We start from the raw sequence: 72,089 nt of genomic DNA, 5'->3' as shown, positions 1-72,089 counted from the left end.
TAGTATATTACTTAAAATAAAAACAATTACTTCAGCGAAAATACACTTAAAAGCGGGTCATCACATCCTCCCCTCCTTAAAAACAATTTCGTCCTCGAAATTGCAAATCAGCCACCAACTTACAGCAAGCCACATAAACGCTCACAAACCAAAAGAGATCAAGATTAAAATACATACCTTCATCATTCAAACAGATACGGGTACTGCTCCCTCATGTCCACTGCTCGCTCCCAAGAGAAATCTTGAGCTAACGGATCTCCCCAAGCCACTTTAACTAAAGGTATCGTCTTGGACCTCAACTGTTGCTCCTTCCAATCCAAAATCTGCGACGGAACAACTTCGTAAGTGAGATCCGGTTGCAACTGAATACCTGTTGGGTCGACGAAACGTGGCTCTTGCTGCCCAAAGCTCTTCTTCAGGGATGATACGTGGAAGACATCATGAACATCCCCAAAATAATCTGGCAAAGCAACTCTGTAGGCGACGGACCCTACTCTCTCCAGAATCTGAAAAGGGCCGACGTACCTCGGATCTAGTTTCCTCTTCTTACCAAAACGCTTAACACCTCTCATGGGAGAGACTTTAAGATAAACCCAATCACCAACTTCAAATGACAATTCTCTCCTCCTGGTATCAGCGTAGCTTTTCTGGCGACTCTGAGCTGCCGCCATTTTATCTCTAATGATCCGGACTTGGCTTTGCATTTCCTGAATTATTTCGGGTCCAATTACCCTACTCTCCCCAACTTCATCCCAACACAAGGGCGACCTACACTTTCTTCCATAAAGAGCTTCATAGGGAGCCATCTGAATGGTCGCATGGTAGCTGTTATTGTAGGCAAACTCAATGAGCGGCAAATGATTTTCCCAACTCCCTTGGAATTCCAGGGCACATGCTCGCAACATGTCTTCCAAGGTCTGTATGGTGCGCTCTGACTGGCCGTCTGTCTGCGGGTGATAAGCAGTGCTGAACTTCAACTTAGTACCCAAAGCTGCCTGCAAACTCTTCCAGAACTGCGATGTGAACCTCGAGTCCCGATCCGACACTATACTCTTTGGTATGCCGTGTAGCCTCACTATCTCCTTGACATACAAACGGGTCAACTTACCCAAAGAGTCGGTGTTGTTAACAGGCAGAAAATGAGCACTCTTCGTTAACCGATCCACAATCACCCAAACAGAATTCTTCCCGCTAGGTGTTCTCGGCAAACCCACTACGAAGTCCATCGTGATATCATCCCATTTCCACTCAGGAATAGGGAGGGGTTGGAGCATACCTGCAGGTCTCTGATGCTCGGCCTTTACCTGACGGCACGTGTGGCATTTCTCCACATATAAGGCAACGTCCTTCTTCATTCCATCCCACCAGTAAGTTTTCTTCAAGTCTCGATACATCTTTGTACTGCCGGGATGAACTGAATACGGGGCCGCATGAGCTTCCGCCATGATCCGTTCCTTGAAATCTGAGTCCTTTGGGATCACTCTGCGATCTCGGAACCGAAGAATCCCATCACTATCCATGCTATAGTGCAACGGCCCTCGAGATTTTCGGACTCTTTTCCTGATGTTCAGCAGCTTCGGATCCTTTCTTTGGAGAGCTTTCAATTCTTCAAAATCTGTTACTCGAACGTCCAGAACCGAAGACAAAATCTCTACTTGCTGCGAACTCTCTATAAGGAGCCTTCTCATCCCATAAAGTAACGAATCCATTTCTGACGGTTCGGCTTCATCCTCCAAATGAGACTTCCGGCTCAAAGCATCAGCAACTATGTTAGCCTTCCCCGGGTGGTACTTGATCTCACACTGATAGTCACTGATTAGCTCTAGCCAACGCCTTTGCCTCATATTCAGATTTTTCTGGGAAAACAAATGCTTCAAGCTCTTATGATCAGTAAATACCTCACAAGCTTCCCCATACAAGAAATGCCGCCAGATCTTGAGTGCAAAAACAATCGCAGCCAATTCTAGATCGTGCGTCGGGTAATTCTTCTCATGGTCCTTTAGCTGACGAGATGCATAGGCTACAACCCGTCCTTCCTGCATAAGGACACAACCCAAACCAAACTTGGACGCATCACTGAAGACTACGAATGGCTTATGCGATTCTGGGAGTGCTAACACAGGTGCCGTTGTCAGCCTGTTCTTCAATTCCTGGAAGCTTCTCTCACACTTCTCCGACCACACAAATTCTGTATTCTTCCGAGTCAAAGCTGTGAGAGGTCCGGATAGGCGAGCAAAACCTTCAACAAATCTTCGGTAGTATCCGGCAAGCCCCAAGAAACTCCGGATCTCGCGCACTGTAGTCGGGCGTGGCCATGACAAAATGGCTTCTACCTTACTGGGATCAACTGCCACTCCGCCCTGGGAAATTACATGCCCAAGAAATTTAACTTCTTCCAACCAGAACTCACACTTGCTGAGCTTGGCGTACAACTGGTGCTCTCTCAATTTCTCAAGTACCAGACTAAGATGATACACGTGCTCTTCAACATCTCGGGAATAAATCAGTATATCATCGATAAATACTACCACAAAGGAATCCAGGTAAGGTTGAAACACCCTATTCATCAAATCCATGAACGCTGCAGGGGCATTAGCCAACCCAAACGGCATCACCTTAAATTCATAATGCCCATACCTCGACCTGAAAGCAGTTTTAGGCACGTCCTGGTCTCTGATTCTCAGCTGGTAGTATCCCGACCTCAAATCAATCTTAGAGAACACGGCTGCTCCTTGAAGTTGGTCAAATAAATCATCTATCTGCGGGAGAGGATATTTATTTTTGATGGTCACCTTGTTCAACTCCCTATAGTCAATGCACATACGAAGGGTTCCATCTTTCTTTTTAACAAATAAAACTGGAGCACCCCACGGCGACGTACTAGGCTGAATAAATCCCTTCTCTACCAGTTCTTGCAACTGAGTCTTCAACTCTTTCAATTCAGCCGGTGCCATGCGGTAAGGAGCCTTATGCACAGGAGCCGCTCCAGGTTCCAAGTCTATAACAAACTCCATCTCTCGCACGGGGGGTAGTCCGGGCAAGTCATCCACAAACACATCGGGGAACTCTTCCACAACTGGAATGTCTGCCAAGGACTTCTTCTCAGACGGCGTGGACACCATCTGAACCAAGAATGCAGCCGCTCCCCATGCAATCTCTCTTCTTGCCTGTATCGCCGATATAATCATCGGATTTTCTTTTAATCTACTCCCCGCAAATTCCAGACAATCACCATCCAGAAGCTGAAAGCTAATTGTCTGACTTCTGCAATTAATAGTCGCAGAATATCGGTATAGCCAATCCATCCCGAGGATGATATCAAAACCTAACAGCTTGAATACCACCAGATCAGCATCCAAAAACCTTCCCTCAAAATTTAACGGGCATCCCAAAGCAACCTTGGAACACCACACCATCTCGCCATCGGGTAGCGCCAATACCATAGCCTTCGGCAACGGTTCCGTGACCAAGTTACACACCCGAGCAAACGTGGAAGACACAAACGATCGTGAAGCACCAGAGTCAAACAAAGTACAAGCATAAAACTCATACAAACGAACTCTTCCTGAACCAAACACACAACCCATGAAATCCAAAAAAAACACAACGAAGAAACCAAAAGCACCAAAAGCTAAATCCAACTAAAAAAAAAAATTAAATTAATCCATACCTGTGATTACTCCAGCATCATGGGTCGCTGGTGCCTCATCGTCCACCTCTCCGGGCGTGACAGCATAAACCCGGGCTTGCACTGCTTGTCTCGGGTTGGTTCTTCCACCGTGTCTACCTCCACGGCTTCCTTGAGCTCTAACGGGGCAATCCCGAGCAATATGCCCCACTTGGCCGCACCGATAACACTGGGGTCCGCTACTCGTGCGACACTCGCCCTCATGAGCTCTATTACAGGCTCCACAAACAGGCATACGTCCTCCCATGCGAACACTTGAGGTGGATGCTTGAGATCGAGTTCCGGTCCGCTGAACAAACTTCTGAGGCGAACCCGAGCTGCTTCCTTCACCAGAAAAACTCCGCCTCTTTTGCCCTGGAGGGGAGCCCATACACAGATTATTTTCCCGCTCTACAAGGGTGGCCACATCCACTAACTCCTGAAAAGTGGATATCCGAAGGCTGACCACCATACGGCGTATATCAGGGCGTAGCCCTTCCTGAAAACGATCTGCTCGCATCTCCTCAGTGGCAACAAGATGAGGAGCAAATCGCTCAAGTTCTATAAACCTCCGGGCGTATTGTTCCACTGTTGCGCCCCCTTGGACCAGATTGGAGAACTCTCTTGCCTTTTGCTTCCTTACTGATGCAGGAAAGAAGCGGTCATTGAATTCCTTCTTAAAACGCTGCCAGGTCACCGCAGCGAAAGATCCCAGTTCAGATTCCAACATCACCCTCCTGGTATCCCACCAATCAGAAGCGATACCTTGCAAGAGATAGCTGGCGTAGAGTACTTGCTGTGCCTCAGTGCACCCACACACCTCAAAAGTCTTCTCCAGATCTTTGATCCATTTTCCAGCCTGAAGTGGATCCTCATTCCCAGAGAAGTGTGGAGTCCTATGCGCCAAGAAGCGCTCATAGGTGCATCCGGCTTGCACCATGCTACTGGACCCTCCTTGATACATCCAAGGCCCTCCCTGATATGGCCAGGGACCTCCTGGTTGTGGCCAATACCCTCCTTGTTGCGGACAAGGCTCTCCTGACGGTGGGTAGGGCCCTCCTGATGGTGGACAAGGCCCTCCTGATGGTGGCCAAGGACCCCCTTGTGGTGGCCAAGGTCCTTGTGGTGGCCAAAGCCCTGCCTGTTGAGACCTCGCACTCTGTTGCATAAACTCCGTCATCTGCCGAATTGCTTCGGCTATGGAGTCATCCCTGGAGGTATTATCCTGTGGTTCCTGAGTATTTTTCTTTGGTCTCCCTGGTCTCCCCATATTCCTGTCACAACGCTACTCTTGACCCTCCTTTAAGAAAACAAATAAAACCATCATAAAACCAACAAAACAAAAACAGCACTACGCAGCAAGAAATAAAAGAAACCAGCATGCCAAAACATGACTAAATAAACAAAAACAAACAAACAAGCTCACACAAATAAAACAAATAACATAACAATACTTAACATAATTTTTAAAACACAACTTTAAAAACATTCTGGTACTATCTACGGGACATGTGGTTTTACCCAGAGCCAAACCGCTCTGATACCACCTGTGACGCCCCCAAATCCCCACGCCCAAACACGGGGAAATTGAGACGTCCGGATGGTGACAACCCGGGTCACCATCCCCTCGACGGGTGCCGAGTGTGTGCAAGGCAACAGATGTGTACAGATAAACACGCAGCGGATAAAGAAGGTCATAACTAAGTACCAAAATTCCTTTTCTTAACTTAATACAAGCTGTTTAAAACATACATAGATAAATATTACAAAACACGAATACAGTTTTAAACAAATATAAAGATAGCATCAGCAACCCGGCGGAGCCGCATCCTCGGGCTCAGCCTCCTCCTCTTCGTCCTCCAACTCTGCACCAAAAGCTACGGAACCACGAATGGTACCGCAGGTAAGTAAACCCAAACACTACCAGATAAAAACACATATAACTCAAACAAGATGCATGAAACATGCCCAATGCACAAAGCCCAAAAACACCAGTTTTCCACACACGCCAAAAACCCATTTGGCCCAAAAACATATCCTTTCCGAAAAACACGCCAAAAGCCACATTTGGCCGCCAAAAGTCCATTTGGCCCAATATCTCGCCGGAAGTCCATCCGGCCCAATATCTCGCCAGAAGTCCATCTGGCCCACGCCAAAAGTCCCATTTGGCCTCATAATCCATTATCCAATTTTAACCGTATACGCCATGACCTCCCCTAGGGGTCATCCGCACACCCTGGCTCCAGTGTCACACCGCAGAGTACCACCACGCATGTGACACCTAACGAGCGATGCCCAGTTCCGCGCCTCCCGCGCGTGCGTAGCCAAGCATCCTCTAGCCCTCGCCAGCGAAGGGCCACGGAGTCGGTGAGTAGGGCGATGCCCGGTTCCATGCCCGGCACGTTCGTAGCCAAGCATCCCCTAGCCTCGCTCCCGTCATCTCTCTCGACAACTCAGGGGACATCACTCAGTTTATCCCGCTCCCGAGTGACCAGAGGAGCTCCACCGAGATAATAACCCATCCCGGCTTGGGCTCGTGATACACACGCACCCGTAAAACCAGTCACGCCAATACACAGGCTTTTCACACAATCCCACAAACACACGTGCATGCACCATGAAATGCCAAATCAATGCATAATAAAATAATCCAACAACATAAAACAAATAAACAGGCAACTCCATCCTCCATCCATCCGACCCCCGAAACTCCTCGGACTCAGTCCGGAATCAACAACCAACAACAGTAAATAAATTGAATGAGCGATATATATTAAAATCTGAAAATAGGGTTTGGAAAATACTTACAGCGCTATATGGCAATTTTAGAAAACAAGCGGCGTTGCAAACGGCGGAAAAACAGCAACGTCACAGTGAAAATTCACTGTGGCCGTGGGTCTGAAAAACCCACTTTTGAACGGGGACAAACTAGGACACGGGATTGATAGGGAATGGTCTAGAGGTGGTTGTGAAGCTATTGGAAGTGACGGACGGCCGTGGGTGGCGGCGGAATGGCCGAAAATGGCCGAAAATGGCAAATCGGAAAACAAGCTCGTGGGAGCTGCTCCGGTGGTCGTTGGAGGCCGGAAATGGGTGGGTTAGGACGGCAAGGGACCGGTGATGAAGTGGTGAAGAAATGGTGGCCGGAGGTGGAGCGACGGCGGCGGATCGGAGTGAAATCCGTGCGCCCTTTGGAAGCTTTTTCCGGCCAAATGGCCGGCCGGTTGGGGGTGGGTTTTGGAGGGGTGGTGCACCGGAGGGAGAGGAAGAGAATGGGACCGGTGGGGGTCCGGTTGGTGGCCGGACGGCGGCGGTAGGGTAGAGAGAAGGCGGCGCCGGCGTGAGGGAGAGGGAGGAGAGAGAGAGAGCTCGGGGGGGTCCGAATCGGGGAGAGAGGAGAGAGAAAAAGAAAAAGAAGAAAAAGAAAAGAAGGAAAAAGGAAAAGAAGGGAAAAAGAAAAAAGGAAAAAGAGAAAAAAGGAAAAAGATGTGAAAAGAGATGAGGTCCAATCCTCACTCCGGGAAAACGAAACAAACCGCCAAAAAGATTAAAACCACTAAACAGCTTAAAGAAATAAAACACAACCTCAAATAAATTAAATTAAATTAAAACCCAATTTTAAAAACGCAAATACATTAAAATAAAATAACTAGTATATTACTTAAAATAAAAACAATTACTTCAGCGAAAATACACTTAAAAGCGGGTCATCACACAAAACCCATGGGGCGCACCTTTTGTGAAAAAAACAAATAGTCCCTCTCATACACCCTCTTCTCCTTCATCAACATTATGTTCAAGAGGATTGAATTTGGTCTCAATATCATTGAGATACATGGAACAAAAATTCAAGCATTCTACATGGATATAGACCTTAGTATTGAATCTTATGGGTAGGCTTTATTCTTTAACATATCTCTTGAATTTTTCAAAATACCTCTCGAAATGGTACATCCACCTATATTGAACTGGCCTGCAAGTAGTGCCTCACATGGCAAATGGTAGGCTAAGTGCACCATTATATCGAAGAAGGTAGGCAAAAACATCATCTCCAACTTGCATAAAATGACAACGATATTAGCTTGAAGCTTCTCCAAGACATGTTCTAGAACACAATTCTTTGAAAAAAGTGCTCAACTCAGTTAGTGCCAATTGTACATCTTGGCGTAAGTATCTAGAAATTGTAGCAGGAAGTAACCTTTGCATGAAAATGTGATTATCATGACTTATCATTTACAAGATTTTGTAATCAAGTACACTAATACATCTGGTGATGTTCGAAGCGAAACTATTTGAAAATTTTACATCGTGCAACCAACTACAGAAACCAGTCCACTCAGCTCCATACAATATATAACATGCATGTGGCATGCTAATGCGTTGTTCATCCTGAATAAGGTGTAACTCCTTCCTTATGTTGAGATTAAAAAGGTCACAACGTGCATTAGGATGATCTTTAGTTTTGCCAAAGATATTCATCAAATTTCCTATGATATTGTCACAAATGTTCTTCTCAATGTACATTATATCTAGATTATGTCTAATCTTTATGGTCGACCAATATGGTAGTTGAAAGAAGATACTTTTTTTTTGTCCAATTGAACTCCTCTATAGTCCGGTTTTTTTTTAATGACTTTACCAAAATTTGTATCAGGAATATTTTGGAGATTAATAAGTATATCTTCTCCAGAATACACAGTACGTGGGTCACGATGCTCTGTATTGCCATTAAAAAGTCTTTATCTTTCTCTAGATGTGGCTTGATGGCAAGAATTGGCAATGACCCACATAACAATGCTTTCAGCTATATGTCAACCACATAGAATTTGTTTGTTCCTTGCACGATGGACACACCATCTTCCCCTTAGTGCTCCACTCGGAGAGGTTTCCACAAGTAGGAAAGTCGTTGATTGTCCACAATAATGTTGCATGCAATCGGAAAGTCTCACTGGCCTTCGCATCATATGTACCAACACCATTATCCCATAGATCAATCAATTCATCCATCAAAGGCTGAAAATAAACATCGATTTCATTTCATGGTGATCTTGGTCTAGGATTCAAGAGTGAAGTGGTAAAAAATGGATCTTTTATGTATAACCAAGGAGGCAAGTTGTAAAGGACAAGAACCACTGGCCATATGTTGTAAGGCTTAGCTAAATTATTAAATGGATTGAAACTGTGGCTAGCTAAACCAAGTTTGGCATTTATTGGATCTTCCGCAAGCCAAGCATGCTCTTAATCAAATGTTGTCCACACCTCAAAGTCAACAGGATGGCTTAGAATCCCCTGCTGAATGACACGTTGATCCCTGTACCACGCATATCAGCTGCTATTTTATGTGACATAAATAATCTCTGCAACCTTGGTTTCAATGGGAAATGTAGTAGAACCTTTTAGGAATTCGTCTCTTCTTACTTTTACTGAATTTTCAACTAGAGAGTTTACATTTAGGACACTCATCTTTATCGACGTTTTCTCTCCAATAAAGTATGTAGTCATTTGGACAAACATGTATCTTGTTGTAAGTAAAGCTCAAGCCTTTTTCCAAGTTCCGCGACTCTTAATATGAGTATGGCAAAAGAGCATTGGGAAAAGTTGACATGAGCAAGTGCAAAAGCATGTCAAAAGATTCTACACTCCAAAAACCAAGTGTTTTAATGTGCAGCAACTTGATAGTGAATGATAGTTTAGAATACTTTGTATAGCCATCATAAAGAGGATGCCAAGAATTAGCCAATAATTGATTGAAAGTGTGAGATGAATTAATATCGATTGATGGCGAACCCTCAGCATGGAATGACTCGGTTATGGGAATATGAGGAAATTCCCTAACCTGAATATCTCATAACATAACATCAACGTCATTAATAAAATCATCATGTTGTTCAGGATCATGTAAATCATCATCATCATCACATATGATTAAATCTTCTTCCTCACCATGAAAAATCCACACCGTAAAATTCTTTTCAATACCTTTAATGAACAAGTGTCTCTCTACCTGACTTATTGGTCGAAAGTGATTCTTTGAACATTAGACACATGGGCAATGGATTGCCTCACTTGTAGCATAAGACCGAGCCAAGGTAAGAAACCCCTTAACTCCTTTAACATATGCCGTAGATCCAAATCTATCAGTGATTTGCATTCAAGTCGTGTCCATCTAGAAACAAGCATGAATAGGCCGTTAGAAGAATTATTTCAGAATGACTCCAAGCACAACCAGAACAGATGTTTTTCAAATAACTAAAATAAAAAAAAAATAAAAAAAATAAAAAAAAAAACATAACACAACTCTAGCCAATTGGCACTATTAGTAGTAGTAGTACTGATATAACTAGTGCATGCAAGTCCTATCTAGGAAACGAGTGAATTCCTATAACAAATTATAACACAACTCTAGTCAAAATTGTAAAGTAATTAAGAATTATGCCATATTCAAATTAAGCCAAACATGCAAAAGTTATAACCAATATCTAAACAGGAATACACAGGAAAAAAGAAAAAAAAAAAAAAAGGTTGCTATAATCAAAGATTGAGAATCCAAACCTCAAAGCTTTGGCTATCTGAAAACTGATGTTGAAATCCTCTGCTTTGGTGTTCTATGTTTCAAAAGTTCTGAATAAACTCTTAAGTACAAGGTACCCAGGAATGACATGGTGGTAAATTTTCCTATGCAGATGAATTGACTAAGATTGGTCCCTACTGCAATGGTGCAAGACAGTATTATGAATGACTGGAGTGAAACAAAAAACAATGGCCAAATCATTTATAGTACTCACAAATAGCTGCAACCAAAGATGCATATTTGTGAATTCAAGAATCAATACTACAAGCATCGCTTAACAACCCCAAGCGCTTGAACCACATAATTACCCTATTCTAACAAACAATTAGTTATACAGACTGCAAAAATTTATCCTACTAGAAAAAAAAAATCTCCTCTAAGCTTGCTCATTGGACAAACCATTGATTGTATAAACATCAATAAATTAAACATATATTAAGAAATGGCATAATCACAAACGTTAAGAAGAAATAGTACAAATAAATGGATGAAGCTTAACTTAAAGGAAGCAGTCATTTGGATAAAGGAAAAGTTATACTCAAAGCCATGCATTTCAACCCATCACAAAATATCATCACAAAAATTTCAGCCCATCACATTTCAGCAATTTTATTGTTATTGATCAGTCAATTTTGCAAGGTGTACCGTACCTGAGGATCAAGAGGAGGATGACATGAATGAAGACATGCGCCTTGATGTTGATAACATGTCTTATGAGGTAAGAAAACAAAAAACATATCAGGATGTTGCATGCTTAACATTTTTTAAGTGCTTTCTTTCACGTTCTTTACAAGAATAGTGCTTCCTACTTACTAGTCTAGATGTATGTTAATGTAAAGTATTCACTACAATGAAATTTGTTAGGGACGAAATAAAGATACTTTTCAGAGACAAAATTTAAATTTCGTCTTAAAATATGGAGAACCTTATAAATCCGTTCGAACTAATAAATATTAGTTCGGACCTGAGATTCTGGGATGAATTAGATCGTATCAAAAAATCTAAACCGTTCGAACTAATAAAATCTAATTCAAACAGATAATTAATCTATTTGAATGCAATATAATATGTTCGAATTAGTATTAACTCGTTCGAACGGTATTATTTAATTGAAAAGATATATTGTTAAAATTGTAATAATACATATTTTTTCTATTAATTTTTTATCATTTTCAAAGTAAATAAAAATTTCTATATATTATATATTATGATTTACAATGAATTAAAATATTTACAAATTCATAAATTAATTTTATGTAATTATTTTTAAAATATTTTAGTTAAATAAATATTACTTTAAAGATAGTGTCATTTTTTCAATTATCGTGAACATTAAGTATAATGAGAAGAAAATATAATTAACAATAAAGAAGCTAGCAAACATTAAAAATAAAAACCATACATTAATTACATCCCAAAAAGAGTTAGACGTTCTATACAACATAAAAAAAGTAAAATAATAACTAACAATATTTATTTATTAAGTAAATCAAAATCCTCTTATAAGGTATGTAAGCGCCCTTCCACGTCCTTAAACTTCTCCATGATGAGCTGAATGAAGCCCCTGAATATAATTTGGCGGAACTCTGCCAATATAACTCGTACCTCATCCGGAGTAGCCCCAGTAGGCTGTCTCTCAATAGGGACAGCAACAGTAGAAGCTGGATCAGTAGGTGGAGGCTGATCCTGTACTGCATGAGTCTTCGGCAAGTAACCCCTGCTCTTGCTGAATGTGATCTTGTTAACGGTCCCCATCTGTGGTGTCTTCCACTCAGTCGAAGTCACTTGAACCCCCAATTGGAGTATGAGGTTAGATATCAGCAGCGCAAATGGTAGACTACCCCCACTCGAATAGCATGACTTTGACCGAATGCAAAGGAAGAAATATAATGCTAGATCAATCGGCTCCCCCTATGCTAACCGTAACAAAACTCTGGCCCGCTCGATCCCGAAATCAGTCTTGTGTTTTTTCGAATCAATATTATACCCGAAAATCAGATTAAGCATTCTGAAAAATGCTATACAGTTAGCCTGTTGAATCACTTTACTGCCATCATATGGAGGAGCTTAAGGCTCTCGCACAATGTCACGAACCTGATCATTTGTAAGACCATCATCAAGTACCTCAACGCGGCTCTCACTATCATTCAAACCAGCATCCAGCTGTACGGTCTGTACATCTGGCGTTGGCGATGAGGATGCGACTGGTGTATCCTCTCCAGATGGTATAGTCGTTGCTCTCTTTGGTGCTAGTGCTACAGGATATGCACCAGGCTCCCGCCGCAAATCAAGAAACTCAGCAATAATGCGGGGAGAGAAGATAATACTCACTCCCCGGACTACAAAGTTGTAGCACAGAGCATCACCAAACTGCTCTCCCATGGCACGGTAAAACTCACCAACCATCTCAAAATATGTTGCGCCCCTCTGCCGATAGATCGAGGTCCATCCACGATCGGTGATAATGTCATATATGCTCCGTCCCTCCCAAGTGAGATCATGGAAGTCATCCAGAATAATCTCCCGCTCAACTAGTATAGGCCTCACGGCCGGCTGAGAAGGAGCTGCTTCGCTACTTTGGCCTGTCTGGGGTCGGGAACATTTTCTTCCGCTGCTGCTTGCTATTAGTATATTGTTGATCTATAAAATAATTATGTAATCGAATTAAAGTGAATTAGAGGACATAAATGTTGTGCTGCAGTGTTTGGCAAGCCTTTATTTGAATGGATTCCAATCCGTTCGAATAAGGGTTGCCCAATATCATTTTTAAATCGAATGATTAAAATTCAATTCGAATGACCTAAAATTTCATTCAAATGAAGTAAAAGTCCATTCGAATGGAATTTAACGTCATTCGAATAACCATAAAATTAATTCGAATGACCTCATAAAACATCTATTTGAATGAGCCTAAATTTCACTCGAATGAACTTCTTTTCCATTCGAATGAGCATAAATTCCATTTGGATGGAAATAAATTTCATTCGAATAGAATTTACTCTCATTCGAACGGGACTGAGCCAAACAGACATGGCTGAGTCGACTCAGTCCCGAATTTACAAATCCTATTTTTAACAATAATGTAAGATTTTAATCGGTAGAAATGATTGAGGAGTAAAGCCCCATCATTTCTACCGATTATTTTGTGTCATTTGGCCCCAAAACAACAAAATGGGGTCGGATTGATTCAGAATCCGAACCCCCCAAAACCAATGATTTAATCGGTAAAAATAAAACCCATTTAACCCATACCTCTTGTTGTAGGGGATTTGAGGACTTGGTCGGAGTTGGCGGCAGCGTTGGGGCTGTGAACGGCGGAGGATTCGATTGGATGGTTCAAATGAGAGGATGCACGAATGGTCAGAGAAAAAAATGTATCGCGGCTTATATAACATGAATTTGTTCTAACGAAAAGGGTATCAGTTCAAACTGAAAATGGTATATGTTCAAATGAATTATGTAATAATTAAGTACAAGAGGTAAAACAATACATTTAATATTACTAATACTAGTATATAATACTAGTATTAGTACTAATAAAAAAGGTTGATACTAGTATATATAATATAGTATATATATATAATATTACTTATCTATATTATATAGAATAGAGTATTTAATTAGTTACTTATATATATATATATATATATTGTAAGTAACTAGTATATATATAATAGTATATATATCATGCATTAGATGAGTATAAAATTGTCTCAGGTAAAGCATTGCATTATATAGTAATATACTAAGTCTATAGTAAAACATTGCATTAAATATAAGTATAAAATACATATATCTAATATATTTAGTTTGTGTATTAGTAATTAATAAACCAAGTACTTAGAATATATTAAAAGTATTATAGTACTATTAGTTTTCAAATATTTATGCTAAATATACTATAATAGATAGTATTATACTATTAGTGATACTTAGTATTATACTTATAGTAATACTAATTATAAGTATAACACTATTAGTGATACTAAATAAAATATTATACTATTAGTAATACATAATATTATAGATGATAGGAAATTTAGTATTATGCTATTAGTGACACTTAGTATTATATAGTGTATTGTATTTTATTATATACTAATAATAATATTTGGTGTATATTTATATATTTCTATTATTATCTGTTCGAACGCATATAAAATTGTTCGAATAGAGATAAATTTTGTTTGAACAAATTTCTTTTTGTTTGGAGGGAAAATTCGCGCCAAATTATCGGTATATGCTAGAGAATATTCATTTTTTTTTCTTTCGAACTCTAATATTATTAATTCGAACGGGAAAATATTGTGGGAAAAATTTCTGATTTTTTTTATTTTCGCATTCGAACTTGTAAAAAATCTGTTTGAACGTAAATTCACATATTATTAACCCGATTCTTTCACTTCATTTTCACTCGGATTGAAGTTTGAGAAAGGGAGAAAGAGCGTGGCAGAGGCCTTTAGAGAGTGTTGTGGAGAGAGAGAGAGCTTCAAAGAAGTGATAGAGAAGAGATTCTTGAGAGAGAAAAAAGAAAGACAAGAGGTAAATGGTTTTTTTGTTATTTTTCATTCCGATTTTCGTTTACAAGTACAATTTCATTTGTTGCATTTATTTGTTAGGATAGAATAGCTATTTAATGTGTTTTATGCATATATAAGTATTGTGGATTGATATTTTTATTCGATTGCAAAAATTAGAGGTAAGTTTTTATAGTTTTCTAAGTTATTTAATAATATTTAGGGATAATCATATAGTTTCTAATATATTGTATTGAAATATGCCATCATGTATGTGAAAATCGTGTTTTGTGATTCAGTTTTTTGCTCTTTTTCGTGATTGATTTCTGGTTTTGTCCCATTCGAACACTCTGAATACCGTTCGAATTGAATGTACTCAGTTCTACATTCAATTCGAACGGAATCAAATGAGGCCAGAATTCTATTCGAACATATTGAGTATTTGTTCGAACAGTATCAATTTGATGATAGTTATAATATAATTATAAAATGTAATTATAATGTATAATTGTAAATATTTAAGTACTGTATTCTAATATTTGAATACTTAAAATATAATTATAAAATATTTAATAAAAGAAGTTTAATGTATTAGTGAAAATATTTAATCGATTAATAGATTAATACATAAATTATAATTATAAAATATAATTTATAAAAAATTATAATTAAATATTTGAAAATACTTAAGTACTCTAATTAAGATGATTAATACTTTAGATATTCTTATTGTATTATAATTAAAGAATTATAATGTATAATTAATTCTATTTAAGTACTCTAATTAAATAGATTAATACTTAAATTATAATTAAAAAAGTATAATTAAATAATTGAAAATATTTAAGTACTCTAATTAAGATGATTAACATGATGGAATATTTAAGTAAAGAATTATAAGTACTTCCATATATTTAAGGGCCCATCATGTATACTTGTAATGTAATCTTGCAATGTATTTGTGATGTATACTTGTTATGTTTATTACTAAGCGGTTGGATTTTTCAATTATTTTATATACAGTTAAACCTTAGACCCGTTCGAGAGTTGTGGCCAAATATTCTTGTAATGAATGTTTAGGTACAACTCTTGAATTATCCAAAGTGGACAGTTTGAGATTCTATCATCTATATGGCATATCTATTCAGTTAAAACTCATGTGTTAGTCAATTAAAATTTTGGTTTAGCACTTTCTTACATTCTTCGAGTATGTAGTTCGTAAGTTTCTCGGCCCATGAATAGGGTCGATGACTTACCATGACTAGCATACTTGGAGAATTGTAAGGAAATGCTGTTGAAATTTTTACTAACATATGAGTTTTGGACTGAGTATATCTGCGATATAGATGATAGTCTCTCGAATGGGATAGGACCAACTACCTTAAAAATAGATGATAAAGTGACACGTTTATTGTAATAGTTTATTGATAGTGTTATCCCATGAATTGGGTTTTTTATAAATGGATAAGAGTTGGATATTGTTGGGAGATAGACTTGGTCGAGACTATAAGCAATATGCACAATGGGTGAAGTCTTTCTTAGAATTTTCTTGTGGGAGTGTTGATAGTCGAGGATTTATAAGATGTCCATGCAATAAGTGCAAAAACCTTAGTTCATATAATATGATGGTTGTGGAGGATCATTTATTCGTAAATGGAATTGATCTAAAATATTCACATTCGGTTTTACATGGCGAACCATTTCCTAAAGGAGTTCGATTTGGCAGTAATCTCAATCAGATGGATGAATGTAACGAGATCGGCACAGACGACATAAATGATGATATTTCTGATGATAGTTATGATAATAGAGAAGATATGACTGAAATGTTAGGGGATCTTGGCGCAGGCATATTCGGTGCCAAGGATGGAGAAGGAACATCTGCACAATCATTTGAGGGAAATGAAGAATTTGGATTACTGTGAGAGGATGCACAATGAGAATTGTACCCAGGGTGCACCCGTCATAGCAAGTTGTCATTCACTGTCAAGCTGCTCCATATTAAGTCTATTTGTCGTATTTCTGCAAAGGCCATCAATATGTTGCTTGAATTATTTAAAGAAGCTCTCCCACAGGATAACGTAGTACCTCGAAATTTTTATGAAGCGAAAAAATTGAAGCAAGGTTTAGGATTTGATTATAATATCATCCACGCATGTAAGAATGATTGTATTCTCTTTTGGAAGCAATACGAAGAATTTGATTCATGTCTGGTGTGTCATGAGTCAAGATGGATATCAGATAAGCGAAATGTACCCTATAAAGTGCTAAGACATTTTCTGCTTATTCCTCGATTTCAGAGATTGTTTACTTCCCGGATGACTGTGACAGATGTGACTTGGTATCACACAAGGAGAATTCAAAATGATCAATTCTTCACGCATCCTGCAGATTCTTTACAATGGAAGAAATTTGATGACAAGTATCCATGGTTTGCCAGAGAACCTTATAATGTACGTCTTGGTTTAGCAACTGATATCTTTAATCCATTTGGCGACATGAGCACTTCTCATAGCACCTGGCCTGTCATAGTAATGCCTTATAATTTGCCACCATGGAAGTGTATGAAGGATCCCTATTTTATGATGACTCTATTCATCCAAGGGCGAAGGTCACCAGGACATGAAATAGACGTATATTTGCAGCCAATGATAACAAAGTTGAAAGAGTTGTGGGAGCAGGGTGTCAATACATATGATACGGCCATGTCAGGAGAATTCAAGATGCATGCTGTAGTACTTTGGACAATAAATGATTTCTCAGCATATGGTAACTTGTCTGGGTAGAGCACAAAAGGAAAGATGGCTTGTCCTGTTTGTGACAAAGATACACAGTCTCAGTGGTTAATGAATGGTCGAAAATTATATTTCATGAGACACCGTCGATATCTACCTCATGATCATAGATGGCGTTCAAATAGAGCATTGTTTGATAGAAGGGTTGAGCGTAGGTCATCACCACCAGAGTATTCTGGTCTTGATATTCTCACTCAATTGGAAGATGTTCCAGACAATAGATTTGGAAAGAATGCAAGATGTCGAAAGAGGAAAAGACAAGCAGTGGAATTGAATTGGACAAAAAAAAGTATTTTTTTTTAGTTGCCATATTAGTCTACCTTGACACTGCGTCAGAATCTAGACATTATGCACATTGAAAAAAATATATGTGAGAATATTTTGGGTACCCTGATGTCAATACAAGGGAAGACAAAAGATACAATCAACTCTCGTAAAGATTTAAAAGAGTTGGGAATAAGATCGGAGTTGCATTTGCAAGATAATGGGTCGTCAGATTATATGCCCCTTGGATGGTATACACTTTCTAGTGATGAGAAAAAGAAATTCTGTGACTGGTTCATGACAATCAAATTACCCGATGGTTATGCTTCAAACATGTCAAGATGTGTCCGATCTCATGATTGGAAGATAACTGGTCTCAAAAGTCACGACTGTCATATATTTCTACAGCGATTATTGCCATTTCGTGTAGCTCTGTCAGAATTAGGACGATTTTTCAGGAGTATTTGCAGTAGAACGTTGAAGGTTGATGCCTTATTAAAAATGGAAGCTAACATTGCATTGATATTGTGCAAGTTGGAGAGTTTGTACCCGCCTTCATTCTTTGATGTAATGGTTCATTTGGTTGTGCATCTACCTCATGAGACTTTAGTTGCTGGCCCCGTTCAGTATAGATGGATGTATCCTATTGAACGGTTTTTGGGAAAACTTAAGCGATCTATAGGGAATAAGGCTCGCCAAGAAGGATCGATCGCAGAGTCATACATTCATAATAAGTGGCATTCATTTTGTTCAATGTATTTTCATGGAGTTGATACTAGATTTACAAGACCGGATCGAAATTATGAAGGGGGACAAATGGGAGTTTCGTCAGCATTTACTGTGTTTTCCTAGAAAGTACGTCTCATAGGTGCACAAGGGGGCTATAACTTATGTAGGCGAGAGTTTGAAAGAGGTTGTTGGTATGTCTTGAATAACTGTAAAGAGATTGAACATTATTTGAGGTTAGTGATGATCATCTAATTTAATAGTATTTTTAAGTGTATTTATAATAATATAGTATATATTGATACAAATTAATAGCTCACATTAACATACGCAGCAAACATATACAACTACTTCACACGAATGGTGTGACTGACATAGAAAAGACGCGCGAAGAAGAATTTGCCTCGTGGTTTGAACATACGGTATTACTAAAAATAAATATGCACAATTATTTTGAATTTTATACATTTTGTATGTATCACGATATTTATATATGATATTGATATAAGTAGAATAAAATTTATTTATGTAGGTTGCATCGAAATATAGTGAACATTCAGGTGAAATCTCACCAGAAGTATATGCTTTGACATGTGGTCCGTCTATGTAGGCTATCCAATATTCAAGATGTTTGGTGCATGGATATAGATTTCACACAGCAGACAGAGAACTATATAGGAAAACTCAAAATTGTGGAGTCGTAGTCGAAGGAAGCCATGGGGATGATAATATCAATTTTTACGGAATTGTGAAAGATATCATAGCGTTAAAGTATGTGGGGGGATATATGGTCTGGTTATTTAAATATAATTAGTGGGATGTCTTAAATCCTACACTGGGAGTGCGTAAGGATGAATATTTTGTAAGTGTCAATACCTCTCGCAAATGGTATGAGGACGATCCTTTCGTCCTCGCATGCCAAGCAAATCAAGTTTTTATTTAGATGATCCGAAGTTCAGAAATCCATGGCGGGTAGTCGAGAAGTTTACACTAAGAAATGTATATGATTATATTTCAGAGTCAGACAAACCACATGAAGAAGTTGATAGTCCAAACCATGAAGAAGCATATCAAGAAAATGAATCAGGCATCAATCTATCTGTTGATCTAAGCCAATATGACATGGTCCCATTGTGCAGAGAAGATGTTCAATCCGAAGTAATTGAAGGTGACATGTCGGAAGAACATGAATCAACTGAAGTGTCTACTGATGATGAGAGCGATTGGTCCTACAAAACTGATACCGAATGATTTTCAAACAGATATTTGTGTATGTATAATTCTTATAAAAATATGAAATGTATCTTGTTTGAATAAAATTTTATTATAATTTCAAACAGACATGCCTCCTAAATGCAAAAGAACACGTGAGCCATCCCCACCACCTACTAACTCCCTGTGTGATTCACCTGCCAACAATGGTGGGCCAACATCACCAAAACCAGAACAAGATATTTTATCATTGTATATTTTTAAATAAAATAATTTAATTAAAATATATGCTTTAATTTTTGTAGATATAGCTGTTGTAAATCAGCGCCGAGTTAGAAGCATTACGAGAGGCGTCGACATAGAGAAAGTAAGGAAAGTTGGTAAAATTAAAGTTGATATACCTGATGATCACACAGGTGGCTCTGGGAATTCAACAGCTTGGCTTGCTTCTTATGTTGGTACACTTACTGGCACGTATGCATCGATGGCTACATCCTTCTGAGCTAAAATTTCCCAATATGTGAAATATCACATAAAAAATCATTGCCTGGTAATAAGTTACTCTGGAGAAAATTTTTATTTAAATAACTTTTGAAATTATACTAATTGCTTCTAATTTTTTGAAGGACGAGTTTGAACTAAATTTTGACCGACAAGAGAATCGACTAACAATTGAGGAACTGATGTCGAATGCATTCCGGAGGTACAAAGGTCGATACCATGCACACTATCAGAAGTTCAGTACTATGACAGAGGCGCGTCAAGATCCATTCCAATCAATGCCACCAAACGAATGGGAGAAAGTTTGTGATCTGTTTGAAGATTCTACTTATCAAGTAATTTCGCTGCTATCCTTTTTTAATAATGATGGATGTATTAAATATAAAATTATAATACTTTTTTTTAGCAATGCAGTACAATGAACAAAACAAATAAATCAAATTTAACGATACATCATCATGCAGGTTCTCGATCTTTTCATCGCTTGTAAAAAAAAATGGTTAGTTATTTTAGTTTCCATTAAATATTAATACATACACTTTTCTGGTTTAAATTCTGATATTAATTTTCATTTTGCAGCAAGAAGAAAATCCTGCTAATTATGATCTGACCCAATTGTATGCTAAAGTACATAAAAATCGTGATGGTGTTTGGAGCAATCCTGAAATAGAAACAAATTATGTAAGTTTAAGTTTATTTAATTTTATTGTCTAAATATATTTTTGTTACCTATACTAATTTTAATGTTTTTCTTTTTGTAGGACAAGATGAAATCTCTTAAAAGCACTGCTGCGGATCCATCTGATGAATTATTTGTCAACGATACTCAAATCTTTTCTCAAGTTCTTGGATTACGTTTTGGATATTTGAGGAGCTTAGGACGTTGTGTGAAGCCATCCTCAACATCATCATCCTCTTCTAAAGCCAGATCAAATGACGACCAGATTAAGAGGTTAGAGGAAGCTACACTTGAGATAGAACGATTGAGGTTGAAGGAAAAAGAGTTGTTGACCCAATTAGATCAAGCAACAGATTTAAAGGCAACTTTAGAAGAGAGGTTACAATTAAATAACTAAAAAATGTTTGAACAATTCCAATCAATGATGTCCCAAAATCCTATGCCACCAGTACCAACACAATCATAGTTCATTTAATTTTTTTAATTACCTTTATTTATGATGTTTGTAAACATTTGAACAATTGATGTATATAGATTACAATTTGTATTAGTATGTTCTTTTTAATTAAATTTTATTTTGTTTGATCAATACCGTTCAAACTTTAAATAATCTGTTCGAATGATAACTTACCATTTATGCATACATTCGAACATAAAAAAACCCATTCAAACGTATCGGAAAATACAATCAGTGCATTTGTTCGAACAATTAAATACTCATTTGAATAACGATATTTTTCAAAACTTCGTTCGAACAGAAGATTTCTGTAAATATATTGTCTGTTCGAACAGTTAAAATTTTTCTTCGAATAAAAGTCACTTCAAAATGTGTTGTTTGAAAGGATTCGGTCAGAGATGGTTGTTGGTTCGAATTAACATTTCTTGTTGTTTGAACAACAATTTTTTCATTCGAACTTCATTCTGAGACGTCATTTTTTTGTCTAAAAAAAAAATTACCGTTCAAACGATTTCGACTGGTTCCACCCAATTTCGTCCCTTAAAGTACTTTTTGGAGATGAAATTTAATTTTTGTCTCCAAAAAGCTTATGAGACGGTTTTTCTGAGACAAAATAGAGACAAAAAAATTTCATCTCCAAAAACTTATAGGGACAAAATTCTGATTTTTTAAGACAAATTTTTTTTGTCTCAAAAAACCAATTCTCTTGTAGTGATTTTTCCCACCATTTAATTCTGGTCATTCGTTTTGAAAAAACTGTTTGAGAATTTCAATATTGTGCTCTAGGAATTACTTCATCTGGAAGAGTACATTGGAAGTGTGTCCACTGGATTGAGTGAAGAAGCTATTGAGGCAAATTTGAAGCAACAGACATATGACTCACTCACGTTAGGATCTCCAGTATAGAATGAATGATGCTGCATTAGTGAACCAAGATTCTTCCATGCAGCTGTTCACTCTACCTTAGTTATAGTTTCTTTGTTTTAGCTGTTATTTTCATCCATCCACTTTTGGAAACATTGTGCAGGTGGAATATGTTCATGGAGATGATCTCGAGAAGCTAGATTGTGGGCATGCCTTTCACTTTGAATGTATAAAACAGTGGCTAGTGCAAAAGAACTCCTGCCCCATTTGCAATTTGGCTTACATGCATGGGCATAGTGAGTAGCAGTTTTATCAATAAGCAGCTTCTTGGATGAACCTCAGCCATGGAAAGTTAGGAAATTTTGACTTTCAAAAATGGAAACATTTAATGTTAAGGATGCTTTGTGTTGCGCCTCTGGCCTGTCCAATGAAATCACACAAAACGATAGAGAGACAATATTTAAATGGTTCGGCAACTTGCCTATATCCACTGAAGCAGAAACTCAATATTTTTAATATGTTTGTACAAAATTATAAACACTCATAAACAAGCTCTCTATCTCTCAAACGGCCTCTGTTCTGGGTTTTCCCAAAACTTGAATTTTGCCCGGCCCTTTGCCTTGATCTCTCACCGCAGTGAGGATGAATTTAATCTTCAGCAAATGATTTCCTTTTATAGGAGAAGCTATGGGGGACAAAACACCCACACTTCTTGACCAAGAGGAGGCTTCTTTCGGTGCAGTACATTTTGGTCAATATTTGCTGCCCAAGACTTTTGGTGGATGCATGGGTGGCTGCAAGATCAAATGAAATTTCACACTTAGAGGATTTCCAACAATCACCCTCTCCATCCAAGTGTGCCATACTAGGATGTTACAAACGATTACATCCTTCAAATGATTGCACTCCTTCATTGGAATGCTTGTTAGCCATGAGAGATTTCCACTATCAAATGTATCTGCAGGTACGTCTTCAAATAGATGTCCAGATGCCTCTCCAAATGCATCTTCAAATACATTAACATCGTCTACATCCACGGATCTTGTAAGGGATTTTCTTCAGAGGAGATTTACAAGTGCTTTACTACACAATCTCAACTCTCTAGGATTCTTCTTTCACTCAAGTCCATGAGTCCACACTCATGCACACCTTAAGCAAACTGAGTTTCGCTTGAGCCACAACCGAGCGAACAATCTACCTGGTGCCTTATAGCTTTCAAACCAGGCTCCATAATCATACAATCACACCAATCTCGAACTTGGAGATTGGCTCTCAACATGTTAGCCTCTATCTCCAGCATGATCCCTTATCATCTTTGCAATTTAACAACTCACGTCTTCAAGTTAGAAGACTAACTAAAGTAATGCATAACTTTACTTCATCACGTACAGTGCCCTTAATCAACACATCTATATAGGGCAACACATCTCCCACCGCACTGGGAATCAATGGTCTCGCACGGACCTTGACACATATCAGAGAACCTGTTGCTGAGGTCTCCATCTCTGACCTGGGTGACTGACTCATCATCCTGCTGCTAACATATCCTGTCTTCAGTCGATGTGCCCATCTTGTGTGCAGTCTCTGCTAACTTTGACTTGCATAATCTCCATTCTTGCAAGATTTGTCTTCATACCGTAGTTCACTACCTTCATTCAGCAGGATATAGTTTAAGGTAGTAACCACCATGGAGGTCTGATCGTCTTGGCAGTTATGTGGTCATCAACTTTAGGTGTAGATATCCATGGAACATCTGACATTTTGTTCACATCTCTCACACCTTTGCTTCATGTCGTGGTCTATGGAGATTTCTTCAAGTTTAGATGAGGAAAAGTAAAACTGAGTTCCTTTAACTTCCTCATCTAATTCACACGACCATTACCACGAGCCAAGATCAATGAATCATTCGTGACCTTCCACGCCTTTTTGAGAAAACACTATTGAATGACTGTTGTCTTCAAGCTGTCTTTAACAGCATTGTGCACTGCAGGAAATGCAACGCCATAGCATCTGTTTTTTATGCCATTTGCGGCAACGGATTCATCTTGATGCGAGGAACATTATAGTGTGGTCAAAAGTTGATTTCGATTAACTTGATTTTTCTGGACAGTACAAAACCAAAGCTCTGATACCAATTGTTGCACCTCTGGCCTGTCCAATGAAATCACACAAAACGATAGAGAGACAATATTTAAATGGTTCGGCAACTTGCCTACATTCACTGAAGCGGAAACTCAATATTTTCAATATGTTTGTACAAAATTATAAACACTCATAAACAAGCTCTTTATCTCTCAAATGGCCTCTGTTCTGGGTTTCCCCAGAATTTAAATTTCGCCCAACCCTTTGCCTTGATTTCTCACCACAGTGAGGATGAATTTAATTTTTAACAAATGATCTCCTTTTATAGGAGAAGCCATGGGGACAAAACACCCACACTTCTTGACCAAGAGGAGGCTTCTTTCGATGCAGTAAATTTTGATCAATATTTGCTGCCAAAGACTTTTGGTGGATGGGTGAGTGGCTGCAAGATCAAATGACATTTCACATTTGGGGGGTTTCCAACAGCTTTGTTGGTTATTATGTTATCTCCGCTGGAAGGAAACCCAGTTTTAAATTTTTGATCTTCCTATGGTTGCTTTTTGGCATTTGTAATTGATTTGTAAGAAATGGCCAAGATCTGATGTGAGTTAAAAGGCAAATCCATTTTGATGAACTAGTATTCTTATACTAACGTGTACGTGACAAAATTTGAAAGATGGGAACTTAAATGGAAAGAAAGAGGGGTTTTGTGGGGGTCTCAAGCATGTGATCCACAAGGTTCAATGTTGGGTGGGGAGAGGAATTGCTGTATTGACCATCGCTACCATACAAACTGTCAATAAAAATTCTATTTGTAAGTCTCATACAATACACACAACTCTTTTTATTATTTTTTTAATTTTTTTCTGACTAAATGTGTAGTAAATGGATGATTAGTAGAAAAATTTAATTATTTTAAGAAGAATAAAATAAAATAAAATTTTAAAAAATAAAAATAAAATAAAAAAATTATGTGGTTTGTGGTGTAGGGGCTTATAAATAGCAAAGCTAGTCTGTCAAACCAACTGTGAAGTTGTGAAGGACCATCTTGTACGTACATTCTTAAAGATAAGAGGAACTATTTAAGCTTTTACCATGAACTGTTTAGTTGGGTTTTTACCTGAGAAAGCAATGAAAAAGTTTGATATTACTAGGAATTGATTTGGTTATCTGTATAAAAACTTAGTGCATGCAGGAGTTAGGCTGTGTTTTTATTTGTTTTACGGCAATGATATGAATGTATGTCTATGGCTGTTGTTGGAAAAGTGGGGGGCCTGGGGTTCTTGGCCTCCTTAGGAAGAGTGGGAAGTGGATACAGACAATGACAGTTTGAATGGGGGAAGTAGTAGCACTATTAAAGGTGTTAACCAAATATATAGGGTGGTCTTGGAGTCTTAGATCCCAGCAGTGGGACATGATCCTTGAAATGATTCCCACGTTTGATGCTTTTTCTACATAGCTTTTTGTGCCCAACAAACTACTATATATTTTGGAAATCATCACCTCAATTTGCCGGGTGATCGAGATATTAAACAAACCATTTTCATTCAGCAACTCTTCTCAAAGAGAAACAAGTGTTACCCCAAGGGATCAAATTCGATTGGACGTAAATCATTCTCATTTCAACCAATGATCAAAGAGAGAAAAAAAAAATCATGTTCTTAATAAAGAACTCATGGTCTGTTATTAGAAGTAGATACCTTATATATTTTCCATTTGTTCAAGAATATTTCCCTCATGGAGTAGTGCTCCAAAGAGCACACAATACTTCAAATAAATAACAACAGCAGCCACAATACTTCAAAGAAACAACACTAGCAGCCACAATAAACAACAACAGAGTTGGAAACAAAAATTGAGAGTTTTTACTTCAATTCAAGAAATATTTTAGCTCTATATATTCAAACTAAAAGCTAATAAAATCCTTTCAAAACCAACATGAAAAAATATTTGTTAGACTTGAGCTATATTCGAAAATCCCTTGATTACAAACCCTAAAATCAAAAATTCCTTGATTACAATCACAATAAAACAAATCAGTTACATATATATTTTGAAAATCCCTTGTCAAAATCGTCAAAAAGATGGTACAATCACAAAATCTCAAATCACATACTTACCAGATGGCTTGAGTGGTGCTGCGCCGACGGGTAATGGTTGGAGTGGCTTGCTTTCATGTGAAGGAAATGTTGCTCTCAAGTTTTTTGGTAGCCAATGGAAAGAAAATCAAAGAGAAAATGGAGAGAAATGGTGGACTTCGTGACAGAGAAATGTTGCTCTCAAATCCTAGTGAGAGTTAGAGAGAGAGAGAGAGAGAGAGAGAGAGAGAGAGAGAGAGCATGATTGAGAAAGTAAGAGAAACTGACCGACATTTACGAGAAGACGACGTCGGTGGCAACGATCGGAAATCCCTGTGAGAATGTTAAATATCCTCTGTGTGTGTGTGTGTGTGTGTGTGTGTGTGTGTGTGTGTGTGTGTGTGTGTGAGAGAGAGAGAGAGAGAGAGAGAGAGAGAGAGAGAGAGAGGAAAAGTGGGGAAAGTGATGGAAAATTAGGTGCGCGGTGAAAAAGGGGATTTGAAAGACTTATTATAATACATCTGTTTCCTATTTCTAGGTTGTTTTAATTTCTAGTTGTGGTAATAAGGCAAGTTTAAGCGGCAAGAAAAATTGTGAAAAACTTTTGTTGTTGTAATTAGTTATTAAAATGACCTAGAAATAGGAAATGGATGTAGTTTTGGCCAGACTATTTCCGGTGACCAAAACTCTCGAGAGTCTTTAATTCTAATTTCCAGATAGCCACAAGATTCCAGCTGAAATAAAAGTATGAGTATTTCCAGCAATATTAGTGTCGCGGGAAATAAAAATAGCTCAATCTTTTCTTTTATTTTCTTTCTTTCTTTTATTTTTTTTTTCTTTTTTTTCTTTTTTTTTTTTTTTTTGGTGTAGTGAAACAACTTTTTTTTTTTTTTTTTTTTTTTTTTTGGTGTAGTGAAACAACTAGATCAACTACATCATCAAGAATTGAGATTGCCTCTTTGGCAAGATTATGGGCATAAACATTGCCTCATATTTTGACATGTGAGACCCTCCAACTAGCTAAAAATGAAAGCCTTGTTTTGGTATCACTAATGATCATTCAGAGCCCCTTCAAACCGGTCGGGCTGTTTTTCTCATAATAACAGCCCTCAATGAGAACAAGCCACATCAGTAAGTCTACCCAAAGCAAGTTGAAGCTTATCACACCAGATCAATCAGAGACCCTATCACACCTGATGGAAAGAATCCTTCAGCAGCCCTCTATCATTCAAGCCGTCGCAGGAGTGCATTTCAGATATCACCGTCGTCGGTCACCTTCATCGTCGTTAGTCACCATTTGTCCGTTGCCACCATCCCCTTAGCCCATGCATGTTAATATTTCAATTTGGGTCTCTTTCCTATGGGTCTATTTTGCCAACATTGCCTTTATCACACAAGATCTTCCAATTTCTTTTTTTCTGTAATTTTGGTCGCAAGGTCTCTACTGCTGCTATTGATTTTTGATTTACTCAAGCGCCTTGCTATACATGAGCATTTGCATACAATGAAAAGAAATTCAGGGATGGTTCATGAATCTTGCCGTCATCTTGCTGTCTTTGCATCTGCTCCTTCAGTTCTAAGACAAAAAAAAAAAAAAAACTCACTTTATAGATATCATTAATTAAATGAAGAAAAAGCTAAGTTTTTCATCCATTTTTTTGTCAGAATATGTCAATGAACAACGACAACACCATAGCTGCTACTTCTTCTTCTTTACCAACATCGAGATCTTGGTCTCTGTCTTCCCTGTCTTTTTCTTTCTTTTTTTTTTTCTTTTTTTTTTCCACCGGACCCATTTTCAGACTCTGAATCATTGCCGTCTACAAGTTCGTATTGCAATATCTTTTGTTACTCTTTGTATCTTTCAAAAGACTTGAATGCTTTATGATTGGGTTTGGATCTTGTTCTTTTTCAACATGTTCCGGGATTTCGTGAAACCCATCCGTGTTTCGTGTGGTTTCAGGGCAAAATCCCTAGGAAATTCTTGGTAAAATGGAATTGAAGCTTCTCAGTTTCTGTTTTTACCCTTGGTTTTATTTAAAGTTTTGACTTTGTCTAGGTTTCTACCAAAAATCAGAGGAGATAGGGCTCTGATTTCTCGTCAATGAAGACGTCAGGTGGGCGAGGGGCTGGGATGGGCCACCAGGCACCAGGTTGAGAGGGAGACGAAGGGATGCGAGGGTGAAAGGGGGAGATCTGAGTGTGAGAGGGGATCAAGATTTGCTATAGTGTGGCTTCAGTGTAGTTTAAATGGGAAGTCTACGTGGCATCAATTGATTGGGAGGCTGCTTTTTGATATAAGTCGATCGAACCAGTTATAAGATTAACTCATGATCATTCCCAATCTATCCCATATAGCTAGTTGTTGTTCTAGTCCCTTTACAATTGTTAGAGAGTCTCCCTCTAATGTGACAGAGCTGTATTCCAGTTCATTGGCCATATCTGCAGCATATAAAGCACCTAGTTCTTCAGCAAGTAGAGGATCCTTTAGACTTGGTCTTGAGAATTTTTTGGTAGCCAACACTCTGCTTTCATGATCCTGAGCCACTAGACCAAAGCCTACTCTTCCTCTTCCTTCACTCAGACTTGCAACCAGTTAATTTTGATAACCCATGAAGGTGGAGATTGACATCTATTAGTTATCTCTGAAGTCCTTCAATCTTGTGTTGTTGGTTTTTCTTGTGTAGCTTTAAATTCTTCAAGAGATTTCCTTGTTGTCTTGGCTAATGCATTAGGGTGAGTAAAAGAGTTTTAAAAAACAAACTGATTCCTCCTATACCAAATGCTTCTTGCTATTATTGCAAATAAGCCATTATATCTTGATCCCATTTTGACATTAATGCCTCGACCAATTCATTGAAATTTTTAGACCTAATAGAACATCTCTATAAACCAAATGCAGCATGACTCCACACATCCATTGCTGAGGGACAATTCTATAGAAGATGTGCCACATTTTCTTCCTCTTCTGGGCATATAGGGCACTTATGAGATTCACAAATTTTCTTTTTGGCCAGGTTCATTCTTGTGGGTTATGACTCAAGGCATGCTGTCCACATGAAATTCTTAATTGCATTTGGGATTTTAAGCTTCCAACAGTTGGTCCAATCTGCATTCTTAGTAATAGAAGATGATGGTTGACCTTCACTCATAGTTTTCAGTTCCATTTTAAGATGATATGCACTTTTCACATTGAAGGCTCCATCCTTGGTTCCGAGTCAAATTAATTTGTCTTCTGTGCCATAGGAGCTAATTGGGATTTTAAGAATAGTTTCAGCCTCATTTTCCTCAAATACTTCCCTTATCAAGTCCTTCTTCCATTGTTTTTCTGAGTGATTAATAAGATTTGCTACTTTAGCCTCCCTCGACAGTAATTGACTTGTAGATTTGTAATACCTAAGTTTTACTACGTGGGTCTTTACATCATTTTATTTTATTCTTTAAGTTAAATATTTTTAAGGTAAAGATTTTTTATTATTTTATTTTAAGATGGATATGCTTTTATTTTATGTGGGTTATTAAAATAAATTAAGTACATGATTTTGAAAGCCTCATAGTATTTTCGTTTAAAGACCTCAAATTTGTATTATTTATGAAACAACCCAAATGACTCCCACCATTAGATGTAGTAGTTGGAATAAATATCTCCCTAAATTTAATCTTAGCCATCCAAAACCAAGCTTTTTTGGGTAAGCTTTGACTAGTCCTAAAGTGATCTCCCCTTCCGTCAGCTACTTCATAGCTTATGAGATAAGTCTAATTAAATTAACTAAGTCCTTATCTTTTCTTCAACCCATCGGTCTTAAGCTAAGAGTAGGTGAAGTAATCATTCCTTTTATATCCTTATCCAAGATGTCCCTTTTTTCTAACTTCCAGTGGAAGTTTTGACTAAGTGTAAAGTCCTTATCTCCTTGGAATCCGTCGATCACCATAAGCCAATGAAAACTTTTTCTTCTCTTCTCCTCCAAAGCCGACGCCTTCTTCTTGTTCTTCCTCTCTTCTTCTTCTTTCATCTTCCAACTCAAGGAAAACCAAAGTTTCTCTCCATTATTCAAGCCATGCGACCTCCAAGGGAAAGAAAGATTTTTTTTTTTTTTCCCTCCCCCAGATCGTGCCATACACTTCTCTTCCATACCAATTTTGGGTTTGTTCATAGCTTGGAGTTTAAAGTTTGTTTCATCTTCCAAGAGGTGAAGAAATTGAAGGTAAGAGGTTCTTAACTTATTCCTTAGTATGGTTAATATATGTGTTTCGAATTTCATGGACTATCTTATATATTTATATATATATATATATATATATATATTTAGTTTTTGGGATGTTGTTTAAGACCAACTGAACCATGTATAACACTTATGTTTCAGTTTCAGTTTTGCATCTCTTTATGTTGTGATTTTTATATACATATATTTATGCCCTGTTTTGAGTAATCGAATATGTCTGGAGCTACGTTGATGTGGTGACTTTCATGTATAAATGTTTATGGCCTGTTTTGAGTAACCGAATATGTAGGGAGGCTATGTTGGTGTTGTGCTTTTATATGTTTTGAAATAAAAGAGGGTTTTTAACAAATGAACTTGCTTAAAATCTTAAATGATTCTTGGAATAATTTTGGTATGAGCATTTGTGCATTGAGTTTTATTTTGGAAGTGGTGTTGTTTTTTCTTCCTTAGGAGGCTAGAGGTGTTTTGATTTATTATGGTTATATGTAATCCTATAAACTTGTTTTAAAAGGGGTGTTAAATGATTTAATTATAAACTTTGATGCTAAGGATTTTGAGTCACTTAATGGGCTATTCTAGCTATTTTTCTATGTTATGCTTAACTAAATAATATGTGTTAACTATGTTAATTATTATGCTTATGTTACTCTTGTAAAGGTTAGTCGAGAGGTTAGTTACTTGAGGTAACGCTAAGGGTAGAAAACAATGTTAGATTTATAATATTTTAGCTTCTTGTTTAAAGGGAGGCCTAAATGATGTTAGATGATAATTAACACGCTTATTATTTATTGGATTAGGACCTACTGACGTTGAAAGAACTGAAACGAATCGAGGTAAATAGCTATGACCATGCTCCTACACAAAGTTCTCTTGTGAAAGAATATCTCTCTATCTCTTTTCAAACGTTCCTATAAATAAAGAGTAAATAAACCTATATTATGTACAAGCCTTTCTTGGTAGCCCCTATTAAGCACCCTATCGATTATAATTATTTGTAAGTGTATATGGTAATGCATGCACGTAGATTCTAAGTCATGATATTTTCATACATGCTCCTTTAAATAACTAATGTCCTACTTATATATGAGCATGACATGAAATGCTATTTTTCCAAAATAAATGCATATACATCGGACTAAGAAAATTTACTGAAAATGTTTGACTGCAAAGAAAGAAAAGAAATGAACAAAGGTTAATGTATGAAAATAGGTAATGGCCATATGAATGGAAAGGGTACCAAAGGATTGGGTAGATTGCAATGCCGGGTAAGTAGCAGTGGTAGTACACCAAGTGCTGCCCCATAACGGAAAGGGATTCCTAACCTGTGGCAACGGGTGGAGTCCAGGTCCAAAAGGACCGCTACAACACATGGTGGGTAATAGTGTGCCGGCTAAAAGAAAGTAAAAGATGAAAATAAAGGTTATGCATGAAAGTGTGATGCATAAGTATGCATGCAAATATGATGTAAATGTATGCATGAAAGTATGATTTAAACGTATGCATGAAAGTATGAAGTAAGTGTATGCATGAAAGTATAATGTAAATATATGCATGAAAGTATGATTTAAACATATGCATAAAAGTATGAAGTAATTGTATGCATGAAAGCATTACTGAACTCTTAACCTATTTATGCATGAAAGCATTGACAAAATTAGTAATTGTTTATGGATGCATGTTTTCAGAAGAAAATACTAGATGCTTATTAAGTTAACATCATGGTGTACTGCTTACTAAGTATTAGACTCACTTTGTGTTTATGTTTTAAACATCCAGGTACAAATGAAGCGGCTAAAAAGCTGGGTACTATTCAGGAAGGAGGGGCAGACGTTTAGCAGTCCCTTGGTAGTTTGGTCTTTTTGGTGATGTCATATGTTTTTTTTTTATGTTTTGAGAATGGATGCCATATGGGGATGGTTAATTGTGTTAACTTTTAGACAAGATACCTTTAGGTACAATATATATTTTATGATAGGGTGATGGTAAGAGTGTAACTTCTATGATGGGGTGATAGAAACCCCCCATACTTTAAGTTAGCTTTCTTTTGTAAGGACTGTAGGGACTGAGTCCCTTTTTGTTTAAAACTAGTTATATTGGATGAATGGATGATGGACTCTAAGAGTCCTTTATAAGTGAAAGTAAATGTATGTCTACTAGGTGTTTTTTTTTTTTTTTTTTTTTTTTTTTTTTAAGTTTAGAAATCTAGAGTTCATGCGTGATGCGTTCAAGCCCGTCACGTATTATTTTACTTTATTAGAAAAAAAAAGATATATAGTAATAATAATAATAATAATAATATACAATTATAATAGGAAAAGAACAGGTATGGGATCACTGCCTTGCTCATGATAGGGTGGGGTTGTGACAAGATTGGACCTTGTATGATGATGGACTAGGAAGCCACCTATGCTGCCAAATGTTTGTGCTTTGGCCATTTCCAATCCTCCAAACTGATCCCTTTTCAATTAGGTGTCTAGTTGAGCCAATGCTTCTCCATATGAATGATGGTCTGGACCCTACTTTTGCTTTCAAGAAATCTGTTTTGTTGAAATATTTCACTTTAAGGACCTATGATGCCAGGGATTGAGGCTGTTGCATAATCCTCCATTCTTGTTTAGCTAACAATGCAATGTTGAAACATTCGAAATCTCTGAATCCCATTCCTCCTGCACTTTTGGTTCCATGATACCAAGTGTTACTTTCTTTCCATTTGTTGTTGGCCCCACCAAAAGTTTTTCAAACTTTATTAAGTTCTTGTAGAACTGCCTTTGGCAGTTTAAATACCCTTACGCAATATGTTGGTAGTGCTTGAATGATGGCCTTGAGTAATACCTAGTTTCTCGCCTGTGATAGGAGTTTGTTTTTCCAGTTGCTCACTCTACTTCTTACTCTATCCAAGATTCCCTTGAAAGCTTGCAACATTGACTTACCTATAAAAGTAGGTAAGCCAAGCTACTTTTCATGGCTTTGAGTAGCTCCAAGTCCTGCCATGTCAAGTATGTGATCTTTAGTCATCGTCTTAGTATTTGCACTAAAAAGTATTGAGGTTTTGTCCTTGTTGAGTTTCTGTCCAGAGCCTCTTTTATATAGGTCCAACAGATCAAGCATCCTTGCCCATTCAAATGCATTGGCACAACAGAATAATAAGTTGTCATCTGCAAAAACCAAGTGGTTAATGCACAACCTACTCCTACCAAATTTGAATCCATGAATTTGCTTTGAAGCTTCAGCTTGGTACAAGAGTGAGCTCAGAGCTTCTGCTACCAAGATAAAAGGATAGGGAGATAAGGGGTCTCCCTATCTTATTCCCATAGTAGTTTGAAATCGTGCTTGAGGAGCTTCACTGGTGAGTAGGGAGTATGACACAATTGAAACACACTTCATTACCAATTCAATCCATATTGGATTAAAACCCATCTCTATTGTTGCAGCTTTTAAGAAGTTCCACTCCACCCTATCGTATGCTTTGCTCATGTCAAGCTTCAAAGACATGTATCTATGTTGTCCTTTTCCTTTAGTTCTCATGGCATGCATAGTCTCAAAAGCCACTATTACATTATCCATTATTAATCTGCCTGGTACAAAGGCACTTTGAGAGGGAGATATGATTTGAGGCAATATTGTTTTAAGTCTATTGGCTAGGAATTTTGAGACTATTTTGTATATAACATTGCATAAAGATATAGGCCTGAATTTAGTGGTTGATTGAGGATTTTTTACCTTAGGAATTAGAACTATATAAGTCTCATTGATACAGGCCAGATCACCTTCATGGTTTAGGATGTCTAGGACAACTTGAGTTATGTCTTCTCCCACTATGTCCCAATGGTTTTGATAAAATATAGCTGAGAATCCATCAAGTCTAGTAGAATCTAATAGATTCATTTAGATTAAAGCTGTCCTCAGTTCCATTGAACTCTTCTGTTAAGTGCCTGTTCCTGTGGTCATCCACTTTCTTCTCTAAAAACTCCAAGCATTCTTGGATCTTTTCAGGTTGAGAAGTTGAAAATAGCTTCTTGTAGTATAACTCGAATGTTTCTGAAATGTCCTTTCTATTGCAAGCTTTAGTTCCATCTTCTCTCACAATTTTCTGGATTTCATTGGTTTTTCTTCTTTGATTTGCAACTCTGTGGAAGAATTTTGTGTTTCTCTCTCCATCTTTGAGCCAAGTTTGTTTGGCCCTTTGTTTCCATCTTACATTGTCTGCTTCCAATAGAGCTTCTATTTCTTTTTGCTCTTGTTTTACTACTGCTGACATATTTCTCATGTTACAATTCTATATTTTAGTAAGTTTGTCAAGCTTATCCTGTGTCTGTCTCTATTGTTTGTCAAGGGATTGCTTCTTCCAATGCACCAGGGATTCCTCGCATTTTTGAAATTTATTGTGAACACCCCTTGCATAAGATCATTTCCATGGTGTAGTCTGGTTCCAACTAGATTTTATAATTTCATTGCATTGTCCCCTTAATTCCCAACTGGCCTCATATATGAATATTTTGGCTCTACCTCCTCTATCACTTCTTCTTCTTTCCATTCCATTTCCCATGTTGAATACAATAGGACAATGGTCGAAAGATTGTGGAGCTGGGACATTAATCCAGTTCTCAGAATATTGGTTGATCCAAGCTAAGTTAGCAAAGACTCAATCCAGTCTTTCCTTAATAAATTGAGCTCTCTCCCTTCCATTATTCTAGGTGAATTTTGTCCCTTTATATCTTAGATCACTTAGGCCACAAAATTCCATTGTTTCTTTGAAATTTTCCATTTGTTGATAAGGCCTTGGGGCTGCCCCTTGTTTTTCATGCTGGTGTAGTACCTCATTAAAGTCCCTAAAACAGATCCAAGCTTTGTCATTGGTGGGTTTGAGCACTCTCATCAACTGACATGTATTGTCTATTTGTGAGGTTGAGGGGTGTCCATATAATCCAGTTAACTGTAGGACTGTTTGGGATCCATCCCTTTTATAAGATAAGGAGATGTGATTATGGGAATAATTCTCCAAGTATATTTCATCTATGCTATTCCATAGAAAGGCAAGTCCTTCACTTAGGCCTCTACTCTCAACTACAAAGCTAGACAAGCTATTGTCATAGCCCATTAAGTTCCTGACTTCTTATACTTTCTTTCTTTCACACTTGGTTTCTATTAGGAATATTACCTTTGGCCTCTGTCTTCACCCAAAAGTGAAGTTCTTGGACTGTATGAGGGTTGCCAAGCCCTCTACAGTTCCAGCTAAAGCCCATCATTGCTATTGGTTGAGGTTGCACGCCTCCACCAACCTAGTTTCACAACTGCTTTTTCCCTTTCCTTTTCAATTTTTTGTTTCTTTCCACTTTGATTCTTCTCTCCTTTTGTACTATTTCCTTCTCTCTTTTTATGACTTAGAGTCTCATTTTCAGTAAATGTTTGAGAGTTGCAGTTTGCTTCCCTTGTCCTTCTTTTCTATGTGTTCCCTTTAGGTTTGGTCCCTTTCATCTCCATTTCTGCTGTTGTTAATACCACTGACTCCTCTTTTTGTTGAGATAATTTGAGTTGGGTCAAGTCATCAGTTTTTGGGTTGTTTTCCATTTCTGGTATATGATCTTCCAGTTCCAACAGTCCCTCTTTACTTTCTTTGTTTATTCCTTTTGTCTCTAATTTTATTCTCGACTTTCCTTTCACTTCTACAATTTTTTCTATGGCAATAGACTCATGATCCTTTTCCTCTATGTCCATACAGTCCTTACTCTCAATATGCAAATATGTCTTGTTTATTTCTTGGTGATCATTTCTGATTGCCTGTTTTTGTGGCCTCTCATTCTCTTCAACCTTTGATTCCTTATAACTAGTACTCCTTTCCTCTATCTCCTCCTTCCTTTGATTTTGGTCCTGTTTAGTTGCACCCCCATACTTCCTGCAATGATATATATTTGTGTTCGTAGGTTGAGTTCGAAGCCAAGGCCCAAACTGCTGGATCTTCTCCCTTTCTCCCATCTATTCAGTTCTTTGTTTGGTACATCCTTTTCTTTGATAGAATAGAATTCCACAATGAAAGCATAATGATTGTAGTCTTTCATATTCAAAGTATATCCAATATTGTTTTCCTTCAAAATTCAGCCATCGACCTCCACCAAAGGCTTGTGAATGTTTATAGCAACTCTTACACTTAGGCATCTACCCCAAGCTGAGCCATCTGATTCTGCATCAACCCTGATAACATGTCCAAAGGTTACTCCAAATTGACTTCCCATCTCTTCAGTCATAGCTACTAGGGGCATATTATGGAATTGTACCTAAAAAGGTTCATATCTAAATTGAATTGAGTTAAGAGCATTAGATTTATCCACTTCTTGAAGGGTCAAGAGGTTTCTATCAAAAAATCAAGGTCTCCCACTAAGAACCTTATCTTTATCGGCTATGTTTTGGAATTCAATTAGGAATTTCTGATCCCCTAGTTCCTTAAACCTCACCCATCCCTTCAACTTCCATACTAAGGCCATCGTTTTCCTAAAAGCTTCATTGTTAAGGCCTTTTTTAGAGAGGACTTTACCAGTTATGCAGTGTTGTCCACGAACTCCACGTTCCTTTGTGTGAGCAACATGGTAAGTTGAGTTTTCTTCATCAGTCAGGTTCAATCTTTCCCTATGTTTAGACAATTCTTCCTCTACCATCGCCATTGTTTCCTGCACTACACTCTCAGCAAAGACAGACTAAACCCTTGGTTTGAAGCAAAGAACACCACCTTAGCTCAAATCAAGGATAAACCACCTTATTGTTTCTCTAGAGGAAAGAAGGACCAAGATAGCTACCACATATGATTTTGAGCAACATTGAGTATACATCCGTATGCAGTAGAACACAATTTAATTTTCTGAGTCGTGTGTGTGTGTGTGTCTCTCTCTCCCCTTTTCCTCCACCCTCATCGGCCTTCATCGTCCCTTTGAAACCGTCTCTTAGAAGCCCCCCATGGGCCTCCATCGATTGAAAAAAATTTGTAGCTCTCCGAGGTTAGAAACTCAGTCTGTGCTTGATAATTAGATCAACTTAATCCCACCCAAAAACATGTCATGTTTTTTACTGTACTTGATATTATTTACTCTAATTTAGTGGAGGCATAATTACAAAGCCACATAAAAAATTCATTGCTAGGGTAGGGAAAATTCTCTAGATTTTTAAATGGGTGTTTTCTTTTCATGCATGTATGTGTAAAAATAGTACGACCCTTGCAAAATATGTTTGATAAGAAAAAGTTCTTCAAATCTTTTTAATTAAGAGAAAGCATCTTGTAATTTTTTTAATTTCTTTTTTGTTGGTGTTGGTTAAACTGGAACTTTTGGTTTGTGTTTTTTGTTTGTTAAAAGAATGAATAATTCTTTTGAGATGAATTTTGTTTCTTCAATGTTGGGCTTAGAAACTAGTGGATAGAAAATAAAAGAGGGTTGGAGCTCCGTCCGTACTTAGGGACCCCTATATATATGTATATGTAGAGAGAGAGAGAGAGAGAGAGAGAGAGAGAGAGAGAGAGAGAGAGAGAGAGAGAGAGAGAGAGGCAACAATTTAATCATGTGGTCCAAAAATTTAATCAAATGAAAGAGAAAGATCTAGTGGGTCTCAATCACCTTGACTTTTCAGAAAGATGAAAGATGTGGGAGGCGGATGAGACATGTCCCACAGCAGAACTATTTGAAAATGATTCACATGATTTATATTATATATATATATATATATTTAGGAAAATAATTCAAGTATTTTTCTGTTATTAGGTTGAATGATGAGTACTTCAAGAGGAGATGATGTTGAGATTTTAGATGATTGTAATCCTAGTACCGATGAAGTTAAAATTTTCAAAGAGGATGGCGAGGTTGTACACGACAAGGAAAATAATACGATGTCATTTTCATATGTGAAGCCATATATGGGGCTATAGTTTGATGATCTAGAGGAAGTACATAGTTGCTATAAAGCCTTCTCCAAATGAACTGATTTTAGCTTTCAAACAAATCATACTCGATTTTCAAATATAGACAGATCATTAATTGGGGTTGAGTATGTGTGTTTGAGAGAAGGATTCCGTCACCATAATTCTAAACTTAAAGAGAGAGCTAGACCCGCGATTGCTGAAACAAAGTGTGGGTATAAGGCAACGATGACAATAAAGAAGGATGAAGAAAAATAGGTAGTGTCCAAGATTGTGCTACAGCATAATCATAAGTTGTTGACACCTAGGAGTACAAGTTTGCTTCTTGGGCATAGACAGCTAACACCAGCACAAAAAGATTTAATAAACAAGCTAAATGAGTTGAGTAAGTAGTCAAGTGATGATTATAATTTTGGTTGCATTGCTAAGGACATTCAGAATTACAAGTGTAGGTTTGGATACTGAGATGAGAATTTTTGGTTTTAAATGTAAGTTTAAAATATTATTTTTTACTATTATTATTATTTTTATTTGAAAAAGTTGAACTGTTTTTTATATTTTGTGTGGAAATTTAAAAAAGTTGTAATTGATTGGTGCAAAACTGCAAGTGCACAGTATCGTAGTTTTATAATAAAGTGATAAGAAGAGTATCGTCCTCAGGGATTGGTACTTTACTTTTGCCAAATACCAAAATTATACTAATCACGATTTTATCTAGAGGAATCACTAAGATTTTTGTATTTGCAAATTAAACTAAGATCAACTCAAAGAGAAATACGCAAAGGAAATAAAACTGACGTTCGAAGATCAAATTAATGGGAAAGAAAACTTCTAGGAAATCGATTTCACCTAATTCTTCACTATGCTTTTCTCATCCAGCTAATTTAATTTAATTCTTTTTGTTCATTAGCAAATATCTAATTCATCCAACAGTCTCTTTCGATAGTCAATTGAAAATTATTCTTCTTCATCAATTCACACAAGAATATGCAAATTAATAAAGCAAAAAAACAATAAGACCAATGATTTAAATACTATATAGGTTCATACAAGTCTTTCAATCTCTATATTCACCTATGCTGAAATATTCAAGATCTACCCTATGATTCCCTCTTTCGATAGCAAATCACAAGATTAAATATCATCTAATCAATGGCCAGTTAATTAGAAGTAATAAACTCAGAATAAATCAGATAAATAAACAGAGAATTGCCTTAAATTAGCATAGACAATCAAGCATAGTTCGAAACTGGGTTACATCGTTTTCCTAGAATAAATAAAATTTAGCTCATGCTAGAAATGGAATTCAATATAAACGAATTCGCCATAATTGTTCTGAGAATATTGGAAGAAAATAAACGCTGAAAAATACTACTCGCAGCCGCAACTCGTCTTCAAAAACTCAAGGAAATGATTCAATGCTTTTCTCCCGTCTGTGCACGTGTATGATTCCAACGTACGTGCAATATATGGAATTCCCTCTCCAAAAAAGATGAATTGAATCCTTCTAGCTATGTTTTTTTGTCCCAAAAAGTGTTCTCCAGTTAAAAAGTACGGCCATATGGTGAAAAATCTCTTTTATATGCTCTGATGGCGGAAAACTCCATATCTGTCAAAATACGATGTTCGCTCGAGCGGGGTGTCAAGCGCACATCGAGCATTCGACTTTGCTTTATTTCGCTCGAGCGTCCTATCGAGCATTCAACTCTGCCTGACTTCGCTCGAGTGATCTTTTAAATCTGCAATACGAAATTTTGCAAGTCATCAGTAATGATAAGATGAGATGAGAATTTTGTGTCTCATCCCACTTGCCAAACCTACCCAAGCAATCGAATGAGACAACTTCTCGGAGAGGGAGACGCACAAAAGTTATATACTTATTTTTTGGAAAGTGAATGTAATTGTAAGGGGATTTTTCCCCAGGTCTAAGGCCCAAAGTGCAAGGCTCAGGTATGGGGAGGCCAGGCCAGCCAGACGACCCACTTGCCCATAAAGGGTCCCTGGCCACAAAGGGAGGGAAAAAAGAGACACATCACCCTGCCCTCCCCTTACGACACCTAGGCTTAAAAAAGCCTGTGATGGCAGGTGGGCAACAAATCCAGGGGAACCTTTGATATCCTGACAATAAGATGGGAGGAAACTGACAGGGTGCACCTACAACTAGGCAGAGGGGATAGGAAGCCGCGCCACATTTATGGGACCTAACTAAGGGGACAGCTGAGGTGATATGTCTCCTTGCCATAGGGTATAGGCTGTTGACCCCCAGAAATTGGGTATATAAGCAAATCCCTAGGTACAAAGAACTCTCTCTGAACTCTCTATTCTTTCGCACAAAACTCTAAAACGATACTGACTTTGGCATCGGAGACTCCCCAGCTGCCGCCACCACAGCCTCGTCTCATGGTGTTTTCTTTGTATTTGCAAGCCTAAACCCAAGACCCAAGTTTATGAGAGCTCTGTCTTTTCTTTGTCCAATTATGTCTTACCAAACAAGACTGGCTTCTGACTAATCCGTGAAGGGTTGTGAAGTTGGACCAGGTACGAAGAATGAATCTATATCTGTGTATGGAAGTTGTTGGCCGGCGACTGCTCAACTGTTTGAGTGCAATACAGTGGTGGTTGGTTTCGATTCGACAAGGGTAGAATGCCTGGTCGAAGGTCCAATACAATAGGTAGCAGGCATTTCATTTTGGCTCCTGAGCAAGAACAAGAAATAGGCAATGCACCATCCTTGCTGCTGCGTACATTGACCTTGACTTGACACACTCAAAGGAGGACCACAAGCTTGGGGCTCAATGAAATAGAAAGTATCAACATTAAGAAACTTCTTGGGGGTAGCAATGAAATGTGTGAAACACAATATTAACAGTGACACCGTTTGTGGGATCTTCTTAGATTTTGCATGTCCTTTATATGCCTGCAAGAGCTTGTTCTCAGGTGACTCAGTGACATGAGGAAACAACATCAATAAATATGGAAGCACAGATTGTGGTAACAGAACAACAAGAAGGGAAGGAGAAGAAGATACTTGATGAAACTACCAATGAGGTGAGAGATAACTCGGAGCCAAATGAGTGCATAAGCTCTAGTAGTGCTAGAGAGGGAGAGAGGGAGCCAGCACCATGGAAGAAAGGAAGAGAACGTAGGATGTCCTCCCACCCCTACTTGAGTGTGCCCCAGCAGATGACAAGATACGGAGATAAATACACACTTAAGAAGGTGAAGCCAAATGAGCTACTAGAATTGGTCCTATTGGACCTGAGTCACCGCTAGGATCAGCACCTGGATGACCTTGAAAATGAGGGATGCCATGCAGCTGCTCCTCATGGAGCACTTGGACGTCTTCACCTAGAGTCATGAGGACGTGCAAGGAATCAACCCAGAGATCATGCAACACCACTTGAGTGTGGACCCTAAGGCTAAGGGGGTAAGATAGAAATGCATGAGCTTTAGTGCAGAGAAGAATGCCTCCATCGTGGTGCCAAAAAAGAAGATGCCCACTACCTGAACTAGCTGTCCAACATCGTGCTAATAAAGAAGCCAAACATCAAATGGAGGATTTGTGTGGACTTCATCCACCTAAATAAGACCTGCTCAAAGGATAGCTTCCCTCTTCCCCACATCGACCTAATTATCGACTAAACGACAGGTCATCGCATGTTGAATTTCATGGATGCCTACTTTGGATAGAACCAAATCCACATGAACCAGGATGATGAGAAGAAGACATCGTTCATCACCTACGGGAGGCTATACTACTACTTATCCATGCCGTTCGAGTTGAAGAATGCAGAGGCCACCTACCAATAGTTAGTCAATCGCATGTTTAAAGATCAGAGCAAGAGGAACATGGAGGTCTATGTGGATGACCTACTGGTCAAAGTGAAACTCTTGAGCAGTAACTGGATGACATCCATAAAGCCTTCGCAGTGCTGAGGCAATACCAAATAAAGCTAAACCAGGCAAAATGTGCTTTTGGCGTCAGCTCCAGGAAGTACTTGGGCTTCATGGCGTCGGTCGAGGAATTGAGGCCAAGCCAGAGAAGGTGGAAGCTATACTCGATATGCTTGCCCCTTGGAACACAAACGAAGTTCAGAAGCTCGTAGGCCAGGTAGAGGCCCTTAGTCGTTTTGTGTCAAGATCCACAGATAAGTTTCTCTATTTCTTCAAAGTGCTGCAGAAGGCTCAAAACCTAGATGAAGAGTGTGACCAATTATTCGACACCCTTAAAAAGTACCTCACCTACCCTCTGTTGCTTAGCCAACTTAGGTACAGAAAGGTCTTGGTCTTGTACCTATCTATTTCCCTGCAGGCGTCGGCCTCGTCCTTAGTACAAGATAAAGGCGGGGTCCGGAGACCTGTATATGACACCAGCTGAGCCTATCAAGGAGAAGAGGCCAGATACCCCCACATTAGAGGTGGCAAATCGTGTTAACGGGTAATGTTCATGTCGTGTCAAGTCATGTATATTATACAATATGGGTCAACCTAAACACAACCTGTTAAGCTTAACAAGTCAGATTTCAAAACCCTAACACAAGCTATTAAAATAACAGGTTGACATGATACGGCCTATTTTGACCTATTATGAATTAATTAAAAATATATCGACACGATACGACCTGTTTTGACCTATTTCAACCCGTTTACGTAAAGGGGTTGAATTGACCCAAATAATCAATTCGACCAGATCAATATAATTTCACATAAAATTTAAAATCACAACATCTCCCACAAATATAAAACTAACTACATAAGTCTAAAATTACAATCCAAACATTAAAAACACCAAAATTACAATCTATAGAAAGTGTGGGAGATGGTCGTGACTCATGAGAACTGACTCAACTTAGAACTAAGTGAGAGACTCAATATATATGAAGATGAATGTGAGATTATGAGGGAGTTTGAGTTAGAGTGCGGTGGGAGTAGGGATTTTAAGCTTTTAGATATAAGGGTAAAAATGTAAATTAAACTTTCTAAACGAGTCATAATGGATTATAATGGGTTGACTCGTTAAACAATCGTGTCTTAATAGGTCAACCCATTTTGAGCCTAACCCTTTAAGGCTAAACCCAAATCCATTTTTATCGTATTGTGTTCGTGTTGGGTTAACGGATTGTGTCACATATTGCCACCCCTACCCTACATAAAGCAGCTCACCTTCGCCTTGGTAGTAACCACTTGAAAACTATGCCTGTATTTCCAAGTTCACCAAGTAAAAGTTCTCATTGAGACCCCCTGAAGAAGATCCTACAAAGGTTAGATGAATCAAACCACCTCATGAACTAGGCTGTGGAGTTGAGTGAATTCAACATTGAGTACACGCCACATACTTTGATCAAGGGGTAGGTGTTGGCAGATTTTGTGGTAGAGTTCATAGGCTTCCTCGACAAGGCTGAATATGCACAACCCGTGAAGCCCTGGAAAATCTTTGTTGATGGCTCATCTTGCCAGGCTGGAGGGGGAGTGGGAGTCATGTGGAATTTATTTCACACATTTTCATAGTCCTAATTATTTTGATTTAGAGTGTTTTGTATGTTTCTTAGCTCTTTTGTTTAGAATTTTAGGTGTCTTTTACATTTATTTAATTCTTGGGAATTCTTGATATTTTTCAGGTGTTTAATTATTGAATTAGGTTGGAAATTGGATGATGTGAAGAGGGCTAGGCTTAGAGAGCAAATCCCAGTTGGTTTAGTCTAGTCAAACTAAAACACTATTTGGTTTTTGGGTTCTAACTGAAACTACCTACCTCGGTATCAGGTTTTCTTTTTCTTTTTTTTTTTTTTTTTGTTTAACCTTGTTGGAAAGCTAAGAAGTTTACTTAAAACTTTTATGAAGAGCTCAAAATCTAGTTCTACCATTTTGAAGTTTAAAATTTAGCAGAAACAAAGAAGTTAAAATCTGTCTGGAAGTTAATTGCAGCCCAAACCCTGTTTGGGTTTTCAACCTGTATCTAGAGTTCTCGAAGTCAGAATAAAGTAAGCTTAGGTGCGTTGGAAAACTGAGAATGAGATATAAAATATTCATGAAGGGTCTAGTTTCGAAAATATGTCATTATGATGCTCTAAATATAGCTATAAGTCGGGAAGCCAAGAATTCTGAATTTTCAGCACATTATATGGGGAATATCTTTTGTTTTAAAATTTGAAAAGAGAATCAATTTTGAATGGATTGGATGGCCTGAAGATATGAAAGGAGGGTTTTAAAATGAAAATTTTCCAAAAAAAAATAAAAGAAAAAAATAGAAGGAAGAAAGAAAAGAAGGAATCCACAAGAAATTCAAATTTGCAATGCTCTAAGAGACAGCCTAGACATACTTTAGTATTTTGACTATAACTTTCTACTCACATATCCGATTGATTTGATTCTTGATGGGTTAGAAAGCCATCATAAAGGGCTACAACTTTGTCTCTGATAATAAAATTTAAACTTCTAAAGCCCATACATGGATGCCAAAATAAGTCTAAAAATTCAAGCGATTTTTTAAGGGAAATCAAGAAAAACCTTAGGGTTTCTTTTCTACCATATATAAGTATATTATTGGCATGAAATTGGGAGAGGATGATTGAATGGAGCAGCTATAATTCTGAGAGGAAAAGCAAAGCTCGCGATTTCTACAGTTATAGAGTTCCTTTTTTTTTTTTTCTATAATTGTTAGTTACTAAATTGTTATTAAGGATGTTGAATTCGAATTTATATTTGAGAAATAATTGGATTTTTTTATCAGTTATGATTTTCTATTTTTCTTATTCTAGGGTTAGGATGTAGTCATTGAATTTTTAATATGATTTGAATATGGTTGCATTGAATATCCTTTGTTAATTGCAATTTGATGATTTCGGTTTTCATTCTTGCAATTTACTAGCCATAAATTACATGTTTAAGATGTTTAATGAAGTAACAAAGGTTGAAATTCAATATTAGTTCATGAATTCATCAAACCTTAATAGTGTAGTTTAGAAATAAATACACACCTTTATGAGCTACATTCAAGAATTTCTCAGAGCATAATGAGTTTATATTAAATTCTATAATCACGACAGTAGACATAAGATTAATACAAATATAGGTGTTATAACTTGAAAGAGGTTATCATATAAAAAAGGGAATTCGGTCATTGTAATTAGCAAAATATTAATTCAATTGATGAAATCCAAGCCATAGGAACCTTTCATATTTGATTTTTTTTTCAAGTAAAAAATTTGCAGTCAATCACAACAATTTGGGATCGTCTAAATAATATAAAAAATTTTATAAATTGGTACTTGAATCTCCTCCCTGTGGAAATGATACTCTTTTTGCCCTGTTCTATTTGTCACGACTCATGCATTTGTGGTAGAGTGAGGGACTACCATGTTTTCGGCACCGTTGCCGGGGAGGATTTTTTTCAATATTAATACAGATAATTTTCTGTAGGAGGATTGTTTTCAATATTAATAAAAATAATTTTCTGTATTAATTTAGACTATATTTTTCTATTTTATTATTCATTTAGATTGGCCCTCCCTTTCGAGGCCAAATTCCATCGTTTTCTAGGGTTTTTAAGCTATTCTGTATTTTTTTTTTTTTTTGTCAATTTACATTTTCTATGGTTAGTGTATGCCATGTAACTATAACCTATTTGAGCTTTTTGATCAAGAAATTGAGAAAACCGTATGTGCACTAAGGAGAAGACAAAGATTGGAGCTAGAGCAAGAACAAGCAGTAGCCATGGCAGATAACCAGAATCAAAGGGTGTTGCATGATTATGACATGCCGAATGTCAATGGTTCTCAACCCAGCATTGTGAGACCTATAGTCAATGCTAATAATTTTGAGAATAAGCCTAGTATCATCCAGATGGCGCAACAAGAGCAGTTTTGTGGATGACCTGCTGAGGATGCATAGCACCTTGCCAATTTCTTGGAGATTTGTGATACAATTAAGATAAATGGAGTTAGTGATGATGCTATTCAACTCCAACTTTTTCCATTTTCTCTAAAGGATAAAGCCAATACCTAGTTGAATTCCAAAACGCCCAACTCTTTTAACACTTGAAATGCCTTGTCACAAGCTTTTCTGAGTAAGTATTTTGCCCTAGGTAAGACTGCCAAAATTAGAAATGATATTACCAGTTTTGTTCAGCTTGATGGTTAATATTTTTATGAAGTCTGGGAGAGGTTTAAAGAATTACAGAAGAAGCATCCACATCATGGTCTTCCTGATTAGCTGAATGCACATACTTTTTATAATGGATTAACACATTCAGTCAGGATTACCTTAGATGTAGCTGTAGGAGGTAATTTAATGAGTAAGTCAATAGAAGAGGCATTTGAGTTGTTAGAAGAAATTACCTCTAACAATTATCAGTGGTCTAATGAAAGAGGTATGCCTAAGAAAGCTCCAGGTATGTATGATGTAGATGGCAAGAACATGTTGAATGCCAAGCTTGATTCTCTAGTAAAAATGTTCAGTAAGCTGGGTAATATGAATTTTGTTTCTAGTTTTGTATTGAGTTGTGATTGTTGTGGAGGAGCTCACATGAGTTCTGATTGTATGTTTGTAAAGCAAGCCCAATTTGTGTCTAATTTTAACAAGCAATAGCAACAACTTAACAACCCTTATTCCAACACATATAACCCAGGCAGGAGGAACCATCCCAACTTTTCATGGAAAGATCAAGGTAACCAAGGTAGCAATTCTAGACCTTTCCATCCTTCTGGTTTTCAACTAAGACCATTCCAACAAGAAAGTAAGCAGCCTTGGGAGATAGCTATTGAGAAGTTAGCCAATCCCAGTTTAGAGAGATTTGAGAGACTGGAAGCAAAGTTTGAACAATTACCAAGTTCCAATATAAATGTGGAGGAGCAATTGGGGTAGTTAGCCAATTTCTGCAATTCTCGTGGACAGGGTAATTTGCCTAGTAAGACAAAGGTCAATCCAAATGAGCATTGTAAGGCAGTCACTTTGAGAAGTGGAAAGCAACTTGGTCAGGTAAGTGGTGAGACTATAGTTAGTGATGAAGTGGACCATGAAGAGGTGAGAAAGAGGGTTGGTTAAGAAGTTGAGGACATAGCCAAGACACCATCCCCGCTATCACCAGTTGAACCTTATGTCCCTCCCATTCCTTTTCCTCAAAGGCTTAAGTAGAAAAAAACTGATCAACAGTTTGAGAAATTTTTGAAAGTTTTTTAGGCAGCTTCACATTAATATTCCTTTTACATATGCCTTAGCACAAATTCCTACATATACAAAGTTCCTAAAGGAGATAATGTCCAAAAAGAGAAAATTAGAGGATTTCGAGACCATTTCCTTGATGCAGGAATGCAATGCCGTTATCCAGAATAAGCTTCCACCAAAGCTAAGAGATCCAGGGAGTTTTTCTATACCTTATACTATAGGTGATGTTAATTTTTCTAAAGCTTTGTGTGATTAGGTGCTAGTGTTTCACTAATGCCTTTATCTATGTCTAGGAAGCTTGGATTAAAGGAGTTGAAGCCTACTACCATCTCTTTGCAGCTAGCTGACCGATCAGTGAAATATCGTTTGGGTGTTCTTGAGAATGTGCTAATCAAGGTAAAGAAATTTATCATTCTAGTTGATTTTATTGTGCTGGAGATGGAAGAATACACTGAAATCCCTATCATTATAGGCCAACCTTTTCTAGCCATAGCTAGAGCTATCAAAGATGTTAAGAATGGTAGGCTGACTTTGAAGGTTGGTGAAGAAGAGGTAGAGTTTTTAACTAGTTGCTACAAGAGAGACAATTGCAACACCTGAAATAGTTATGAAATGCCGCATGAAGAAGAAAGGGAATAGAGCAGTCACTGAGTTGTTGGTAAAGTGGAAGGGGCAAGGGCTCAAAGAAGCCACTTGGGTTAAATTTCAGAAATTGCAACATGACTTTCCTAACCTTGAGAGCAAGGTCTTTTGATGGGGGAGGGATTGTTATGGGGCTGCATGCTTTAAGGCTGGGTTATCCATGTGGTCTTGTTGATGGAAGCCTAAGTAGAGTGGGTATTAAAAAGTAGTTGTTTTCATAAAATAGACCCCAAAGTTCGAAGCCACTACACACCCAACACAAGATCATAACCCCCTAATGTTAAAACATAAAAATTAGTCATATAATTGTTACCTTGCATTCGTAATGGCACCTCCAACCACCTGCCTGTGCTGAATAAAGTCGAGCAATTAGCAACTCTCACAGTAATATCAATTGTTGGTTGTGGATGCAGGTGAGAATTAAATAGAACGGAAGGGTCCATAAAGTTATGTAGGTATCAACAAGAATCACCACAGCACAGCCACCAATGTGCCCCAAAATGCGCATTTTTTTTGGACTAGGAGATCCCCAAAGTGCATGAATAGAGATTTCAGGGGTTGTATCCGTGCCTGCCATACTCCATCCAGATGGATTGCTGCGAGCACCTTCTAACAGGGCTGAAGTACCAACAGCCTGGGGCTTTTCTTCCTCACTGGAATTGTCAAATTCCATGATAAATAAATGAGAATTTAACAAACTAAAAATGGAGTTTAGTTTTCCAGATCATAGACATGTTTTGCAAGGCATCACACCTACAACTATTACATTGATGGACGGGGTGCAATTAGGAAAGGCTATGAAGTAAGACAGACATGGATTGGTGCTATAGCTTTTAGACCCCATTGGACCCTTACTCCTTTCCCTAGACACTAACCCTACCCTCACAAAATTGCTTGACTAGTTTACTATTATTTTTTAGGAGCCTTACGGTTTACCATCTTCTCGCACTCATGACCACCATATCATTCTTCAGCCTAGAGCCAAACTCGTGTGTGTAGGTCCTTATCAGTACCCTTATTTCCAAAAAACTGAGATGGAAAAACTGGTTCAAGATATGTTAGTTTCCAGTATTATTCGACCTAGCCAAATTCCTTTTTCTTCTCCTGTCCTTTAAGTTTGCAAACAAGACAGTAGTTGGCAGCTTTGTGTCAACTATTGTGCTTTAAACAAGGAAACCGTTAATGCTAAGTTACCTATTCCTATTGTTGATGACCTTTTGGATGAATTACATGGTGCCACAATTTTTAGTAAGCTCGATCTACGATCCAATTACCATCAAATTCGAGTCAATTTCGTAGATATTCCAAAAATGACATTTCGTACCCATGAAGGTCATTACAAGTTCTTAATAATGCCCTTTAGCCTTACTAATGCTCCTTCTACCTTCCAATCTCTTATGAATCACACTTTTAAACCATATTTGTGTAAATTCATCTTTGTTTTCTTTGATGATATTCTCATGTATAGTAAAGGGTGCATTTCGGGCATTTGCATGTAGTTCTTGGAATCTTATAGCACCATCAACTCTATGCAAAAAAATCCAAGTGACAATTTGGGTGTTCTGAGATTGAATACTTGGGGCATTTGATATCTAAGGATGGTGTTCACACTGATCCTGAAAAAATTGAGTCTATGTTACAATGGCCAATTCCTTTTGCTATTAAGTCTCTTTGTCGGTTCCTTGGCCTCACAAGATATTATATAAAATTTATCAAAGGTTACGGTACCATTGCAGCCCTACTCACCACCTTGCTTGACAAAAATTCTTTTCTTTAAACCCAAACAGCCACAAACACTTTTAAAGCACTAAAGAAGGCTATCAGCATTCCTCTTGTTTTGATTCTTCCTAACTTTACTCAACCTTTTGTTATTCATTGTGATGCTTCATGTTGTGGTGAAGGTACTGTTTTGATGCAACAGGTTTGACCCATTGCTTTTATGAGTTAGACTATCCATGGAAAAGCCTTACAACTCTCAAGTTATGAAAAATAATTAATGGCCTTGGTTTTGGCTGTCAAAAAATGGCGATCTTATGTGTTGGGCCAAAATTTTAAAGTGCAGATGGATCATCAAAGTCTCAAGTACTTACTTGAGCAAAAGGTGGAAACCCCATTGTAGCAAAATTGGCTAACCAAATTACTTGGTTATGACTTTGTGGTGGAATATAAGCAAGGGAATGAGAATTCAGTTGTGGATGCATTGCCCCAACAATTTGAAGATTCCTCAGGTGATTTATCAACCTTAATAGTTCTGGTAGCAAAATGGCTTTTGGAATTATGAGATTCTTATTTACATGACCCTTCTCTATAGTCCTTGTTGGCGGCCTATCGTAGCATAGAGTTGGATGGGAATAAATACCATGTGACGGATGGGCTGCTCTTTTATAAGCATCTCCTCTATGTTGGCAACAATTCTGATCTCAAGGCTCAAATACTACATCTTGTTCATGGAAGCCCACAAGTAGGACATTCGGTATTTCATAAAACACTACACCGAGCTATATCCAATATTTATTGGAAAGGACTAAAAAAAGATGTTAACGAATTTACTTGGGAATGTGATGTGTGTCAAAAAAAATAAGACTAAAAATATTCATTCAGCTTGACTCTTGCAACCCTTACCAATTTTAGAAAAGGTTTGGACTGAAATTTATATGGATTTTATCGAAAGTTTACCACTTACCACTTTCTCAGGGCTTTAATGTTATTTTAGTTGTGGTTGATCGGCTTAGTAAATATGCACATTTTATTGTTGTGGCTCACCCTTATACCTCTTCTAACATTGTTCAAGTTTTCATTGCCAATGTCTTTAAGCTCCACAATATGCTATAGTCAATTGTGACAAACAGGGATCCTACATTTACGAGCTTATTCTAGAAAGAGCTATTTAAATTGTAGGGGACTGAATTAAAGTTAAGGTCCACCTACCATCCAAAGACAAATGATCAAAAAGATATTGTAAACAAAGGGGTGGAACTTTATTTACATTGTTTTTCAAGTAATAAACTTAAGGATTGGTCACAGTGGTTACCACTTGCCGAGTGGTGGTATAACACAAATACGCACACATCAACAAAAAATCACTTCATTTAAAGCGATTTATGGGTACCTACCCACCTCCACCTTTGTTGGCCCATTCACCAAGAACAACTATAGTCCTGGAGGTTGAAGAGACATTACGAACAAGAGATCAAGTCCTTAGCCGTTTGCGGCATAACCTACAAGTGGCACAAGCAAGAATGAAGAAATTCGCTGATCTGCATCGAACTAAAAGGAGTTTTGATGTAAGGGACTGGGCTTACCTATGCCTTTAGCTATTCAAGCAACATTCAGTGGTTCAACGATGAAATTTGAAGCTCTCTCCTAGATTCCATGGGCTCTATCGAGTTCTAGAACCCATTGGTGATGTGGCTTATCATCTGGAACTGCCATCCGATTCAGTCATTTGCCCCATTTTTAACGTTTCTTGTCTCAAAAGCAACTAGGAAAACAAAATGCATTGATTCCTAATTTACCGGATTTAGCTACTGTAAAAGAGACGATTGCAACACCCGAAATAGTTATGAAACACTGCATGAATAAGAAAGGGAATAGAGCAGTCACTGGGTTGTTTGTAAAGTGGAAGGGGCTAGGGCTCGAAGAAGCCACTTGGTTGAATTTAATAAATTGCAAAATGACTTCCTTAACCTTAAGGGCAAGGTCTTCTGATGGAGGAGGGATTGTTATGAGGCTAGGTACATTAAGGTTGGGTTATCCGTGTAGTCTTGTTGATGGAAGCCTGAGTAGAGTGGGAATTAGCAAGTAGTTGTTGTCTGAGTCTTATGGGATTAGTTAAGTTGTTAATAAGGCTGAGTCTGTTAGTAGTGGAGTTTTTAATAAGCTAAGTCTTCTGTATTTCCAGCAATGGACTCCTTAGTTTGTGGGTTGTTAGTATGTTGCTTGATTTTAGCATTGCATGATTTGGTTAGTTATTTCAAGTTTTAATTTAAATATTTGTACTATCAATGAAATGGTATCAAAAAATTTAGCCAACTTTTGTGTTGGAGGACTGAGCCCTCTTGAAGTGGTTCACCTTGCAGTAATTCATTTCTAGTCCCTTACATGAAACAAATAAACAATTTGACAATAGAGAAAAAATCATATTGAACAATCTAAAAGATATCTGAAGGAATACGTATTGATAGAACAACCAAATGGCTAGTGGTGACAAGTAACAAGTGGCCATGAGGAAAAAAGGATCCTTAGGTTTGGATGTAGACAACCTTCTGAAGGTGAAAACCTTCTCAACACAATGAAGAAAGGGACCTTAATTTCAAATGGTGCTTTTCGTAAAAAAGAGAAATGGTCCATTTTGTAATAAACAGAAACAGAGTGTTTCGGTGTTCTAATTTCCCTCCTTTCGGTGTTCTAATTTTCTTTCCCGACCTATGTTTCATTTGGTTTTAGCATCCTAAATTAAATTAAATGAACCATTTCATTAAACATCCACATCAGAAGATTGTTCAATGCTTGCATGAATTGACTGCATTTAGAGTTTTCCTTAATCAAGTGATCAAACACAATGCTCGAAATCGAATATAATAGAGTTTTAAAATCAAGTTTGGGGTTTGAGGTAACCATTTAGGGTTTTGGCTTCCTCCAAGCTTTTAGGGTTTTAATTGGATTCCAACCATTTAGGTTGAAACCTTATTTGGTTTTGTCACAATTTGGATGGTTGGATGGAATAGAGTTTTGCTTAGATGCCATGATCTCACACCTTAATTTCCTTCACATTTCCATCTTATAGTTCCTCTTGGTGCCAAGTTTTCAATACTATTTATCAAGTGTAGCTAAGATCTTGCCAAGTATCTAAATAAAACTTCTATAACCTAGTTTGGACATTTCACATTGTAATTTTGAAAACATAGCACTTGGTGCTACTATTGAGGTTACTATTCTCACCGGGAAAGTAAAACAAAAATTGCACTGTAAAATTTTAAATATTCACACTAATCTAATTGTGCAATTCATTTATTGAAATTCAATCCCAAAGTGCCTTGAAATAAACAAAACAGGTTTTCGAACAAGCTTTTTATCTGAAAACTGAAAATGGGTTTATTCAAAATTCTAAATAATGAATTGAGTGTAATGGCATAGACCATATCGCATTCTAACACTTATAATAACTATCTCAAATAAATAAAATTGTTCTTCTGCCATTGTGAATTTTAACACTAATTATGTTGACAAATTAAAATCTACCCGATTGGTTGAATAGTGAAAACTTACCCCAAATTCAATCCCAAAGTCTAAAATTCAAGCATCAGTGTTCATTAATCATAAAACTCAAAACAAATTGAGTGGAAAATAGAGATATCACCTTGGCTCAAGATTTTGATAAGCAATTGAGAGGAAATGTTGAGATGCAGTGAAGGGAAGTAGACGGGAGTGGCCATGGGTGGTTGAGAAATTGAAATAATAGAAATGTTAGGTGCAAACACACAGAGAGAGAGAGAGAGAGAGAGAGAGAGAGCTAACCCCGTATGGTGGCTACACTGTTGGAGATGCTGGCCACTGGGTGGGTGGAGAGCTGTAGAGGAGCGGCTACCATCTGGGTTTTGCGTGTACCTGGATCGGTAAATAGTGATATGTGAGTTTTTGTTGGAAAAAGCCCGTTAGAACTTGTTGAAAAATGCTTCATATCGGCGATCGAAGACTTGTATCAATTATCAATGTGCTACACTGCCCATAGTTCTCAACATTCCGACCCTGCTTTGAGCAAATAAAAATGATATGACTTAAGCTGTGAAAGTCTACTGATATCAGTTCAATCCCCAACCCATCCACATCAAAAACCCTGTATTTAAACAAAATTAAACATTCAAAAATAAAAACTAATAATTCCACATAGGAACTGCATCATATGTACTGAAGAATTAACCATAAAAATGTTCATATTTGGAAGACTATAAGTACTCCCCCTAAAAAAAATGTAACACAATAATTCACCAAAACAGAGATTTTAAGCTTGTAGTTTCCCATAAAAAAATTTTGAAAATAGCTTGGCACCGGATCCGGGTGTTTCATGAGATCCTAGGAAATTCATCTGCATGTCACATAAAAAGCTTGGAGTACTTACATATGGAGGATAATCGACTTTCAGGTGTTTTGCCAGATCAACTAGGGAAATTTCAAAAACTCTCTTTTCTGTTCCTAGACTCTAACTTGATTTTTGGTACAATTCCTGTATCTATAGGAAATCTATCATTATTGAGGGTATTATCTATCACTGACAATCAATTGAGTGGAGCAATTCCTGTAAGTTTTGGACTCCTTTCAAATCTTGAAACTTTACTTCTCTCTCAAAATTTTTTGGAAGGTTTGGTTTCCGATGTGCATCTTTCCAACTTAACGGGGTTGAAATATCTTTATGTTGATTCAAACCTATTGACTTTGAAGATAAGTTCTAATTGGGTTCCACCTTTCCAACTCCAATCATGGATGTTGGAATCATGGAGACTAAGCCCACGATTTCCTTCATGGCTTCAATCACAAAAAGATCTTCGATATCTAGGTTTATCCAACAAAACAATCTCAGATGTCATGCCTTCTTGGTTTTGGAGCCACTCTTCAAGAATAAATATCCTGGATCTTTCTAAAAACCAGCTTCAAAGTAGTATTCCAAGATTATTTTGTTGGAGAAACTGTCTATCTTGGTTCAAACCACTTCTCTGGCCCCCTTCCCCATATCACCTCTTATACCATTACAGAATTAGACCTTTCAAAATAACTCATTCAGTGGATGTCTTTCTCCCATGATTTGTGAACATAATGACAGAATGAGATGTCTAGCTTTTATGGATCTATCAAGAAATCTTTTATCTAGAGAATTTCCTTACTGTTGGATAAATTATTCTACATTAAAAGTGTTGCACTTGGGGAACAATAGCCTCACACAAAACATACCAAGCTCATTGGGTTTTGTTTCAATGCTTCAATCTCTATTATTGTATAAAAACAACATGCTTGGAGATTTACCAATGTCACTACAGAATTGCACGTGTTTAAGGCTCTAAAATCTCACTGAGAATCATTTCTCTGGTAGCTTACCCACGTGGTTGGGGAATAGTTATTATGACCTTTTTGTCCTTATACTTTGCTCAAACAAGTTCAATGGCAGTATTCCTCAAGAGTTCTGTCACCTAACTTCGCTTCAGATCTTGGACCTTGCACAGAACAACTTCTACAGGTACATACCAAGATGCTTTGGCAATTTTAGTGCTATGGTGAGACAAGATGACTCCAGTGGTGTCTTTGATTTCCTCCTACCAATGAAAACATTAATAGAAACAATACTTTGTAATGAAGGGAAGAGAGTACAAATATTATAGCCAAACCCTTGCTCTGTCAGAAGCATGGACCTCTCAAGCAACAATTTAATTGGAGATATCCCTAAGGGGGTCACCAGTGTCTACAGAGGGATTCCTAATAATGTCAATGCCATGAAATTATTGGAATCTCTTGATCTCTCCTGTAATCAATTAGCAGGTGCAATACCTCAAAGCTTGGCGAGTTTGACATCCTTGTCTCTTGTTTGAATTTATCATGTAACAACTTACCTAGCAAAATTCCCTCCAATAAACAAATACAAACCTTTGGTGGATTGAGTTTCATTGGTAATTATGATCTTTGTGGATCTCCACTTACAGTTAGTTGCATTGGAGATGACTCGGCCCCTGAGCCAACACCAAATGCTAATAATGAAGGTGGCGAGGACGATGGCTGGATTGACATGAAGTGGTTTTATATAAGTATTCCACTTGGATTTTTTGTGGGGTTTTGGGGCATATTAGGTCCGTTAATAATGTATTTATTGATGTGAGATTTATTTTCTAACAATATTCCTTAACTTTCTTCATATTGAAAAGGCAAAAATACTGTACGAAAAGATGGAGCGAGGGAATTTCACATTGGAGCATTCTTGGTGTCTCTTTTGAGACACCAACCCAAATGATAGCAACTCATGATTACACTGAATACAAGGAGAAGGTCACACGATAAACATCCATCCAATGAGTAGTCAAGTGAAGTTTTGGACGACGTTGTGGAGGAGAACGTTGAGAGACCTCTAGGCTAAAAAGCTTAGAAAGAAAACTTGAGGAAGCGAAAGGCCCAAGATTCATCTGATGCTAAGTTCAACATAGCGTTAGGAGCAATGACCGAGGATAGACGGTTGTTCATGGCAGAGAGGAGAGAATGGGTGATGAAAGCAGATTGCGATAGAGGTGCACAACTAGAACTTGATTAGAGAAAGTTCGAGGCAAAGATCATGAGCAAGGATCTTTCTAGCATGAATTCAATGCAGCAAGCCTGTTTCCATAATATTCAAAGGATAATTTTTAACAAGTCCATGAATAATTAGGAAGGCACATCTGAATGATTTCAAATTTTCAGGTTTTAGTGACTGCCCAACCACAAGACTTTCTTATAAAGCATGTGGCTGGGCAGCCACTATGAATGGTGACTATTTTTTTGTTTAAATGGAATTTTATTTTGGAATTGTGACTGGTTGGAAAGGTTTACGGTATGTGGGCTGATTGTATTTTGGAATTGTGACTTATTGGAAAGGTTAAATTTATGTGGGTGAATTTTATTTTGGAAAGATCCTCATGATCAAAATAATCTTCATCTAACATATGATGAATACTCTGAAAGGGATCAATAGGAAACTAAAAGAAAAAAAAATTGAAGAATTGGAAGAAGAAAGATTGGTTTTTTATGGGTGGGAAGTAGTTAAAAAGATAGATCTATTTATAGGGCTTAATCCAAGACTATTAACTATAACTAAAAATCTTGACAAAAGAAGAACGGTTAGCTACATCTACATGTTGGTTTGAAGAATTATGGATATGAATCTTGCGTATTGTGCATGGTGGAATGAATGTATTTGACCGAAGATAGAATTGTAGATGTGAATTTTGGGTAGAGAAGAAGGGCTTGTGGAAATATTTATTAGTTTCAAGAATTGTAGATGTGAGTATTGATTAGAAGAAATACTATATGAACAAATTGTAGATGTGTTTGTTGATTCTACAAATTGTATATATGATTGTTGGGTAAAAGAAGGGTTGATAAAATGTGTTTGTTGGATAATTAGGTTGAAGAAAAACATTAGTTGGGAATCAATCATTTAAGTATCAAATTAAATTATTAATGTACATAGGGTTAGTATAATTGCAAAATATGAAAAAAAAATTTAAAAATATTATTATTAAATAAATAATATTATATTATTATTTTGATGAATTTAATAGTCAATGAAGATTTTAAATTTATAGAAAATATATACTTTTCATCAAATTTTAAAGATGACTTTGATAAGCCAATGTGAATGCCCGTAGCTTTCAGCAAGGTAGGGAGATTTGCTAACTTCAGGTTTTTGGATGACATTTTATGTATAGACTCTGGTATTTGGAGAGTGTAACAAAAATAGCTTAACCATGGCGTATTGTAATTTGTAGAACGAAAAACAAAATGAGGGTTTTCATTTTAGTAAGAGAATGCTTTCCATGGTTTTGGTTGTCCTTCTACACGCCTTCTTATACATGGTTTTGGTCTCTGTTTGACCAAAACCGCAACATTTCAGCTCTTCAAACGCAGGGCAATCGGCATAGAGCACATAGATTCGCATTTCTCGTACGCCACAGGCATTGCCACTAACCATATGCACACCCCCAGAGAAGTTACGGCACAATTGGAGCTCATGGCTCTCAGCAACCAAGGTTAGATTTAAACAAGACTAAACGAGCAAAGGGTTCCAATACTCAAAATTACATGAAGACAAGTCTCTTTAGACATAAAAACACAGCACGCACACACCATAAGGGAAAAATTAAACGAGAATGATGAGTTTCCCAGTTTCCCTCCTCGTGTTCCAGCAGTTACTTGGGATTCATGTGACGCCAACACAACCACATCAACTAAAGCTTGAAAACAGAGAACTTAAAAAAGGTTCAAGCAGCATGATCCCCTCCCCCCCCCCCCCCCCCACAAAAAAAAAAAAAAAAAAACACACCAACCCACAAATTACGATATATCTGATTGGACTATCACACTAGTACTCCCATTTCCTCACCTCCATACCATCAGGAGGGCTTCCCTCCACCTTCTTTGAACCCACTTCCTTCCAGTTCGTGGAGAGCACCGTCCCATTTGACTCAACCTGTGTAATTTCAAAGCAGTACAAAACGCAATGAGTTTGGAAACAACGTCACCAAATAATTGGTTATTTTAAAAATATGATATTCGAGAAAACCACAAAATAATTAGCTTTATCATTTTGAAGTCAACCCCTTATTTTATTTTATTTTTTTTAAATGTCTAAGACTCAAAACTTACAAACGATTTTTTCATCGCTCTTTTGGTGTCCTCATCAGCATCTGCATATATGTTTTGGAAAAATTTGTTTAAAGCTGCATCACCATCGAGCTTTTCATCTTTCTCCTGAAAAGGAAAAAACTGATAAGTACAAAGTACACTGAAAACAAAAGGATGCTGGAATGCGCTCTCGATTCCTGAACTTTGACCATAGTTCAGATTTCATCCTGAAACTTAAGGGTTTCAGTTTTGTCGTATGTAATCTAGATGTTACCCTACCACCATCAACTGTGAATTGAATTGCATAAATGCCAAGCATGGGGAAAAAAATGCACATGCCAGACAGTAAACAGTGGCACATCTGCCTCCTGTCTGCCACATAGGCAATTCTAGAGAATGAAAGGGCAATGTTGTTCCCTTTTAATTTGTTCAAACAAAAATGTAATGTTTTATGCATTACAGATGAAATCTAAACCTGGGCCAAGACCCAAAAGTGTGTATCATCTGAGAATAAAGTAGGATAGAGGCTGACCTCCTTCTTCACGTCTGCTTCAATCTTATCCCAATCCTTTTTTGGTTTTGAGGATGGGTAAGCTGGTCTTTGAGATCCAATAACTGCAAAATTAAAAGTAGAAATCATGCTTATTGACGCAAAGTATGGTGAATATTGAGCCTCCTTTAGCAATTATATTGCTCAAGATACCATATTTTGGTGTAGGAACACACAATTTCTTATAAACCATCCCCAGCTAAGCCTAACAGCTAGCACACCCAAAACTCAAACTAGGCTGGGCCAGGCTTTCTAACAACTTTCCCCCATCTCCAAACGAGCAGGAAACTCATTCCAAGCCCACATAAGGGCTGGAACATTTGTGGGCTGCCAGGCCCATGTCTCAAAATGCGCATAAAAATACAAGATTTTACCATGAGGATCACACAAATTGCAGGAAGAAAACACTATCCGATACAAGTATCATCACTGTACGACATAACTGCCCAAATTGTGGGGATTGTGAACTGGTCCTGGTTCTAGTTTTTCAGACTACCAGTTCAGGAGAAACCAGTCAATTTTTTATTATTAACTTATTTTTCTAAGTAGGAGAAACCAGAGGATTTCAGAAAAAAGCAGCTGCACCAATTCTACTTTCATTTGAAGATTAAGAGAGAGAAAGACAGAAAGTACAAAGGAGACAAGTGAAGCAGCTCCAGCTGTGGCTCGATTCCAATCCACATTTCAATACTGTTACTATCAACACCATAACACACTACAATAGGAAAATATAACCCACCTGAGGCATTTACCCTTTGTGGAACCGTATTTGCATTGCTGAATTCAAGAGCTGTCCAATGTATTGGTTCAGCTTTGGCGAGGCGAACTTCAACTTTGGTAGACAAAACATCATACCTACAGTTGGAAGGTATTATCTGTTTGCAGATAGTAAAACACCACGGTTAACTTGGCATCAGTAACATGGGATTCTAATTAAATTCAGTGTGAATACTAACAATTATGTTTTATTTTCACAAGTTGCATGCATTACCTTTCCAAATAAGCGAGGTTGAAAATGATACGCATCTTCACCAGGAACATCAATGCTAACACTAAGCTGCATATAACCAATAAAATTTAGAATTGGTTCAGTCGTCCAACCGAGAAATCAATGAGAAAGGTGAATAAACTCAGAAATCATCAATCGTACTATTTGTTCCCCAAAGTCAACGGAAACATTTTTAGCAGGTATACCCTTAGCAAAGATAGTCACCACCACTTCCTCTGGCTTCTGGTAGAATTCATGCCTGCACTTTTTTACTAGTAAATGTATTAGTCCCTGTTCCAATTTTGCATAAGATTCTATAGTTCATTAAATGAACACGACATTAATATTTGTACTCATTAACTAAAATTTGAGAAAAACAATCAAAATAGAAATTCTTAAGTTTGTAGAGAACCTTTAAATGAAAGAGACATGGAACTATAAATTTTAATGTCCCCTTCTCAGCCACACAATACATCAGATGAAACCAAGAAACACAGCTGAACAAACCTGTATTTTGGTTTGGCTGGTGTTGGTGTCGCCTGATTGGAAAGGTCATCCACAGGCTGAAAACTTTCTGAAGATACATTTGTTGGGGTGGTTTTCTCCGATGAGTGCTTTGGTATATCAACAGTTTCCTCTGACAAAATATGCAACTTTCACGGATAAGACGTTAAGAAGGTTGTCGTGATGCCACATTATAATTTCTCTTATATGATAGCTTTCACATATATGTATTTCCTTACCAAAAGAAAATCACATTTCAATCCAAAAGATATTTAAATATCCAGCTGAGACTAAAAGCACAGAAAGCTTCATTGACATTAAGAGATTTACAGTTTTAAGCGGAAATTACGCACTTGCAATCAACCAATCACATTCTTTGAGTAAATTGGTGAATCTTGAATCTCCAGGAGCCAAAGATGCACCCGTTTCCAATGCTGCTTTTGCAGTCTGATATTCTTCAAGATTGAAGCATGCAGAGCTGTAAAAGGAGATATCAAAAGAATTCGTGATCAAGAATTCATTCGTGATCAGTCCAGACAGATGAACAACAAACAAGTGGGAAATAAATTGCAAAGGAAATAGGCCTTCAAACTAAAGGTGAACAAATTCCTAATTCTCACAATGAAAATGTCCGAGCAGAAGTGGATGCTGCAAAAGGTTTCATATGGCTCGAGAAGTGAGAACTGAAACTAGACTAGTATTCTATCAAAACAAATAAAATAAAAAAAATCATTACAGTATGCCAAAGATGTTCTAGCCAATCAACTTGCTCTTCAATATTTGCTTTTCACATGGTTTACTTTAAAACTGGAAAAGGTAGCCTAATACTCAAAACCATTGAAATCAAGTGAAGCAGGGCTACGGTGGTAGCCAGTGAGGTTCCACTGAGGGCAACCAGCGATTCTAAAACTTCATTCATAGAGCCAAGAACCAGTTATAAAATGCATTCTCTTTATATCCAAAACTAACAGAACTCATACTAGTAGGAATCAATATTGTCCTTAATTAAGCAAACACAGCTTTTTATTGAGAATTTTTTCTCAAGCGTAATGCATTTGATGATAAAAAACAAGGAATCAAAGAAGCTCATTGGATGAGTTCAGACATTTCTTCTATGATACGCCAATGTCACGGGCAATTGCAATAGTCCATAGATCTATACGGACTCAGTTTTCATGATTTTCTTGTATCTATTTGTAGTTCTTGATTAGGTGTTTTCACTTGTATACATCTTGTTTACTTGGACTATACCTATTTTCATTTCTATTAATAAAATTTATTTTACCTATAAACAAAATAATGAAAAAAAAGTACAACCTGAAGAAATTGGACTAGAAATGAAGTCTAAGAAGAGTGTTGGCTGGAATCAAGATGTGCATCCATAAACTGGAGAATATATTGAAAAATACAGGAATTCTGCAGCATCTAGATGGAGTTGTCAGTTGTGAAAAAAAAAACATGCAATGATGAGCCAATAATCCTCACAGTCAGCTTAAAGCAAAATGATTTTTCATTTCACAACCCAATCCAACGACAAAGAGGATAATGACTACACTTCCAGCCAGGAGAATTAGTAGAAACTATTATAGTTTCCATAGTAACTAGAAAGAGTCTGCAAAGAGCAAATCTTTGAGTGATACAAATACATCTTAAGTCTGCATGATTGGTACGATCTATTTTTCTAACGTCTTGGCAAAAGAAAAACTAACAAGGTCCATAACATAGATATGTGACACAATTTACTATTACTAACTTTAAGAGGAAAAAAATGACATTCTTATTCACCATGTATTTCTCCAGAAGCTTCAATTTCAAATGAAGCTGAACGTACACTCAGATACAACAGTGCATATGTCTACATGCCTAGTGTACTGTACTCACCCTTTACGCAAGTATGCTTTTGCCAACGAAGGGTCCATTTCAATTGCTCTGTTTGCATCAGCAACAGCCTCTGCGCAAGAAATTACAAATTATTAATTAGCAACTTTTTTAAACCATTATCATAACAAATATTCAGAACACAGAGAGAGAGAGAGAGAGAGAGAGAGAGAGGTGTAAACGAGCTGGTTTGAGCTGAGGAGTAAATCGCCCAACCTTAGTTCAACAGTTTCACTAACAACCTCAAACAAACATGCCGTCGTACTAAATTAACAATGTCATGTAAACTCAAGGAGTTTTTTTCTTTTTCTTTTTGAGAAGAAAATTCTGAGCTCAAGCGTTTTGATTCCCCACAAATATTTTGATAATAAAGATTTATTCAATTAGTGATAAAAAAAATTAATTACTATTACGTATTGCTCGGTTCATGCAGCTACCCCATAACGTATCTTGTGTTTCAACATATGCAACACAAAATCATTATAAAGCACAATCTTCTTCTCTATTGCTTTCTTTTATAATATAAATATTGTTTTCTTCAACAACAGACTATATTCATGAAACAAAAGAAATGAAACTAATAGATTCTCTGCATTCGGTTTTATCGCCAATGAGATCATCTCCGTTCATTTACTTCCGTTCCTTGGGTAAAGGGTTTCCCAAAAAACTGTACAAGTGAAGTTCTAAACTTCAGCCTCAACCACTGCATAGAATAAAAAAATATCCGACCCCCTTCTTTCTTTTAATCTGCTTTCTCAGCAACCCAACAATAGTAGGTAATTAAACCCGCCACGCTAAATTAAGAGTCAGAAAAACTATCTGAAAGGAAGATTGAAGTGAGTACCAGTGAAGTTGTTGAGTTTGAGGTTGGCCTGGGCGCGGTCGGCGAAAAGCTCGGCCCGGGTAGGGTCGAGAGCGATGGCCTGGGAGTAGAGCTGCTCGGCCAGCTCGAAGTGGTCGTCGATGAAGGCTTCCCTCGCCTTTCTTTCTAGATCGGACTCCATTACGGTGACACAGAGAGAGAAAGAGAGAGAGAGAGAGAGAGAGAGAGAGAGAATTGCAGAGATGATTAAATTTGCGGAAAGGGAAAGGAAGGGAAGGAGCTGGAGACCACCACACCTATTGACTTGTCCAGTTAAATCTACGTAACACCCCTTTATAAGGAACGGGGAAATATTTAGACAAAAAAGATTAAGTAATAATAAATTTATAAATTAATATAATTTGATATGATATATCATAAATTTATTTTTATTATAAAATAAATTTAATAATTTTTATAAAATTATATTAATTTATAAAAAAAATTATATGTACATAGCACTTCTTGAATGAATGTCTACAATGAATTTTTTGATTTATTATTTTTATTTTTTAAAAAACAAATGTTCATTTTCGGCCTCAGTTTTTATAATAATTATAAGAAGAATTTGTTATCAAAATCTTATGAAAAGATCATTCTCATTTTTCAATTATTTTTATTTGATTTCCCACAAATATCATTATTATTTATTATATTTTCTACTTTTTTTAAATATTTATTTTTTTATATTTAAATTTATATATTTTGGTTTTTTAATTTTTATTTTTTTAAACTCTTATTTCTATAAGGAATTTTTCTTTTTTTTTGAGTTTTTCATATTTATTTTAGCTTTTTTCTTCCTATATTTTTTTTTAACTCTTTTTTTTATGCATGCTGCGTGGACTTATCTTATATGGATCATCAACTGATAAACCAAACCAGATTCCAAAAATTACCTATGTAGAACAACAAATTGCTAATACATTTTAATTTATGATTTACAACCAACGAATCATTAATGAAGTTGGGTTTAAGTTAGACCTTTTTGTTCCTTTTTTTATTTATTTATTTTTATAAATTATATGATGAAATATATATATATAAACATACATATTAAAAAAATATAAATAAATAAATAAAGTGAATGATTGGCATGTGAGATTAGGAATATGAGATAAAGTGATAAATTGAACGTAAGCTTTAGCCATTATTTGAATGTTGAGATGAGTTTAAATAAATTTAGATGAGTTGAATTCCTTATTAAAAATTATAAGTTGAGCTGATTGAGTAAATTTTATAAAATCCATCTAAGATGAATTTAAATGTATTTAAATATTAAGATTAATTTATATATATTTATGTAAAATTAAAAAAAGTTATAAATTCTTCGTATAAAAAAATATTGAATTAAAAAAAAATTATGGTTGTTACCTATAAAATTATTTTAATTTAATAATTTGAGAATTAAATATTAAATTTAGATTAAAATTAAATTAAATTAAATTAATATCAATTCAATCTAAATTTTAAACGGAATCTATTTGTACCGAGAGACATAAGAAGTTCGAGAGTCTAGAATCTTCCACCATACACTTTTTTTATTTTTAACTATTAATAATATTATTATTATAATAAAATAAATCTTTGATAAAGTAGCAATGATCCATCAACGCGGCAAACATTTTCACTTTTTGTCCTTATTATCAGGAAAATACATACCTTTCGTCGTGCTGACTCGTGACTCGTGCTCTCGTCCAAAAATGGGCTTGATTTCACATTGTGAGGAATGTATCTAGAATCCTCTTAAGAAAAAGTTTTGGAGATTTTTAACGGCAGTAATATGTGATACAATTTATTAATTCAACATAAATACATAATAATAAAAGTAAATTTAGATTTATCCTTAACGGATTCTGATTAAATATGGTTGATCTATTAAAATATAATTCTTTAATGGATTACTAACGGATTAATCCATTATAAGTAGTTAAGACCCTCTAAGAAATTTAAAATTATATTTTTACCCTTAAACTAAAAACTAAAAAACAAGTGACTCGGAGAAAGCACGGTCCAATCTGGTTCAATTCGGGTGATGGATTGAAATTTTCGATCCATCATTTTCTCTAATCAGACCAGACCTAACGTTTTAAGGGAACTATCGATCCGATCCAGTCAGTCTAACCTTTTTTTATAAATCGATTAATAAAAAAAGTTATTTAAAATACTAAATTAAAATTAAGTGACTTACTAAATAAGAATTACATAATAAATTGTACAATTATTAATATATACTAATATTATATATTATAGTTATACATTAAAAAAATATAATAAGACATTGATCTAAATATATATAATTATAGACTTAGTACTAATACTATAATTAATAATTATACTAGTAATATTACTAATATAATATATGTTAGTGATAAATTGGTAATACTATATTAAATAGTACTCTATGTAATTATAGTGATTTAATACTAATATATTAAGTCAACTATATTAATACTATTATAAATTAATACATATACGGTAATTTATACTATAACTCATATAATATATTAATATGCTAATATGTTAATATATTCTAATACTATATATGATAATTATACATTAAAAAGTATAATACTTATATAATATCGTGATATATATAATTAATTTATATAAATAATATTTTTTTTAAATTTTCATTTCGTCTGATCAGAGATAGGGGTGTAAAATTTAACCGGTAAACTGGAAAACCGGACCGGACCGGTTGTGCCGGTTTTGAACCGGTCCGGTCCGGAACCGGTTTCATAAAATGAAAAACCGGCCGGAACCGGTCCGGTTTCGGTTCCGGCCATTTTTAGACCGGACCGGACCGGTACTATTTAATATGTGTATATTTTTTTATTTATTTAATGTTATATGTTATATATTTTATATTATATATAATTTTTTATATATAATATATAATAATATAAATTATAATTATATATAAGATAGTGTTATTTTAATTTATAAAATAAAAGTTTAATCTCAAACATGAAAATTTAATTGATCATTTGCTTTAAATATATAATTTTATAAATATATATTATTTATTAATAACATTTTATCATAGATTCATAAGAAGTAAGAACCTAAAAAGAAAGAAAATCACTCAAATATTATTACTAAATTTTAATGGCCTAATACACTTAAAACTCTTTATATTTTTTTTAATAAGTACATAAGACATTAGTAGATAAATATAAATTATATATATTAGCATATAATTTATATAAAGCCATATCAAAGCTATACTAATAGGATAAATTTTTTACATGGCAGTCTTTTTATATAGTAGTTTTTTTTTTAAGTAGAATTTTTTGACATAGCAATTTTTTTTTTTTTTATAAACAGATTTTTTTATAATAAATATATATTTTATTAAAACCGAAAAACCGGATCGAACTGGACCGGAAACCGGTAAAACCGGAATACCGATTTAGGAGGGTAATCGGTGCATAATCGGTTTTGAAAAATATAAAACCGGTGCCTACCGATTCGATTATAAATTTTGTCTAAAACTGGACCGAATCGGACCGATTATACCCCTAATCAGAGGTAAAAAATTCCTAGATCACACACCAAATCCAATGAATTCAATCATTCCATTTCAGACCAGTCCCAAAATGGCCGGTCAGGTCGGTTTATGAGGTTAAACTGACCGAATCGGCCAATTCTCAACCGTACCAGTGACTACGCCCACCGCACTCGTCTCTCATGGTCTCACCCTCACAAATTCACATCTCATAAAGTAGAAACTTCATCTTCTCTCAAACCCAGCGCAATCGACAGCACAAATACAATAACAAAAGTCGAAAAATGTTCGTAGGCCTTGACGTAGTGCCAAATTCGAGGGAGATCCTGATCAGCTTGTACAAGAAAACGCTCAAGGAGCTCACCATTGAAAAGAGCCAGTTTTTTTTTTTTTTATTATTTTTTTGGTTCTTAGCTCAACAAAAGTTTCTTTTTGAAAATGGTTTCTACTGGAAGAAGTTTCTTTTTCAGATTTGTCAACCCACGCAGATCTTCCTTTCTGCTATGTTTTTTGCTTTCCAATTCTTTCTTTACAAACAGAGGAACCTGGGTAGAGGGATTTAGAGCAGATCAGAGAGACTGACTCAATTGAAGCACAAGCATTGAAAGAGTTCAAAGCAGACGACAAGATTGACTCCAGTAGATCGAGAGTGTCGAGAGAGATCCAGTGTTGATCTGGTCTACAACCTCTCGAGAGTGGGTTAGAGAGTGCCGAGAGAGATCCAGTAGATTGAAAACGTTTTGGGCACCACAGATTTGGTTGTGCTTGTCAGAAGTGCCTGCTGTACATGGCCCCGTTGGCCCTACCGGCAGGGCCTCCCTGTGTTTATGTTTATATTTTTTGAATTGTAATTTTAGATTATGCCAATATTTGGTATTGTTAAGATTTTGGTTTTAGTGTTTTTTCTGCTTTGTGGATTTTAATTTGGTTTTGTATTTTTATAGTTTAGATTGTAATTTGTATTATTAGTTTTATTATAGGTTAAAAATGAGAAATGTTAATATTATTCTTTAAGAGTTAGTTTTATATTTTTTTAGTCATATTGTAATTTTAATTAATAATGGGTTGAAATAGGTTGTGTTTGTGTCTAATCGGATCGTATTCATGCCTAAACGTGTTTGTGTCCAAACGGGTCGTGTTTATGGCCAAATAGGTCGTGTTGTGTCATGTTAACATAAACGAATTGAAACGGGTCTTGTTGTGTCGTTTAATCTGTTTTATAAGATTTATTAATGGGTCGTGTCGTGTCAATCAGTTATATTAATAGTTAGATTTTAAAATTTTGACATGATAAGTTTAACGAGATATATTCGTATTGACCTATATAATATAATATATATAGTCTACTATAATACGAATACTACCCGATAATATGATTTGTCACTTCTAAAATTCTTTCAAACTGTCCTTTGTCCTTAATATGGTGTTTAATAAGTACTCTCTGATCTTTATAAGAAATAATAGAAAAACTTTTTGTCTTCTTTTATATATATATATATATATATTTGGATAGAGAGGTTTCGAATCCAATACTTCTATTATAAAAATTTGAAAATTATGACAATCAGATCTAGAATTTTTGACAACTTTTTTATTATTTTAATTGACCATCAAAACAAAAATTAGGAAAATATATCATATATGGCACGGCAAGGTCTTATTATACTATTTTATTATATAATACTACTTTATTTATATAATACAATATATCATATTTGTGCATGGTTAGGGAAATGAGAATAAGGATTTATTTGAAAATGCAATTGTTCTTAAATATTTTAATACTACTTTATTACTATTTATAAATAGTTAAATATTATTTATAAATTATTTCATTATTATTTACAGATGATGTGAGATATTGATCTTAGCATTCAAATTGCAACACCCTGACTATGACACCCCCAATTTCTATGTATGGATACGTAGAAATCGAGACGTCGGGATGATGATAACACGGGTCGCTATCATATCACCAAGTGCCAAGTGTGTGTACATGCAATAAGTGTATAATAAAAACACGCAGAAAATAATAAAAGTCTTATAACTAAGTACCAGATTTTTTGTTTAATACCAACTCGTTTAAACCATACATAATAAAATATTACAAGCCTCAAATATCGTTTCAGAACCAAACTACAAGGCATGAAACTCCAAATCAAAACTCTGGCGGAGCTGCCTCTTCGGGCTCAGCCTCCTCCTCCTCCTCCTCAACATTTGCATCAAAATCTACGGTACCAAAATGGTGCCGCAGGTAAGTAATAATCCAAACGCCACAAGATAAAATATATTAAACTCAACAACATGCGTGAAAAGATGCCAAATACACATGTCCCAAAATTCACATTTTTCCACGCACGCCAAAAATCCCATTTTGGCCCAAAACATATCCTTTAAAACCAGACCTTGCCATTATCCCAGATAATGGTCCAAACCAAGAAAACCATCATTTTCCTAGAAAATGGATCACAATATCCTCATGCAAAACCTCGTCATTTTCCCAGAAAATGAATCATTAATCAAACCCTTAGAACACTGTAGGTGGAAATCGCAGGTGGGACTCTACCACCATTCCTATGCGTGCATCGTAGGCGAGAATCACAGGCGGGACTCTACCACCATCCCTGCTTACCACCATCCCTATGCCGAGTGCACCGTAGGCAGGAATCGCAGGCGGGACTCTACCATCATCCCTACACGTGCCTCTGACTCAAACCAGTCAATCCAATCTTATACATATACCAAAAATCATTTCTCGCTTGAAAGCCTAGTTTTCAAGTTCCAACACATGTACATACATGCAATTATACGAAAACCTAATTTTCCTTTTTAAACATGAACATGTATGCACTATGCAATGCAAACATTAAGACACAAAATGTCTAATAAATCTCAACATCAACCATAAATAAACAACTCCGTCCTCAATCCATCCGACCCCCGACTCCTCGGACTCAGTCCGGAATAACCAACCAGTCAATAAATTTATTGTAAAAGTAATAATATATTTAAATCTAAAATAGAGTTTGAAAAATACTTACAGCGCTATATGATAATTTTCGAAGGATCAAGGAGCTACAAACGGTGGAGAAAAAGCAACGTAACAGTGTAAAATACACTGTGGCTGTAGGTTGTAAAATATCCACTTTCGAACGAGGACAAACCAAGACTTGAAATTGATAGGGAATAGTCTAGAGATGTTTATGAAACTAATGGAAGTAAGTTTTGGCCGTGGGTGGCGGTGGAAATGGCTGTGGAAGTGAAAAAATGGCAAAACGGAGTTGAGCTCGTGGGAGCTGCTCCGGCAACGGATCGGGGCCGGAAAAGGGTGGTTTAGGATGGCAAGGGGTAGGTGATGAAGTGGTGAAGAGATAGTGGCCGGAGGTAGAATGATGGCGGCAGAAATGCACAAAAACCTTGCAGGTTGGAGGGGATCTCGGCGGCAAACGGCGGCTCGGATGGAGGTGAAATTTGGTGGGGAGGTGCACCGGCCAGAGGGGAAAAGAACTGGGTGGGTGGTGTCGGCCACATCGCCGGCGAGCGGCGGTGCTGGGTGGGAGAAGCTAGACGGCAATAGTGAGGAGAGAGAGAGGACGCAACGCATGGGAGAAAGAACGGGGAAGAAGAAAGAAAAAGAAGAAAAAAGAAAAGAAGGAAAGGAAAAATAAAAGAGAAAGAGAAAAAGAAAAAGAGAAAAGAAAAAGAAAGTATGAGGAAAAGAAATGAGGTCAAATCCTCACCTCTAGAGTCCAAAAACTGATTTGACGAAAACAAATTTAAAAACTATAAAACGACTAAAATAATCTAATTAAAATACAATAAATTAAAATAAAAGAACTAATATTTTAATTAAATTAAAATACTCCTTCAGTGAAAATACACTTAAAAACGGGATGTCACATTGACCCCCCTTAAAAGAAATTTCGTCCTCGAAATTTGTGAGGTCAAACATCAGCGCCAAAATAAAATACAAGATACAACTCCAAACATATTTGAGAGATACATATCATCAACAACTCCCAACAAATTCCAATAGTTATTATCTTCACACCATAAATTGCTAATATCAACGACATCTCTGCTTTACCTTCCGAACTTTCATGCTATTCCAACTTTGGTAACCTAATAGCCACTTCCATAGTTAACCATCAATAAACAAAATTTGCATGACCAAATGATTAATCTCCTATTAAAACTTCGAATCACTACTAATTCCTCAAAATCAACACAAAATTTGAATATCTAAGTATCTCCAAAAATTATGCTTTCGTGCGCACTCTGATAACTCGCCAAAATACATAAAGGTTATATCCTCATAAATTAACATCATCAAGTACAAGCTCAATCCACACCTAATCACAAGAAAACCTTTACCACATTTCTATAGAAAATAATATACCTCCAAAAACCATAAATCTCCACTCATTCCTCAGTTAGCCATCGCTGCCCTAATAAAAAATCAACATTCCACAAAAATACATCCATGATTGTTGACAAAAATCAATACCCATCAACCTCAACATCCCAAAATGAAAACAAGCATCATCCTTTCAAAATAAAACTGCCACATCTCAGGTAAGGAACATAACCTAAAAGGCTCGAATCTATATCGACCAACCCACAAGAGCGACTATAAACTTTTACCTGACAATCTATGTTTAAAAGCTCATCACCTAAATTCTGAATATTATATAACCTGACAATAACTAATCTTAATACGAACCACCATAAAACTCACCAAAACATTATTGAAACATTTTTGGTAACTTGCCCACTTATATCTACTTCCATAAGCCAGTATCTACACGACTAGTTTCTTCAATTGCACATCCCCATTAAACCTCAAGGCAGGCCATACTACTCAAATCTTCAATCCTCCAAAATTATTCCACAACACTCTTGGATCCTAAAGCCATATTACCTTCTAAATCTATTTATGTTATCCACCGTTGATGCCTAAGTTCCAACCTCCAAGATTTTATCATACACCACACATGGTGACCCAACAAACACTCTTCAAACTAAATAATAATGTCTATAATTCTTCCGACTGGACACTTAGTCTCTAAGACACAATATAGCTCCCGAATTTAAATTCCTAAGTGA

The 72,089-nt window shown here is 36.7% G+C and overlaps 1 protein-coding gene, 1 long non-coding RNA gene and 1 other non-coding gene across 4 annotated transcripts; 1 reads left to right on the top strand and 2 right to left on the bottom strand.

Moving 5' to 3' along the window:
- The first annotated feature begins 30,181 nt into the window (after positions 1 to 30,181).
- Positions 30,182 to 32,774, top strand: LOC122289001. 2 transcript variants are annotated; one of them, XR_006236070.1, is made up of 3 exons: positions 30,245 to 30,618; positions 31,434 to 31,469; positions 32,413 to 32,774. It is a non-coding gene; the product is annotated as an uncharacterized LOC122289001 (long non-coding RNA). The 2 variants fall into 2 exon arrangements; XR_006236069.1 differs by lacking the exon at positions 31,434 to 31,469 and having other exon boundaries at positions 30,182 to 30,618.
- Positions 32,775 to 46,627: 13,853 nt separating this feature from the next.
- On the bottom strand, positions 46,628 to 46,734 carry LOC122290575. The gene has a single exon (XR_006236438.1). It is a non-coding gene; the product is annotated as a small nucleolar RNA R71 (small nucleolar RNA).
- Positions 46,735 to 58,116: 11,382 nt separating this feature from the next.
- LOC122290325 (protein SGT1 homolog) lies at positions 58,117 to 63,741 on the bottom strand. The gene is made up of 10 exons (XM_043097961.1): positions 63,458 to 63,741; positions 62,617 to 62,686; positions 61,089 to 61,213; positions 60,739 to 60,868; positions 60,394 to 60,490; positions 60,235 to 60,300; positions 59,983 to 60,118; positions 59,226 to 59,308; positions 58,715 to 58,819; positions 58,117 to 58,538 (listed from the first exon to the last, which is right to left on the bottom strand). Exons 1-10 carry the CDS (start codon positions 63,615 to 63,617, stop codon positions 58,431 to 58,433), a joined length of 1,080 nt encoding a protein of 359 aa, XP_042953895.1. The 5' UTR covers positions 63,618 to 63,741; the 3' UTR covers positions 58,117 to 58,430.
- Between the last annotated feature and the right edge of the window lie 8,348 nt (positions 63,742 to 72,089).

The sequence above is a fragment of the Carya illinoinensis genome, chromosome 12 (genome assembly GCF_018687715.1).
Source record: "Carya illinoinensis cultivar Pawnee chromosome 12, C.illinoinensisPawnee_v1, whole genome shotgun sequence".
NCBI lineage: Eukaryota > Viridiplantae > Streptophyta > Magnoliopsida > Fagales > Juglandaceae > Carya > Carya illinoinensis.
This window is presented reverse-complemented; position numbering and strand designations above follow the sequence as displayed.

Excerpts from the sequence above, each read along its gene's own strand:
- LOC122290325 (XM_043097961.1), bottom strand. The coding sequence starts at position 63,617 with ATGGAGTCCGATCTAGAAAGAAAGGCGAGGGAAGCCTTCATCGACGAC. Across the intron at positions 59,309-59,982 it reads ACAAAGGGTAAATGCCTCAG|TTATTGGATCTCAAAGACCA; the intron begins GTGGGTTATATT and ends TTAATTTTGCAG. Across the intron at positions 58,820-59,225 it reads AAGCAGACGTGAAGAAGGAG|GAGAAAGATGAAAAGCTCGA; the intron begins GTCAGCCTCTAT and ends TTTCCTTTTCAG.